This window comes from Condylostylus longicornis, unplaced genomic scaffold (assembly GCF_029603195.1).
Source record: "Condylostylus longicornis isolate FDR11 unplaced genomic scaffold, ASM2960319v2 ptg000018l, whole genome shotgun sequence".
In the NCBI taxonomy this organism is placed as follows: domain Eukaryota; kingdom Metazoa; phylum Arthropoda; class Insecta; order Diptera; family Dolichopodidae; genus Condylostylus; species Condylostylus longicornis.
In genome coordinates, this window is record NW_026577987.1 from 7,068,321 (window position 1) to 7,129,268 (window position 60,948).

The 60,948-nt window shown below is 25.6% G+C and overlaps 5 protein-coding genes across 10 annotated transcripts in view; 4 read left to right on the forward strand and 1 right to left on the reverse strand.

Moving 5' to 3' along the window:
* Positions 1 to 1,781, forward strand: part of LOC129606228 (lipase 3) — a 10,354-nt gene extending 8,573 nt beyond the window's left edge. Inside the window, exon 4 of the mRNA XM_055516419.1 lies at positions 1,483 to 1,781. Coding sequence (XP_055372394.1) covers positions 1,483 to 1,653 — 171 coding nt within the window. The 3' untranslated portion in view covers positions 1,654 to 1,781. The remainder of the gene's footprint in view (positions 1 to 1,482) is intronic.
* A 17,918-nt stretch (positions 1,782 to 19,699) lies between these two features.
* Positions 19,700 to 55,451, reverse strand: LOC129606507 (protein argonaute-2). 6 transcript variants are annotated; one of them, XM_055516850.1, is made up of 10 exons: positions 55,284 to 55,451; positions 43,603 to 43,767; positions 27,985 to 28,059; positions 24,178 to 24,942; positions 23,897 to 24,119; positions 23,394 to 23,805; positions 22,959 to 23,280; positions 22,034 to 22,719; positions 21,806 to 21,975; positions 19,700 to 21,750 (listed from the first exon to the last, which is right to left on the reverse strand). In XM_055516850.1, exons 2-10 carry the CDS (start codon positions 43,718 to 43,720, stop codon positions 21,612 to 21,614), a joined length of 2,910 nt encoding a protein of 969 aa, XP_055372825.1. In that variant the 5' UTR covers positions 43,721 to 43,767; positions 55,284 to 55,451; the 3' UTR covers positions 19,700 to 21,611. The 6 variants fall into 6 exon arrangements, with proteins under 6 accessions (XP_055372825.1, XP_055372823.1, XP_055372826.1 ...); XM_055516848.1 differs by having other exon boundaries at positions 22,959 to 23,298; XM_055516851.1 differs by lacking the exon at positions 27,985 to 28,059 and having other exon boundaries at positions 22,959 to 23,298; positions 55,284 to 55,450.
* LOC129606509 (phosphatidate cytidylyltransferase, photoreceptor-specific-like) lies at positions 37,057 to 38,505 on the forward strand. The gene has a single exon (XM_055516854.1). The coding sequence runs from the start codon at positions 37,152 to 37,154 to the stop codon at positions 38,478 to 38,480; it is 1,329 nt and encodes a 442-aa protein (XP_055372829.1). The 5' UTR covers positions 37,057 to 37,151; the 3' UTR covers positions 38,481 to 38,505.
* Positions 43,002 to 44,246, forward strand: LOC129606510 (uncharacterized). Its single transcript, XM_055516855.1, has 3 exons — positions 43,002 to 43,259; positions 43,886 to 44,013; positions 44,071 to 44,246. The coding sequence occupies exons 1-3, from the start codon at positions 43,114 to 43,116 to the stop codon at positions 44,244 to 44,246; spliced, it is 450 nt and encodes a 149-aa protein (XP_055372830.1). The 5' UTR covers positions 43,002 to 43,113.
* Positions 44,319 to 44,786, forward strand: LOC129606511 (uncharacterized). Its single transcript, XM_055516856.1, has one exon. It carries the CDS (start codon positions 44,319 to 44,321, stop codon positions 44,493 to 44,495), a length of 177 nt encoding a protein of 58 aa, XP_055372831.1. The 3' UTR covers positions 44,496 to 44,786.
* Positions 55,452 to 60,948: the final 5,497 nt, after the last annotated feature.

Below are 60,948 nucleotides of genomic sequence, written 5' to 3' on the forward strand. Positions count from 1 at the left end.
CCAATTCTTCTACAATCATTATTTTTGAATCAAATCACTTGTAGATCTTGTACTTATGATAACGTATTTATATCGTATACTATATTTATAATTTTATATTGTAATTTTGAAAATGAAATGAAATGTGGTAAACCTACTTCTTAACACGTTCAAACTATTCACACTTCGTAAGTACCAATATAAGCTTCAGTAAATTATTGTCTTCGGACACGTCACTGTTCAATATGCATTTGTATATGGTAATACGTCTATACTTTATAACATATCTATATATACTATAACATAACGACTAATGAACTGGTATAATACAATGACGTAAACACATATATGTACATGTTGTTGATGAGAAATTTATAGAATGAAATAAGTATTAGATTAGTTTAAAAAAGTTTGCTATATATGTAGAACATTAATTTCATATATTTATATATTAAAAACTTACTCAAAAATTTTGATACTGATTTTGATATTTTTACAAATTCAAAATCACAAAAGAAAAAAGCAGTATCCAAATATTTTATATACAATAAAATAAATAAAATTTCCTGATTTACTTTCATCAAACTTCCATCAAACAGCTCTTCATATTTAGGTAGTTTAACTATCTATGTTCTGTCAAGTGTGATTTCTAGGTGTGACCAAATAACTAAGGGAGATTTCCTAACTATAATTTCTATTCCTTTAATAATATTATGAATATACGTTTTTACAACGATAAAATAACGATGATTTAAATATTCTATACATATTTTAAATTTAAATATGTAGATGTTCTATAAAATCAGCATGGCAGAAACAACAAATGTTCTTTATTATAATGAACTGCGAACGTAATCAAAGCAAAAGCATATGTTCTTCTCAATTCCAGTGCAGGTTTCTTTTTGTTACATTCTGGTACAGCTAGCCTTTTAAAATCATGATTATTTTATATATGTATTAGGTTACCTATATTTGATTTTTTACCGGTTTACTAATAAAATTATTAAATTATTTAACAAAACCTTACTTTGTAAAATTTCAAATTACTTATTTGAAATATTACTATTAAAAATCTCGCTTTAAGGAAAAATTAAAACTTCCTCTCGGTAGTCTTTTTTTTAATCAGCCCTATCATGAATTGGACTCGTATAATAAATTTTATAATCAGCCCTATCATGAATTCCACTCGTTACCTCCAATTCATTTTGTAGAGATTTAGAACTAGCAAGGGCAGCAAAATTTTCCAATAGACAAATTGTTATTGTATTTTTTTGTAGCCATTTAACAATTAAATGAATAAACAAATATTTTTGTAATTTAAAATTGACAATACTATATTTGTAATTTTCCGAATTTCAAAACTATAAACGAAATTCAAGAATAAGGGTACAAAAATTGAGAAAATTTTTTTAAAAATATAAAATTTTCTTATTTTAACTAATAAAAATTTTTTAATAATTATAATAAAATTTTTAATTTAACACACTTTAAATATATTCACAGGACGTTATGATTTTGGCATCCCAACTTAAAAATGCAAAAGTCTCAGTAATCGAATTAAGAGGATTTAATCATATTGATTTATTATATTCAACAGAGGCATATCGATTTATTTATAAAAGAATATTGGCTAACACAAAAAATTATTTACAAAATAATAAAATTATTAGCTAGCATATTTTTAAAAAAATTAAAATTCTATTATAAAAAGTCCTGTAAATATTAAATAAGAGTAAAAATTTAATTTGTAAATTTTGTAGAGATATCGAAATATGTAAATAATATTAAAAGAAAAAACTAGTGCATAAATTACAAATATTACTATTGTGTTATTATTTACTAATATTGTGATTTTATTTTTATAAAATACTTAAATTTTTATTATAAATTTGTTAGTACAAATTTTTGATATTATTCAATTTGATTTTATTTCATATTTTGTTTTTAATTATTTTTTTTTTGTTTTTGATGTATAACTATTATTAATAAGTTTTAATCAAGAAGTTACAATTTAAGATTTATTCAATAAAAATTCAATTAATTTGATCTTGATAAGTATTTTTAAATTCAAAATATTTTTTTCCGAAAAATGACGCAAATTTTTGTTTTTTGACAGAATTCGCAGGTTTTAAACTTACATATATCAGATACATACATGGAAATATGCCCCTAAAGAATGGAGACTGAACCAAATTCGTGGTAAAATATTTTTTCTACTTTTCTAATTGTTTGTCATATGAACTAAAAAACTAAACATATGTTTGATTTTACCTTCCAAAGTTTCCATGTAATCTGTTGCTTCCACTATTTTAACGTACATATATACTTAAATATATGCATCGCATTGTTTGTATATATGCATACGTAAAATCGCATTGTTTGAGTCAAATGCTGTTCAATTTTTTTGTATCTTCGTTTTGCAATGCCCTGCACTCTACAGAAAACGAACTTATTTATCCTCAAAACCAGGTTCATACCTAATTATTATACAAAGAAAAGTAAACTCTTTACTTTTAGCGAGATTTAAATGTCTAAAAGTGAGGAATGGTATCAAAAATTTTAGCGACTTATATCAAATTTTTCGTTATGGAGAAAATTAAATTGAATTTTTAAAAAATGGAAAACAATATAATGTCAAAATCTTGAATTAAATCTTAATAATTTTATGGTAATTATTATAGCGTTCTTATTTATAAATTTTTTTATATACTGATAATTTTTGAAAAGTAAGTACTACAATTAATTATATACATTAAAATAAAAGGTCGCATGTTGGTTATCATAATATTCATTAGTAGTTTATTTTCATTCTTTAGTTCGACACTCTTTACTTTCAGTTTAAAAGGGCACCAGATTCGGGTGAGAGTGGTTTTTATAAATTCCCATTACATATTATAAAAAACAAATTTTCCCGAAAATTTTCTATCGGTAGTACATATGTATGTATATACGTTACTTATTAACGCCAAGAAATAAAGTAAATTAATTAAGCAATTCCGAAGAAAATGTAATTATGCACCAAAAAATCAAATGTAATTATGATCGAAAATTGAGATGTTAATTTAAAGTTCTAACTTAAATCTTAAAAACACTTTTGCTGATTAGATCTAATTAGATCTAAGTTTTTTAAAAATCTCTATACATTACCTGACCTGGCCCCTTGCCGCTGGTGTATTTTTAATTTTAAAATAAAATAATTCAATTTAAAATAAAAGTGAAGGGTAATTAAAACATTTTACATTATTTAAATCACAAATATATTATTTAATTTCGACTTTTACACTTTTTACAATATATTTTCTCATTTTTCAAATTTTTTGGACTTTAAATTTAAATAAAATATTATTTATTGTATGTGTTTTTTTTTTAATATTATTTTACTTAACTATGTATCTTAATTATTCACATTTGTATGTTAAAATTCTTATTATTAATTAAGACTGCATTATACTGATACAAGTTTTTAAATATGAAAGATTTTTAAAATTTTTGTATTTATTACTATTTCAACTATATGTATATATGTATGTATATGGTTTGTGCTCATATTCTTTATTTTGTTGTCTTTTTTTAACACATTTATTGCTACAATGTATGTACTCTTATAATTATTTTATTTATTATTATAGTTTAAATCATCAGAAGTGGGTTATTGGTTCCTTGGCTTTCTTTTTTCTTTATTTATTCTTTAAAATTCTCACAAAATAATAATGTCTTTGTCAAAAATCGATTTTAGATGGAAACATTAAAAAATAAAATTTAATAAAGTGAACTTCCGATTCCTATGCATTTGTGGTTTTATAATTTCTATGGTTTTCGTAAAAAAAATCATTATATGAAATGAGTTTCTGTTCTATTTCATCTATATTCTCTATACAATCGATGTTCTATTACATTTAAAAACACGATTTTTTGTAAAACCACAAATAAAATATTTAATTAAGAAAAAGGCCAATAGAAATAAGTTCAACTCAGCAAAAAAAAAATAATTTGCACAATAAATCGATTTTAATATTTCCATTTCAAAAAATTTGAAATGATTCGACTATTTAATAAAAAGGAAAATATAAAAACTTCTGTTTGTTTTTGAGCAAAATTAATGAGCTGCTTGCAGTTACCACATTAAATTTGACAAATTTTTGTTTCAAAAAAAAAAACCTATTTATTCGGAATCATATGGAGGTTAAAATTTAGTAAGTAAGTACACAATTGGTTAGCATAAAAGCATAAAATTTCAGAAAGGCCTATTCAAAAAATATAATTTTACATCAATTAAAAAGAAAACAATTAAACATTTAATTTAATGTGGACAAATTTAAAATGCATATACGCATCCCTTTTATTATATACAACAAATAATATTAAAATAATATTGTGAGTGTGTAATATTAAATTTATAAAAGAATAGCGTTAATTAATTTAATAATTTATATTGTAATATGTTAACAAATATATTTTTATGTATTTTTTTTTAATGTCATTTAATTTACATTTAATTCAAAATTTTTAATTTTAAATTATTTCTTTTTAAAGTTCTTCTAATTTATTTATACAATGTACATATGTAATATACTTATTAATTTTTTAAAAGATTGTAGCCAAAAGTAATCCAATTTGATTTATATTTTACAATGGCAACATAGCACATACCTTAATATAGTATTCTGAAATAGATTGCTCACGCTATAACCACTTCTTGTTTAAGCAACAACATGAAGAAAAATTTTTGCAAGACACCGCAAAAAAAAAACAAATTCACCGAATTTGCTTTGTGTAAACTAAATTTGTTTAATTTTTTTTTGAAGCAAGTAACATTCTAGTAAAATATTAAGAAAAATCTTAGTAATAATTTATTAGAAAATTTTAAAATTATATACGTATATTAGTTGAAATTTTCGAATTTCATTATAAAATAGAAATCAAATTCGAAGATACATCTTTCGGCTACAAATTCCTTTAGATATATGTATTCATTCATATAGGAATTTATAATATCTAGTTATACATTTATTTTTTAACAATTAATTTTTTTTTTGTAAATCTATGTTACATTTACTTTTGTTATTATTTTGTTCGGTTTTGATATACATTTATTATTTACAATTAATTCTTATTTATTTATCCTTAAAAATTACTATTTTACCGTGTTTGTTGGATTTATTTTCAATGAATTTACATTTGTCAGTTTATAAATTAATGCACTTTTTCACTATTTTAAAATTTATATTATTAGCTGCTTTGTTGTTCTTATTAATAATAACATACATGATTAGATAAATGTAATTTGCATCTATTCACCCATATTCTACTAGTCATTTAATCTGAGGTTTTGAAAATATCGATCATATCACTTTACATTAATTATGCATTTCTGATAAACACACAATAAAAATGTATTCATACAAGCAAATATCGTATTTTTGATATTTTTATTGTATTTTTGATATATTTTAAATTTAGCAAAACAAAGTTTTCGGTATGTTAATATTTATATTTGTGAAAAATTATATTACAATAGTAAATATATGGTAAATTCTTAAACGTCAAATTTTATAAAATCTGAGTTGTCTGAGTTTACGAATACTCTACTGCGTTTTTACTTTCAATCCAAGTTTAAATTCTTAAACGTTTAAAAAAAGTCAATTAAGCGTCAAAATTGTAGATTTTTTTTTACATGCAGACAGCCTGACGTAGTAATTCAGTAAATAAATTTGATGTATTGAGTGACTATCATTACGTTAAAAATAATATAAAAAATATTTTTTTTGTTAATTTTTAATATGTAAGTATAAAATTATTTTAAATCTAAAAAAAAATTTTTTTTTGTTTTGACGTTTACGGATGATCAAAATTCAAAGTCAATTACGGGTAAAAAGTTTACTACATTTCTGTCCGTAGTTAAGTTTTATACGTCAGACAGTTTGCAGACTGAAAACAAAATTTTGACGTTAAAGAATTTGCGGATATCCTTTTTTGTTTTCTGTACTGCAAGTGCAACACAAAACAAAAATATACAAGTTATCACCGTCTTTAGTTACATATTCAAGTGGTATCAAATTACATCTTCAGTACGATACTAATTTCTGTTCACATGAAAATTGCTGACACAGCGTCTGCAATCGAACATGTTTAAACATGAAGAAATTACGAAATTATCGTTCCCATCAAAAATGCTGACGAAACGTCTATAATTTTGCACGAGGCCGGAAATGAACTTAATTTTAATTACTATAAATACTGTTAGATTTTAAGATATGATTTAGTCTAAAATTGGTGTTAATAAGAATAGAATATTATAATTAAACTATCAATTCGAATTTAAGTAATTGTAAAATTTAATTTTTAAGTAATAGTTGTGACATTGTGTGAAATAAAATTATTTTTTTATAATCGAATCAAGATAGTTTAATAACTGGCGCCCAACGTGACTTGAATCGTGAAATCGCAAAACTCTTCGTTAAATTTTAAAAGAAAAGAAGAAAAATAAGCATATCGCGATAAAAGTGTACCCAACTATAGTGCGCGTATTGTGGAAATCCGAAGTGAAATAAAAAGAAAAAGGAACTGAAGCAAACCGTACTTACAAAAAAGTGTTGAAGATTGTGCCGCAGTAGGACGTTTACGAGAATAAAAGTTCACGTCTAAAAAGGACAAACACAACTCAACCGCTATTCGCATTACTCACCAAGACTCAAACAGATGAATTACGTTCTTTTCCTGTAAGTAGTTTTTCATTACACTTAATCTTAAAAACTTAACTGAGGGAAACTAACTGCATCTCACTGAATAAGCTTTAAAAATATAGAAGCTTCGTTAATTTTAAAAAAATTAAGATTTAAAAAAATTGAAGTGATAAATGAAAATTAAATTGAAAATTTGAAAAATTAATCAATTAACCGATAATAAGTTGAAAAATTAAAATTTAACCAATAAATATTTAATACAAAAAATAAAACAAAAGTAATTAAAAATTTAAATGAAACCAGTAAAAAATTAATAAGATTAACCAATTAAATTTTATATTACCAAGAAATATTTAATTAAAAAATAAAACAAAAGTAATCAGAAATTTAAATAAAACCAGTGAAAAATTAATAAGATTAACCAACTAAAAACTTAAATTTAACAAAAAATTTGAAATTAATCGACAAAATTTGAAAGAAAAATATAATTTAAAAGTTTAAAACCGCGTAATAGAATAATTTAATTAGTGAAATTACCTTAATAAAAAGTTAAAAATGGAACAAATAATGGAAGAGCTCAAAAAATTAAATGGAGCCATCAATGCTCAAATTGAACAAAGCAAACGGTTTGAAATTCGCCTAGCAAAACTAGAGGCTCAGTTCAATACACCACAACCGCAGGTAACAAATTTGGCAGCACCGAAAAGTGAAGACGACCTGAAACAAATATCGAGACTTCCGGACTGTGTCAAAGATTTACAAACCTTTGATGGCGATGCAGTGCAGTATGTATCATGGGTGCACAGCGTAGAATCAATTCTACGAGATTACGAAGTTGTCAGAAACAAACCCATATACAGAGCAATATTACAAGCTATTAGAGGAAAAATTAGAGGTAGAGCAGATGCAGCTCTAATATCGTACAACCTGTTCGACGAAGAATGGGCCGCAATCAAGCAGTGTTTGTCCCTGCATTATGCCGACAAACGGGACATACGCACATTGGAGCACCAAATGAGCACACTGACACAGGGAAGATCAACCATAGATGAATTCTACGCCAGAGTCAACCATCAATTCTCCCTCATAATCAATAAGATCAAGACCGAGAATTATACAAAAGAAACTATAGACGTACTGATAGAATCACAAAGAAACAGAGCACTGGACGTATTTATCCGAGGGCTCAATGGGGAATTGTCCAGGTACTTGATGCTTCAGAAACCGTCAACTCTGCCAGAAGCATATTCAACGTGTCTAGAGCTCCAGAACTATAGTTGCCGAAACTTCGCTATACACAACAGGAATGATAACAACAGAATCACTGTACCATTCAACAAAATGTCCATGAAACGACAACAACCAAGTGCTGGGAACCCAAGGTCGTATCAACCAGAACAGCCATTAACAGTGGAACAACGGAACTTGGCTTACAACATTCAACATCAGAGAGAATCGCAACCTCCACCTAGACCGCCAAAACCGTTAGAGAAGATGGACGTTGACCGATCCATACAAACACGTCAGGTTAATTATATGAACCGGCCAGACAACTACAGGGGAATATACAAGAGGCCACCATCAGTAGGCAACATGCCTAGCAATAAGCACCAAAGGCTATTCAATATGGAAACACTTGAAGACGACGTAGATGACCACCCAGAAGAATGCAGCGAATATGACGAAGAACCAGCATATGCAGATGATGAGGTTCAAGAAGTAAATTTTATGACGGACGCCTTTCAAGCGTTCCTTACTTAGAATTCAAGACAAAAAACAACCAGCTCCTAAAATTTCTAGTCGACACAGGAGCTAATAAAAATTTTGTAAGAGAAGAGATCGCGACAAATGCCAAACCAACAACAAAACCATTCAAGATACGTTCAGCTGGAGGAGATATAACAATCACCAAGAAGATCGGAGGAAGATTTTTTCAGAGTCTGGGAAACAACACCTTCATTGAATTTTTTGTTTTGCCAGGATTGAAGACCTTTGATGGTATAATTGGAGACGACACGCTTAAGAAGCTCGAAGCCATTATAGACAGAAAGAACAACACCTTAAGGATCAAGCCAGATATAAAAATTCCGTTAAAGGCAAAGGCATCAGCTCAAGTCAACACCATCGAAATCGGGGCAGACCATTTACCGAAGGCAATCCAAGAAAAAATTATGGGAATAATAAGGAAATACGAGAAAATATTTGGCCCAATAAACGACAGGGAAATAATAGACACACAAGTGAAAGCAGAAATTAAAACTACTACTGATGATCCCATATACACCAAGTCATATCCATACCCAGCCAATATGAGGAAGGAAGTAGAGGAACAAATCAAAAAGCTGCTAGAGGATGGAATTATCCGCCCTTCGAAAAGCCCTTACAACTCACCGATCTGGGTAGTAGCCAAGAAACCCGACTCATCAGGTGTGAAGAAGTATAGAATGGTTATCGACTTTAAACGACTTAACGCAGTAACGGTACCAGACACATATCCTATACCGGATATTACAAGCACACTAGCAAGCCTAGGCCAGCCCAAATTCTTTACAACATTAGATCTGACATCCGGATTCCACCAAATCATGATGCACAAAAAGGACATTCCCAAGACGGCTTTTTCAACAATGAATGGAAAGTACGAATTCCTAAGACTACCATTCGGGCTGAGGAATGCGCCTTCAATATTCCAACGCATGATAGATGATGTTCTAAAGGATCAGATAGGCAAAAGCTGCTACGTATACATCGACGACGTTATCATATATGGAAAAACGGAGGAGGAACATTTAAGGAACATTGAAACGATTTTTAGCATATTGGAAAAAGCTAACCTGAAGGTCAACCTGGAAAAAACAAAATTCTTCAACACCGAGACAGAATTTCTTGGATATATAGTCACAAGCGAAGGAATCAAACCCGATCCCAGAAAAGTGGCGGCCATTCAGAACATCATGCCACCGACAAATTTGAAGGACCTAAAATCATTCTTGGGACTCACATCATATTATCGCAGATTTATTCAAGATTTTGCAAAAGTGGCGAAACCACTAACGAGCTTAACAAGAGGCGAAAACGCACAAATAAAGGCCAATCAATCTAAGAAAGTTGGAATCAAATTGAATGCAGAAGAGTTAAAGGCATTTAACAGGCTGAAAGAATTACTTATATCTTCAGAAGTCCTAATATTTCCAAATTTCGAGAAGCCGTTCATCCTAACAACCGATGCTTCCGACACAGCTATTGGAGCGGTGTTATCACAAGGTGAGATTGGAAAAGATAAGCCAATTACGTACATTTCCAGATCGCTCAATACCACGGAAGAAAACTACGCCACAAATGAAAAGGAAATGTTGGCGATAGTATGGGCATTAGACAACTTGCGAAATTATTTGTATGGGGCTAACAAAATCAAGATACTTACAGATCACCAACCACTCACTTTCACCTTGAGTAATAGGAATCATAATGCAAAGCTCAAAAGATGGAAATCAAAAATTGAGGAATATAACTACGAGCTGATATATAAGCCTGGGAGAACAAATGTTGTCGCGGATGCACTATCCAGGCTGCCAACCGAAGTAAACAGCTTATCAACAAGCTCGACCGAAACGGCAAGCAGTTCAGATGAGGACAGCGTAACGGAAACAGCACATAGTGGCGAGGAGGACAGTTCTGATCTCATACCCCACTGCGAGACGCCGATAAATGTCTTCCAGAATCAAATCATTATAAGACAAGGAAAATACATAGAAGCACACGAAGAACCACATCCAAGGTACCACAGGCATTACATCGATCTACCAGAAATAAATGAAGGAACCCTCACGAAAATACTGAAAGAAAGATTAAATCCTAACCTCGTGAATGGAATAAAGATCCCAGAATGCTACATCCGCATACTGCAGAAGGTCTTTAAGGATCACTTTAACAGATTCAAAATCCGTATAACGCAAAGCATAGTGGAAGACGTAGCTCTAGAGGAAAGGAAATTCAGCATAATCGAGAGCGAACATAAGCGAGCACACCGAAATTCAGAGGAAAACAGAAAGCAAATACTAGCAAAATATTACTTCCCACATATGAGCAGTTTAATAAAACAATATACTAAAACTTGTGATATCTGCAGCAGCAACAAATACGATAGGCGACCACATAAACCGCAGTTGCAAGAAACTCCAGTACCTAAATATCCAACACAGATATTGCACATGGACTTGATGGAGATACAGGGAGAGAAGTATATATCATGCGTCGACAAGTTCTCTAAATTTGCGAAATTCTTCAGAATCAAGGATCGATCAGCTATTCATCTAAGGGACAAAATAACGAAGGTATTACACTATTTTACCGTCCCGAAAATGATTATATTCGACAATGAGCGCAGCTTCGTGAGCCCTATAACACTGAACTACATCAGGGCTTTGGGAATAGAAATCTACACCACACCATCACAAAAAAGCGAGGTAAACGGGACAATCGAAAGGGTGCATTCAACTATTATCGAAATAGTAAGATGTCTTCAGAAAGAATACCCGCAACTTTGCCAAAAAGAAATCATCAACTTAGCAGTAGATCGCTACAACAATTCAATACACTCTGTAACAAAAATGAAGCCCAGCGACGTTTTTTTCGGCAGACCAAGTGGAACATCCTATCAGAATCTCATCGAAGCAAGAATAAAGATTAATAATGAACTCACAGAACGCATCGAGAAAAATCAGAAAACGAAATTAAAGAGAGAAAACAACAAAAGAGACGAACCTAAAAACTATCCAATAGGTGAAACAATTTACGTTCGAGACAAGCAAATCAAGGCAAAGCACAAACCGATATACAAGAAAGAGATTGTGGCAAAAAACAATAAAGCTACCATTATTACCGCTTCCGGAAAAAGAATCCATAAATCACACATCAAGAACATATAACATTAGAATATTATGTTAATAATCAAAACCTTAGGTTTCTTTTTTGACTAGCAGTCACTAGAATTACAGCATTTCCGAAAATCTTCGAATTCAAAGGCGCAATAGCAACCATTAAACAAGGACAAGGTCAAATCTTGGAAGGAAATTTCAATTTGGTGCACATCATTGATTTAAAGAGCTATGACGAGGTTATACAACAAATCATTCCTTTGGTTGATGGAATCAACTCGACCAGCATAATGAAACCACAGTTAGAACACCAACTGGCTCAAATAATGGAATTTCTGACTAAATTGAGAAGCAGCAAATCAAGAGTTCAACGGTCAATAAATTGGATTGGTACAGCATGGAAATGGCTGGCAGGAACACCAGACGCCACAGACTGGGACAACATCGTTACAAGCCAAGACAAGCTGATACAAAATAATAATCAACAGTACAAAATAAATCGTGAAGTTATGAGGATAACAAACCAAGTAGTAGAAAGATTTAACCACATTTTGGAACATGTAGGGAACTTAGATCATCGATCCGAACAAATAATATTTAACAAACTTGGTATCATAAAAGAAGCCTTGGGAGAAATCGTGTTAGCGACAGAATTAGCAAAAAATGGAATTGTCAACACAAATCTTCTTAGCAGGATTGAAATCCAAAAAATACTGAAGGAGATCGATACACTACCCTACGTCAACGAAATTGAGGCAATAGAATACGCAAAACCACAGGTAGTAACCAATGGACGAGAAATTCTCTACATATTATCAATACCGAAGACAGGCAACCAGTACTATGACCACATTATAGCGAGATCAACAATCCGAAACTCCCAACAAGTCTACCTCGAATATCAGGAACTTCTCGTGAAAGATGACGTATATGGCATATCGACAAAATGCGAGAATTTAAGAAACATCACCATATGCGAAAGAAGTAAAATTCGAAAACTGGACGAAGGACACTGTATGTATCAACTGCTAAAGGGAATAAACGCCAGTTGCAGCCTTCAATACAATAAGGAAGAAATCATAGAAACCATAAGTGAAAATATCATCTTTCTCAATAATTTCAATGGGGAGCTAACAAGTGGCAACACGAGCAAACACTTAACTGGAAGCTTTATGATACAGCATACCAACGAAACCGTTCACATAAAAGGTCAGAAATTTACAAGCGAATCTGCCACCACGTCGCAAGTTTTACCACCTGTTCTTCAAGAAAATTTAAAAGAAGGAGATATCAAGCTAAGCCTCGACTACATTCACGATCTTCATATCAGCAACACAAAACAACTTCAGAAGCTAATACCAAGGAGCCAACTCTCTATAGCATCCGATATTACTATAGGACTCGTCATCATTGCAGTCATCATCATTTGGGTCATCAAGAAAAACATCAGCAAGGTTGTGAGAAAACGCACTCCAACAGTGGTTCCTACTATAGAGATTCCGCAAATTTCAGTCATAGAAGCACCAAAATTCCAGCTTGATCTACGGGACGCAGATCTTTGAAGGGGGAGGAGTTATCACCGTCTTTAGTTACATATTCAAGTGGTATCAAATTACATCTTCAGTACGATACTAATTTCTGTTCACATGAAAATTGCTGACACAGCGTCTGCAATCGAACATGTTTAAACATGAAGAAATTACGAAATTATCGTTCCCATCAAAAATGCTGACGAAACGTCTATAATTTTGCACGAGGCCGGAAATGAACTTAATTTTAATTACTATAAATACTGTTAGATTTTAAGATATGATTTAGTCTAAAATTGGTGTTAATAAGAATAGAATATTATAATTAAACTATCAATTCGAATTTAAGTAATTGTAAAATTTAATTTTTAAGTAATAGTTGTGACATTGTGTGAAATAAAATTATTTTTTTATAATCGAATCAAGATAGTTTAATAACTTACATAAATGAAATTTCAATGATTATTTTTTATCATAATAGGCAAGTACATACAAGTTAATACGATATTTTCATGCCACACGTCTAACAGTATATAGGTGTTTTTATGCTCATTTTTTTTCTAAAAGAACCCTATTTTATAAATTATTTATACATAAGTATTGATCCAATAATTAAATTTAATTACAAAATAAAACACCGAAATACTAATGATTTTCTTTTTTGTTTACCTATTTTAAAATTTAATACTTAATATATAATTTTATTGCAGAGCTTGATTTTTAAAATTTTTCTTTCTTATGTTACTCATAACAACTAGTTTTCTTTTTCATTAAATATATGAATGTGCTTTAATATAAAATCTATTTTTTGATTTTAATTTACTTCAAGAATATTCTTTAATGATTTCTTGAACTTAACCTTATATACCATGAAATTTGGTCGAATTTATTAATTTTTGAAAACATACATAAATGTATTATAGAATACTTAATCGTATCATATAAAAATTGTGATACGATCATATCAAAATATATTTTAAAATTAAAAATCGATAATTATTTTGTTTCTAAAACTTTCCATATTTTAACTCAATTTAAAAAAAATGTGAAATGAAAATTTTATTAGGCAATATACAAAAAAATAAATATTTTCCATTTAAATTAAAAAAAAAACTAAGTTTTAATTTTTATAAATTTTAAATTTCATAAATTTTACAAAATTTATGTGTTTGTGATTCATAAATTTACATAAAAATCATTAAATAATACAAGTATATCCTATAATAAGCAGTTAAACATATAAGTATTTACAATTTATGTCTTCTACAATAATCTGATAATTTTCTTTATTTTTTTTTCAAAAAAATTCTTATATTTGTTATATAATTATGCCATGTTCTTAACTATTTTAATTTAAAATCTTTATTAACATGTCTGAATATTTAAACTTTATATTTTAACCTTATTATAATGTATATATAGCAATTTTTCTTTGATAGTGATTTTGTACAATAAAAAAATTTATAAAAAAAAATTCTTACTCCGTTTATGCAATTAATTTTCTTTTATGTTTTTTTTTGTTTTCTTTTTTTATTTTCTCGTCCTACATAATATTTTGAATAGTTGAGAATTTTTTACTTACTTATGTACAAACATAAATTTTCATAAAATTTTCTACATTATTACATGGTATACTAACTTAAAATTAAATTCCAAGTTCCTTAAAATATTATTAAAATTTGCATTTATATAAGTACTTATATATTATGTACTTACTTCTTACATAATATGTATTTCATTATTTATATAAGCTTTTATTTTCTATATAATTTTTTTTTAATTTTTGATTATTGGTTTTCTAGTTTTCTGACTTTACATAATAATTGAAGAATTTAATTTCGTTTAAATTTGTAAGTAATGTTTACTAAAATCTTTAAAGAGACGTAATACTTTTCTTAATGTTGCTCTTATGCGCATAATGAAATCTATGTACTTTCTATAATAAGACATAGTGAAACTAAAACTATATATGTTTTCGATTTTACTACGTAATAAAAAGTTCTTGGCTGATTGTGTTTTTCAAATTTCAATAAAAGAAAGAAAAATCATAGCTTAAGAAAAGACAGTATGAATAGCATGCATAAAAAATTTGAAACAAATAAAATTGCATATTAACAGGCGAATATAACATTTTTAATGATCTATCACAATTTACAGTGTTCAGTTTTATTTTTCTTTTTTTTTTGTTTTATTGGCATAAAAATAAATGTTAGCATCAAATAAGAAAATATTTTAAAGTCGTAAGATAAATTGAAACCTTGTTTTGTTTTCTTAGTTTTAATTAATAATTTCTTCTTTACACTATTTTTTATTTTTTGAGTTAACTCACATACTTTTAAAGTAAATATCGTGCAGAAAATTCAAATTGTTTCCACATTTTAACCACATTATTAACTTGTTTAATTAATATACATTTTTAATTTTAAGTTTTTTAAAAGAGGGAATAATAATGAAATACCGATATATTAAAAAAATAAATTTATAAATAAAGTTTAAGAAGAAAAACGAACGGAATTTGCAAAACAAAATCAAATAAATAAAAATACCAACCGAATCGCAAATTTGAAAATTTATTACACAAATAGGAAAAATTGCCATTCTTTATACTGCATATATATATATATATATACAATTGATTAAATTACGTAATTTACGTTAAGTAATATAAGCAAATATGCAAATCGCAAGTACATATGTACATATATAAATTCGGTCGAATTGAAACTTTACTGTTCAACTACAGGAAAAAACAGCCGGTACGCGATTTTAGTCATTTCAATTTAGAAATTTAGGGCTATTATCATTCTGCTTTCTGAGATTTATCCAAATAAAAAAAAAAACTATAAAAGTGATATAATAAAAATGTTTGTAGACAATTCTTTTTTTTCATACCACAAACTTTTATTGCTTATACTTTTCCCATTTTTCAATATTATATAATATACACGCTTCTGAATCTTTTGAAAACTTTAAAATAATGTTTTTAAATACAATTTAAAATATTAACCAATAAACATGGTTTACATAAAATAGTTATATTAGGAAAAATATACAGTAGTTTCGATTTGCCAGATCAATTGTGGAAAATGTAGATTTTAATTAAATTTCAACAGATAGTAGATTAAAAAACTCCACAAATTTCTGAATGTACAACATAAAATTTTCAAAAAAGAATACAAAATAACTTTATCTTATTATCAAAATGAAAAATTGTAAGAAAATCCTGCTTTATTTTATTAACTTTTATACTTATTGTCATTTAAGTAAAATAAAAATTATGTAAAGTACTCAAAAAGTTTCTTATGCATCATCAGTTACAATTAAGGAAGACATAACGAAATTAAATAAATTAATAATTTGTTTTTTCTTAATTTTAATAATTTTCAAAAGTTCATAGTTTTAATTACTTTATTGCATTGTTTTCGTAAATTTCATTTTTATTTATATAACATACAATATTAATATATATGTAGTTATAAGTGAAATATGAAGAAAAGCCCTTCTAAGTTATATTTTAAATATTACATACCATGAATACATGTAACATTAATTTTTATGTTTTTCTGTTTGCATCGGTTTCCATTTGCAATTATATAATACATGCATAAAAAATTAAAAAATAAAAGGTAATAATAATTTTGTGTTACTTTTTATTGTTTGATTTAGAAAATTCTCTTAAATATTCTCAAATTTTGTTGTTATTGATATAACTTAAAAAATAAGAATAACTTACATAAATTAAAACGAAACAACATTATTAGAGCAGTGATTATTATTTTATATTAAGGTGGAAAAACTAAAGCTGGAAAATATAACATTAACAACGGATTTGTGATAAAGCACCTCAATATTTAACAAATTTATTGCCAATTCAGGATACATTTATTAATTCCATTACACTTTAATATCTACTTTAAGAACTTAGTTTCTAACCCACCACAATAGTGTGATTCCACAAAATATAGGTTTATTCATGGTAATTTAAACTGAATTTCTAAATAAAATTACTCAAACATTTCTTAATATTTTATATCGATGAGAAAAAATATTTTTTTAATATTATTTGTTGAAAAAGTTTCTTCACTTTCTAAAAAATGTATTCACTTGAAGATTACCAATTTGAATGAAATCTAGTTGACAATATATAATAACCACTTTTGAAAAACGATTTGCATAATGTAAGTAGTAAATAATTGTAAAAAGTAATACATGATTAATAAAATAAGATAATAGTTAAAATATTATGTATTTATTATATATACGTATATCATTGATTTACTATTTAAGATATTATTAAAAAAAAATTTTCGTTTATTAAAACTTAATTAACCTTGCTCTATCAAAATCCCTTGAAAACATTTCAGAACATTAACGCGTACATATTTAGATAGTTACTTATCAAAATAATTATAAAATTTAGTCCGTACTTCTGGTTTTATCCAGACTCCCACGAAAATATTTGTGTTTTGTGTCCTAATGTAATATACTTAAATTCTCGGTAGGTATAGCATTAAATTCAGTCCTAATAAACATGAGCCTTTAAGAATTACACATAATAAAAGTTGCATCATTCGATGATATCCCTGATAATCATATAATTTGGAAACTATCATTATTATAATGTTAACCAAAAAAAAAAAAATTTAAGACTTTTTTTTAAATACTGAATATCGAGTTAAATTTATAACATCATTTGACCAGTATATCAATAATATATATGTAATTTACCCATAAATTTGACATTATTAGGCATTGTGATAAATTTAGTTCCATTAACCTAATTGTATTTGTTAAATATAAGCAGTGAATATCACTTTTCCATTGTTAACTATGAAATTTTTCTTACTTAATCCTTTTTTACATATATAAAGAAAAAACTAAAATTTTTAATTTTTTATATTGTAAAAAAAAATATTTTTAGGTACATATTGAAATAACTACTATTTATAGCCCCGTTAATAAAACAAAGTTATAAATTATTAACAATAATTATTAGAATATTTATCAAATAAAAATAATCATAATAATTACAATAATGATTAAAGTAATTTATAAACTAATATTTTAAAACATATATGCGTAAATTTAAAATAAAAAAGTTTTCTTAAAAAATGTATAGCTACTTTTAATCATCCTGATTTTGATTGATATTTCTATAAACACTATATTACACAGTTGCATTATACTCATATTCGTAACAATATTTGATAAAAAACCTAAATATATACTAATAAATTGCATAGAAATTTTGCTCGACTAAACAAAATTTTGATACATATAAATATGAATACTACATACATATTCATATCTATGAGCTTATATATATGTAATACCCTAATGAATTACATGGAAGATGGTATATACATCATATTTTTCATTAGGGTGTTTTATATCTACAAATATTTGTATATTAATCATACAAATATACATTGAAGGTATATTTCAATTTCATACGCAGGTATATATATTTAAATATATATTTAAATTTTTGGTGTTTTGCTAAATGTAACATTTTTTATGACTAAATAATATTTTTAATGAATGGAACAAAAAATCGAAATTTATATGACATTTTGCTTCAACAACTAAAACTTAATTAACAATATTATGAGAATTTATAATATGATTATCTTAAACATACATAGAGCAACAAAAATTAGCAAAATGAAATAAGACCGTATACAGAAAGAGCTCACAAAAAATCAAAATGTTTCAGAATTTAAAATACATATAATTTTTGGATACTAAACCGCATTTCAGTATATTTTTATATTATGTTTTTTCAAGCCTAATTATTCCGTTTTTTGAATTTTTTGTGGATATTTACATCTATATGAAATGTTTCTGCATTGTTTCGACAAGTATTTATTAAAAATTATTAATTTTAAATTAATATTTGGAATAGCAAAAAAAAAATTTATAATTTTTACTACACGCTACAAGGTGTATGTGACATTAAAACCCTTTTTAATATTTTCCATTTGTTCATTTATTTAACTAAATGCAGTGTGGTACTAAATATTTGCTGCTCTAATCTGTTTAACAAAAAATCTGTTACATAAATTTTACTTTCAAAAACTTTAATTGTTATGTAAAATAACAATAAAAATTTTTATATAAAACATAATTTTTGCATTGTTTTGTTTGAGACATCCATTTTGTTTATATGTATATTTTTTTCTGTTTTAAGTTTTTTTTCTTTTTTGTTTTCTTTTTGTTGAAGAATCCTAACATATTGTTTTATTTAAATTTAGCGTAATTGTATTTAATTAATTGATTTTTATTTGATTTACATTTTAAATTTAAAGACCACATTCAAATGTTTTTAAGACCATAATTATATTATAATATTCGTTATTTTTATACTTTTCATAATTTAATAGACTTGCGATGCTATGTTAATTGAACAACATAAATATCAATATTTTGGAACATAATATGAATAATTTGTATATTTTTTTAAATATTATACTAATATTCAACCATTTAATTTTTTTTAATGTTTATTTAATATTAAATACCTAAAATTACTCAAAATTAAAAATTATAAAATAACTGTAGATACTATATGTGTATTTAAGTATTTTTTTAAATAATATAAAACATATTAAAATAGAAACAATAATTTGCTTGAAGCTGAAAAAATGTTTGAATTTTGCAACGTGTATTTTGGAAAATATCGATTAAATAATATGAAGTTGAATTTAAAGATATGTATGAAATATTATGCATGTTATTTTGAATTTAACTGCAATTTTATTTTGAATGTTAATGAATTAAAAAAGTATATTTATCAAATAATAAATATTTTGTTTGAAATTTATTTTCATTTTCACATAATCCTATAGCATTTAAATAACTATTGTCCCTATTATAATATGTTTTAGCATTTCGAAATCATTTTCCAGTTTCACTTATGCGATTTTTTTAATGAATTTAAGATTATTTTTAGATTAATTTCATAATTTTTTTTTATTTATTTTAATATTTAATTGGCCAATAATAATATTCTTAAATTAATTTGATTTTTTGACAAGCGGTACATATAATTGAGATAATTTCTTTTGAATAATTTGTTTAATATAATTGATAAGCGTTAATCATTAATTTAAAAAAAATTGCATTTTTTTTATTTCATTTTTATGTTTTCTATTGAATAAAAAGCTAAATAAGCAGTTTTGTTTGACTTTCTTTTCTTGTATATCTTTTCGTTAAAAAATTTTATACTTATTGTAGTTCAAATTTTTATATTTTACATATTTAACTTAAAAATAAAATGAAGCATTCATATGTTTGTATACAATAATTGCCATTTATATAAAGTAAAATTTTATAATAGTAAGTTAAAGTATAAATAGTTTATCATGTAATGGTTATAAGTATTGCATGGTTTTTGTAAGTGTACTCCGGTGTATTTTGGAAATTTGATGTAAATTTACTGTTCAGAATTAACTTTATTCAATTAAGTTAATATATAAATAAATTGGTAATTCTGTACCATATATTTTAAAATTTATTAAAAATTACTTTGTAAAAAAAATCTTTATGACATAAATTTTGAATAAAATTAAACTTTATCATACTTAAATAATATTTAATAATTCACGTCTTTCATATTTTATTATAGCATTAAAATAATGAAATTAACAATATTTTTTTTTTTTGCAGTCAAAAATGAAAGTAGAGTTTAAAAGAAAACCTTGCAACTATCTACTTACAAAAATCTAGTGTTAATTTATTTTTTTTGTAAATTATTATTTAAATACTTTTACTTTCATAACAAATTTTCCATAAATTTGTTTTGAATATATCAAAAAAGAAACTGTATTTCCAACAAATTGTATTTCTAATACATGATTTTAATTAAGTTACTAGCATCAAATTTACATTTCAATATGTAAATATTAGCCATATATAGAATAATGATTAAAGCAGTAAATTTACATCACCTTTTGCTTTTTTATAATAATACGTTTTAAAAAACAATTTCCTATTTATAAATATTTTTTTTTTCATTTGTAATCTTTTATCTTAAATACTAAAATTTTACACTAAAGAAAAAAGAAAATTGTAAAAAATTTTCTGCTGAATAAAAAATATTCAAATAATTTTCAATTTCTTTTCTACATCCCTCATGGTATTTAAAGCTTTAGACGTCCTTTTTTGTTATATTCTTATATAATAAAATTACATTTTGTTAATAAATTAAAAATTAAAAAATTACTATTATATATATAAAAAATATTGTTAAATTTCAAATCCATATTCATTTTTAAAAACTAAATTAAGTTCATATGTATCTGTCTATTTTTTATATCTATGTATGTTTTAATATATCAATCATATTAAACACAGATATATATTATTTATTTTACATCAATAAATTTTATAAATTTAATGTAAATTATAAATACTTTCATTGAAGCTTATATATTCAACCATGATTTTCACCCATCGACCCTTGTTATGTTAGTTTTTCAAGAGTTGATTAATGCAAAGACATTTAGGTATAAAGTTTTAAAGCAATTGACATTCTTGATAGCTTAAGCAAAGTACATAACTTTCTTTGTGTCTGCATGTACTGTTATAGCACGTGCCATTGCGCCTGGTGTTCTATCTTCTGAGCATCCGCTTTGATGTGATCCTTCGCCGGAATCGTGTTCTTTTTCCACTAAATGATACCTAAAATATTTAAAAGTAGTGATTATAAACAAAAAATTTATTTCTATAAGCATACCTTGCTCTAAAAGCGACTAAATGAGCATAGTACGCTGGAGCTGGAATCGAAACCGATCTTGTGCATCTCACATATGTATGACATAGTTGATATGTTAAGCATTGTAACTCATCTGAATCAAAATGATTGTCATCCCATAAAACGTGATAGTGAGACGGTCGACTTGTACCCTAAATAAATAGATCTAATATGAGTAATAATTTTTTTTTTACATATAAAATTTTAAACCTGAATTCCCTGATGGCTACATAAATAGAAATCAAATTCTGTTGGATGTGTTATGCCAACATCGACAGTTGTACCAGCTGGAATGTTGCCAGATTTACCACTTTGTTCCTTTTTTTCAGCGCAAAATAATCTAGTATGATGACGCTTTTGTACAACAATAAATGTTATACCTGGTCTATAATCTGCTTCCAGTTTTATGCATGCTTCACGAATAGCAGTCAATTCATGTTGTAATACAGAAACAAACTGTCCTTCCGAGACACCGTCCCGATATAATATAATTCGATGTGGTTTATAACCACCAGTAGATTTATAAAACATTATTAAAAGTTCACGAACCATACTACTTAGTTCTTGAATAATTTCTTGCCGATGTTGTTGTACGCGAACTGTTGCTGCATATCTTGATGGGTGGGCATCCATTGACCCAACAACAGCCGCTATCGATGGCTTTTTATTATCACCAGCGGGCGGGTGTGTAACATCAGCTCCTAAGAATATGACGGGTTCATTGAAAACCTTTGGACGTATTGAAGGTACCAAAATTGAATTAATACCGCCTAATTTAACATTGATTTTCAAGCACAAATTAGATAATGTTTGAGGCGATGTTTTATTAACATTTTTAGCTTGCACACATTGCGTTGCCATTCCTAAAACTGTATCTCCAACACGTTTTACTTCAGCTAAAATTAGAAACAAAATTTAAAATTTAAGTAACTGAATTCAATTAAATCTTAAAGTAAAAAAACTCAATAAAGTTTTAAACTTCAAATTACTTAAGTAGAAAACTAGTTTTAAAAATGTGGTGAGGTTTACAGAAGAAAGTCTATTAATACACAGCAAGATTTAAACACAACAAATGAATATGCGTCTAGTTAAGTTAAAAACTTAGGATTTATTATTCTATATATTACGTTCTTACCATAAACGGGAGTTTTTCCGGGCAAAACAACTACTACTAATTGTAATGCATTAAATGAATTTTTCAAATATCTGAACATCGGTTCCACTTGATCTGGTCCCGTTGCATATTTGCAAAAACAAGGTTGTCCTATGATTGGCATACCAGCATCATTCGAAATTTTTTGTAACTGTTGAGTAAAATTTCTCAAAGCATCCTCCCGAACAGTACGCTGTGGTGCAAAACATGCTATTGCCCATACACGAATTTCAACTCCAGTGAAAAATTGCTTGCCACGCATATCCCAAACACCTTGATTCGGCGATGCTAGACTCACTTTATTCTGTGGAGTAAATAACGGCTGTGCTGACTTTTTAAACACGACTCTTCCAACAAAATAATACGAAAAAAAAAACGAAAAAACGAAAACAAAACATAAAAATTAAAAATACTTACTTGTCCACTCATACTGGAAACGCGTCCCCCATATTGCAGTTTAGGTGGTGGCAAAACTCTGCCCCTTACTTCCATCATTGAATTTGATATTGTTAAACCAAATTCTTGAACATATGAATCATTATTGAAATCTGCTCTTTTGACTAAATTATTAATTTCACGTTCACGGTCTGGCGCAGAACGTGCTGTTGCTTTTATCATAGTCGAAGTCTGCATATCTGTCAGTTTCTTAATACATCGTTGTCCAGCTACAATATTACATACTTCAAGAGGCAAATATGTATGTTTGTGCTCTTGTCCAACTTGTAAACATGGTAAATGAGGATATCGCAATTTCATACGATATTTATCCAAAAAGTATTTTGCAACGGTACATTCAACTGTTTGACCATTTTCCAATTGCAGTGGAAATCTAAAATATAGCATTTATGTTTGAAATATAACATTTGTTTTTATGCAGTTCTTAAGAGTTAATTTATTGTTAACACATCAATTAAACTTACGATTGCATTTGAGCTGGTCTCCTAGTAACATTACAAACACGATATTTTCTCCTCATTTGGCCACAATGTGTTATTTCAATTTTAAGTCCTTTAATTTCCTTCGTAAATTTGACACGTTGAGAATCTGTCAATGGCTTTCTTTGTTCATTGATATCTCTAATATCTAAAACTTCACACATGAAATCGATCACTGGCTGCGCTTTATAAAAGGCCGTTGCAGAGACTGAAAATATTTACAAAGTATGAGAAATGACATTATGAAACATTGTTGAATTAATTACCATCAATATTCAACATCATTTTCCATTGGGAAGGTCTAACGCTTTGATGAAAACCAAACCATACTTCACGTCCACCACCCAACGGATGATAATAACCATCAGGTGAACTGAAAAAACTTCTTCCAACTGGAGTATATGTCATACTGGGTAAGTGCCTCATAACAACATCTAAAGCTAAAATTGCATCATAGGGAATTTGTCGTGTACGACCTTCCAAAGCTTCTTCTAAATTAAATAATGAAACTTGTGCCATCCATTTTATTGTAACACGAAATATTCGATCTTTTCCCTCTCCAGGTAATGTTACCTCCAATTCCAAACGATCATTACCAATTGGTAATGGATCCCTTGTATATAAATTATTTCTACCATCAAATACTGGTTTCAAAACACCAAATATTTTACTATATGCATGTACCATTGTTTCAATAATTTCACGATTTACTTTGCGCGGGCATTTATCTGGTTGTATATTAATATCATAATGATGAACATAACCACGTGGCATAGTTACTTGAAAATGATTTGCTCTTAAAGTTATTGGCCGACCTTCGCGACCCAGATTTGGTCGGCGGGGACATGTAAACATTGGCAGTTCTGGTTGAGTTGGTGTCGGCGTTGTTACAGCGCCGGTTAAAGACGCTGCAACAGTACCACCACCAGTACTTGTACCAGCTGCCGGTGTACCAGATGTAACACTTTGTACAGTACTTGGACTTGTAACTGATGTTGGATTCACTGATGAACCGGGCGCTGATGGTGGTGCTACAAATAAAAATTAAAAAAAAGTAAATACATAATTAAAAAATGATTAAAAAAAATAAATAAAATTGATTAAGCTTTTATAAAACATAAAAAATACAAACCAAAACAAAAAAAAGAGAAAAATACAAGAAAAATTCAGACTAATAATTACAAAAAAGCTCATTTTAAAAATACGATTAATGTTTTTTTTTTTTAAGTTCTTAGAAGAAGAACTATACAACATTCTGGCAACACTTAGTATAGTAAACAGAAATATATTTAAAACTATGAAAAAATCAAAAGTAGTTTAAAATTTCAGTTAAGTTTTCAAAAGTACTATACAAATTTATAATTTTATATTATCATAAAAAATATAGAAAGAAAAAATTAAAAGAATTGAAAAAAAATACTTCCAAAATCATTATGTATTACAGGATACAAAATATGTACAAAAGAAATAAAGTAAATTATAAACTTTAAGTAAATAATGAGTGTTGGGCAACAAAGAAAATCATATAGAAATAAAATGAGATTGAATCCGAAATTATGTCAATCTATGTGAGAAACACGGATATATAATAGTTAATATAAGCTAATATATATAGAAATATATACAAACAAATTAAAATATTTTCTTCGAAGTTTCGTTTTTGAACTCATTTTATAAATTGAAATATATCCATGATTAAGTAGCAAGTATCCTCAAAACCAATAGAATCAGTATGTTTTAAAAAAGAAAAAGATAATAATAACGCTAATTTAAATGTGAGTAAATTTTAAGAATTCATTATACCATTTTGAAAATCTCGAAATCAATAAGTTTACAATATTTTCCAATTAAGTAAAAATGCAGATTTATTTATTTTTATGGTCCAATGTTGTTTTAATACAACCATTCAATTGGTTGTATTCAAAAACTAAAATTCAAAACATATATTTAATCTAAAAAGTAATTACGAATTCGAAAGGTAATAAATCCAAAATGGCGCACGATAAACGTGAAAATTTCGACAACTCACAGTCCTTTTAAATTAAAATAATTATAGTAAGCTTAGTATTTATTTTATTGTGTTGAACAGATTAAGGTTTTTTTTTTTAATACAATAATTACATCCCTACAAATTATGCATCATAAATCATGTACATAATTTATCACATTATAAGACAAATTATGTGTCTTAAAAGGAATTAAATAAATAAATAAAATTAAATGGATGAAATGTAATACAATTTTATTAATTTAAATTAGTTTCCATATTCCTTTAGAAAAAGTAAAATTATCAAACAAATTTAAAAAATTTTGAAGAAATCATTGCTAAAATAATTACACTAAAATTTTACAATTTTCCAAATTTAATTTTCATGCCAATTCAATAACTAAATTCAAAATAATAAATATTCAATTTTTTGCAGTTTTCTTTCAATTAAAATTGATTGATTTATAAATTTCAATTCTAAAACTTTAAAACACGTAGACTTAAATATATATGAGTAGATTAACTAAGTAGATAAACTCAAAAAATTTTTGAAAAATTTGCGTAAATTAAATTTTATTTATTTTAATAAACTTGAAACACTTGGTAAATATTGAGAAAAACCAAGTGTCTGTCAATTTTACTTATTTCACAATTGCACATTATAATTTGAGTTTTTAAATTAAATATTCGATCAAAATATAATTCATTTTATTTTTGCCTATTTTAGTCGAACAATTCCACAGCTTTGTTTTCAAATCGTTCAGAAATTATAAAATAACAATTCAAAATTACTAAATAATTTTCAAAATTTCAAATGAATAGTTTAAAGTCATATTTTGTTTTTATTAATCAACCAATTTTAAAACATGTTGCATACTGAAGAAAACCCAAAAAATTTAATTTTTCAAAATCTGTATCTTAAATTATATTAAATTAACGATTAAAATTCATTAAATTCAGTTTAAATTGTTTTTAATTATTTGTTCTAATCTTTTGATATTTTCATTTGATTTCTCGGTTTTGTGGTTTGCATGGCTCTTTTACATAGAAAACTTTTACATAGATAACTTTTTACATAAATTTGCATAATTTCTGTAATAACAGAAACTTTCTGTTGTATTTGTATTATTTGTATTTTAATATTCTATTTTGTTATGAAATACATTCTGTAAAACAAGAAGGATGAATATAGTCGGAATATCACATATAACAACTACTATTTTCCAGAATCGAAATTAATTCCAAATCCTAAAACCTCAAAATATTAAATATTTGAAAATTTTAGAAAGAAAATTTATTAATACCAAGAGATATTTTAAATTTCTACATATTGGGAATTCCATGGAGAATTAAAATCAAATTTTAAATATTGTTCCATAACAAAAATTGATTGTTATGATTTTGCTTATGAAAAAGTTTTATTTGTAAAATCGAACGGATCCCAATTTGTAACATTTTGTGTCTCAGTGACTAATATAATTATCGATTTTATAATATTTTTTTATTAAAATGTCATATTTTAAACTTATCCGTTAAGACAAAAAATAAAACATGCGATTCCGACGTCTTTTAGCAACTTTCAGCGGCAAATTTTTTTTTTTAATATTAGCCAAAATATTTGTTATTACAATAACAAAGTACATACTGCCCTATATAAGGGCAAATATTTTTTAAACTATAATTAAATAAATCCATATTTAATGCAAAAAAAATATTTTCAATTATATTTGTTCGAATGTAGTGGTTAACACAACATTCCCGATGTATAAAATTATTATTTGATTTATTCAATCGTTAATTTAATATTTATTTCTTCTACAGAATTTTAACTAAAAATGCATTTTTTTCAATCCAATTTACAACTGAAAAATATTAAAAATTTTACTTAATTAAAAAACCAATTCCAAAAACCATCACAATAATTAAAATTTAATTTTAGGTTAAAAAAACAAACACAAACTGAATAAAAAAAAATAAAAAATTTTAAATAACATTTTGCTAAATTTCATTAAAAATTTTTATTTTTTTTTATATTTATTAATTTTGTTAAATTTAAGTGCTTTTTTTTTTGTTAAAATATTTTTACATGTAAGTGTATCGAAGCTAGTCTGCGACTGTGAAGGACTCGGTGGCCTAGGTGGCGAAGAAGTCCATTGAGGCTCTATAAAAATGAATAGTTAAAATAAAAATAAAGAAAAAAACAAAAAAAAAATAAAAAAGTAAAAAAAAAAACAAAAAAATATAAAATTAACATAAAAATTAAAATTTTATAATTTAAAAAAAAAATAAAATTAAATAAATGAAAAAATTAAAAATTGTAAGTTTAATAAAATATAAAACGATAAAATTAAAAAAAAATTATAATTTAGAACGATTAAAGAAAAAAAACGAATATTTTCTCATTAATTATCAGTTTTTTTTTTTTGTTATTTTTCAGTCTAATTTATAACGTTAATTACTATAATTAATTTATAACGTGTTTTGTATCTGTTTTTGTAGAGGTATTCATTTTTGATTCAATATAAATTATGTACTTGCATGTACAAATGTAAATAAAAACATGTTAGTATAAAAAATTGTGTTTTACAGGAAAGATTTTTAAAATTAAAAAAATCTTCAAATATTGTAATTATCGTCTTTTGTGAAAAGATTCAAAACTAGCACAAAAAAAATGGAGACCCGTATTTATTTGTTGAATTTTTATTTTTATTTAAAATCAGAGAAAATTTAAACACATATACAATACAATAGTTTAAATATGTCAAACTAAATGGAACTGCAGATATAGACTTAGTATTTTATAGATCATAAAGGAAATTTTACTATCTCAATTTAAAATTGTAATATAAAATATTATTAGCCAATTAAATGTCAAAAATACTAAATAATACAAATATGTTATTACGTTTTAGTTTAAATTAAATTTAAACTACAAAGTGGTATAAAATCGTGGCTATAAATGTCAAATAATGAAAAAAGTTGTATTATAATTTGTAAATAAAAGAACTGAAAGTTATAATTTAAATATATTTTCGATTATACTGAAAATCAATGTAATTCAATGATTTTTACAGTTAAAGTTAAAGCTGTGGATAAAACGCGATAATTTATGAAGAACTCCTAAAATAAATTCCTTTAGTATATTATATAAAATATAAAAAACTTTGTGTAGTCTACAATGTCAAATTGACTTTTACAATCTCAATATAATATAAAATTCAATAAAATCAATTCAGTACTTTTGAATTTGGTAAAAAGAAGAGCTCAAACTATAACAAAACTAATGAGGTGAAAAACAAAACTTAAAATCTATGACAGATTTCGAGTTTAGGAATAGTTCTGTTCGCCTATAAAATTAATTTTATTTTCTTTTTTGCACATATAATTTCGTTTTTAATTTGTTGTACATTTTAGATTCAGTTTAATATTATAATTTAATTATATTTACTGTGTAAGTAACCATAGTATGTGCGTGTATTTATAGTGTAATAAATATACATGTTTGTGTAAGTGTAAACTATTTAGACAATAGTACTGGTGCAAATGCAAAAAAAAAAAATTCATTTAAATTTGCAATATGAAATGAATACCTCTTAATTTTTTTTTTATTAAGTACTATTTATTTACAAAGAATAATTTAATTTAAAGATATTTGTATATAATATGTATATATATATATATATATATTTTTAAAAAACCAAGCTTTCATTTGAATAACATTAAAATTAAATTGAATTATTGAAAAAGCTTAATAATTTATTAATTTATTTTACATTAAATATGATATTTTCATTAAAAGAATAAATTAAATAATAAAATTGATAAAAGTCTATAAATAAGAAAATATATAATGTTATGTAAAAATATTTTCGTTAAAAAATTCTTTGTAAATTTTATTTAAAATAATTCAATATCCAATATTTTTAAAATATATAATTATGCTTATACATATATACATAATTAATGCATACAAATATTTATGTACATATATTATTATTTTATTCTAATATTAATATAAATTTATAAATTAATTAATATAAATATAATTTCAAATGTATTAAACGGTGAATTTATTAATTTCATTAGTAAAAAAAAAAATTATTTTTCAATTAGCTGTTATTATTAAATTTTTTTTTTAACCAAATTTTTTAATTTAATTATCTGATATTAAGTTAATTTAAATTAATACATAAACCATTAGTAATCTTTTGTATGTAGGTGCTTATATTAATCCTTCAACAATATGTCAACTACGTCAATTATTTGATTTTGCATTCATTTAATTGATCATATTATTATTAGATGACTTGAGCATTAAACTTTAAAAAAGATGTACAGAAAAATCTAAAACTTCAATTGTATTGGCAACGTATATTGGAAATCTTGACTTGCTTCAAAGTGTAAGTAAATGACATCTTGGGAAATTATAACTTTACATATATTTTTTTATCAGTAAGTAACTAGAAATCTATATATTATGAATTTTAATATCATAATTATCAACGGACATAAATAGGTAAAGCGTAACTGACTAAAATAACTCTAACTTTTTTATAAATTGAAAAAAACAAAGATTTCCAAATCTAAGTCATTAGTGAAACTAGAGTAGTTTATTTAAATTTCTTAAATTTAAAAAAGTTACAGCAACAAATTAAATAAAATTTGCAAATTGTGATTTCAATTAAATCCATTTTTAATTTTTATAAACAAAATTCACATCTAGTAGTTGTATAGCAATATAATGTAGAGGAGGCATTCAGAAAAATTCATGTATTTAAATTTCAATATTTGTTGAGTAGAACTTCCACAAACCAAGTTAAAAGTTTTATTTTTTTAACTTCAATAAAGTACTAGAAACGTTCTAAAACTAGACATTTTAATATGAAATCACTTATTACACAATTAATTTCGCATTTATATGTACTTTAAAGAGTAATAAATGCCAAATTTATTCTTTTTAAACTTGACTCTGAATTATTTTTTGAACTCATTTGTACTTGTTATTTTTCTCTAAATTTTGCTTAAATAGGAAATGCAAAAGTAAAACGGTGTATTTCTCATTGGCAAACTTTCAAATTAGTGCAAAGCGCAATGCATTCCAAGGAAAAGTTTCTGAAAATAAAATTGACCGCTTTTAATTTAGCTTGCTTGATTTTATATCAATGAATGCCAGTAAATGAACTTTTTAATTTTCCCATTGAAATTAACATAACAACCTTTCAAAAAATCAATTTCAGTTTTAACGTATTTTTTGTATAACTGCAGAAAACTCCTTCTAGTTACACACTGTATTAAATTTCAATTCAATTTACTTGTTTAATTTATTAAACAAACATAATTTTAATACTCTTAATTTTTATTTTAAAATAATTTGTTGCACATACTTATCTCTATTTCCTACATACGATATACATACATAGTTAAATACATTTTATTTTGAGAACTTAATACCAGATAGCTAAAATGAAAAAAATGGTTTATATCACATTTTAAACAAATAACTCCTACATACATATTCTTAGATATATATAAATATATATGTATGTATGTAAGCATGTGAGTTATACTTTTAATTTCATTTTCAAGAACTTGTAATTGCAGTCAAGATTTCAGGAAGATTAGATTAAATTTCAAGCTAAAAAATATACAAGTATAATATATGTATATATACATATATATACATTTTATATACGTACAATTAAAAATATACCTTTGTATTTTTTTTTGTAATGAATGTTTCGAATATTGAAATCTTATATTATATATTTTTTTTTAAATTACTACAATTAATATACAATGTAAATTTATTTTAATACCTTTCCAAGATTGCACTGACAACGTTTACAAAATTGAAATTTTTAAAAATTGACTTTAACATATTATCTGTGAAATTAGTTTTAAAGGTACTTTTACCTTATCTTGTGCCCAGTATTATTCAATTACAAATTCAAGAATTCAAGAATTCAAGAATTAAAAGAATTTATGAATTGACCTTTATAGGGATTTTGTTTCAATTTAAATTTGAAAAAAAAAAATCCCAAATATTGAATCAAATGTTTTATTTACTAAATTTTTTTTGCTCAAATCTCTTATTTGTACATAAATAATTTGAAATCAGTTCGGAATAATTAAAACAAGTGAACTGCTACAATACAATAGCATAGACCCTCATGGGTAGATAAGACTTAATAAATTTAAAAAAGCAAGACTATTGGAAGTAAAACTGAATTATTGGTCTGAAAAAATGTTGGAATACCAATTTAATATTCTCTGGCCCCTCAGCAGTTTCTTATTAAAAGAGATTATTTTTGAACTGTTGTTATTGTAAATTTTATAACTTTTTTTGAGTCATTGAAAAAAAAATAACGCAAAAAACTTTTTTTGGCTCAAACTCTTAAACCATAAGAGTTAGAAAAATAGTTAATGTAAATCCATTTTTAGCCCTTTTCCAAAAATTTTTTGAAAAAAAGTGCTTATTAGTTTCACTCTGTCCGTCCGTCCGTCCGTCTGTCCGTGTGTCTGTTTACAAAACTTCTACACCCTCGAAGATAGAAAGCTGAAATTTTGTACGTACATAGATCTTTACTAGAAACTTATTTCCGTAGAACAAAATTTTCACCTATCTCCCCCCTCTAGAAGTTATACCCCCCCCCCCCCCCCAAAAACCCTAAAAATGGCCTTTTTTAACTATTTGTTGCAATGAAACAGCGGCTTGCTTTCCCTAGCGCGGTAAATTATGGTTAAACTTTAGAAAAACAAAATGGCCGTTAAAATTTACCGTTGTCTAAAGTCTTTTTTTTCCAAATTTTTGATGTCGTTTTTCTTCTAGACCCCAGCTTGTAGAAGCTTGAAATTTTAGGGGCTTTTAGACACTAATAAATAGTTCATTTCGTTAGAAAAATTTTTTTTACATCTCCACCCCCTCTCAAATTATCGTCTCTTGAAATTTGTAAAATTTGAATATTTGACACCTTATATTTCCGAAACCGCAAGCTTTTTCAAATTTCTATAAACACAAAAAAGTAACGGTAAATTCCATGACATTAAAAAATATAATTTTTTTTTCTTAAGTCACACAATTAACCCTTAAAATCGAGCATTATGTTAACCCCTTTTTATATTAATTTTTGCTTTATTTCAAAGACTGCATATATACGTCATCCTAAATATATGCAATCCTAGAAATAGTTTTGTATATGAATGAAAATAATTTTAATAGTGTGATAGGTATACATAGACTTTATTTAAAAGCAGAATTTTCACTTGTTGAAGGGAAAAGTGCTATAATACAAACCATTGGTTTGACCCAACTTTATTGATGTTTAAAGTTTTGTTTACCGCGATGATTGACTTACTAAATAAGTAAAAGCATCGCGTTGTACATTACATAAATCATAAAGTTTTTTTTTATAATGTAAAGGTAAAAATTCAAATATTTCATATATTAAAGTTATATTCGGAAATTGAAAACTTTGTAGATAGTGCGTATTCATGAGAGAGCTCTTGCTCTTATCCAAGCTTTTTAAATCAAGGTTGCTCATTGGTTTATTTGACAAAGAAACAGTGTTATAGCTATTCTAAATTTAACAAAATTAGAAAAAACCATCGCGTGACAGCTGTGAATATTGTCGGCACACAAGAATTTTATCTGCTCATGAATATCTATCATAATATCTAAGTATTGGTTTATATAGCAATTCATTTAGGAAAAAAATTGCTACACCCTGTATAATTTTAAAGCTAGTTAAATCCCAATTAACAATTTAAATATCGTCAGAGGTACACAAATATCTGTACACACATAGATGTCACTGAATAAAAAACTTAAAAAAAATGTATGAACGAAACAAAATATTCATTAGAATGGGTTGTTGACCCATTTATTTTTTTAATTTTCGTCATTTATTTTATTTTTTTCTTTTGTTTTTTATTTTGAATTTTGAATTACTTTATTTCCGAAAGTTACTATAAATGCGCATCAAAAAAAATATTTTTTTTGGATTTCAAAAACAAAACACAAAAACAAAAATTCATAACTAGTTCATTTCGTATATGTGCGCACACATTATGTATTTAGTTATAATTTTGTTTAAGCTTTAGATTAAATTTTACTTTACATATAAAATTAAATGTGTTCTAAATTTACGTAATGCGAAAGTGATATTATCGAATGACAGATTACATTTAATTCATTTAAAATATTGACATTACAAGACAAGATTCGTAACTGCAAAGTTTTGATGCAAAGTTAAATTACATATTTTAAAATTCTAAAAATTGGTATAATCTATAATAATATTGACATAATATTTCCTGGAAATGCTAATTAGAATCAAATGTTTTATAAAAATCCTAAACCAAAAGGAAAGTGCTATTATTATGCCACTACATAATTCAAAATTTTTAATCACTATCTTTATGGAGCCAGCTGGCATTCTTGTTGCTTTTGATTTTAATTTATAAAAAATACTGAGTACTATCATCTAAAACATAAATTTTCATAATTAAATTTGAGAAAGTTATAATTTTGTGTAAATTAGAAAAATTAATTACAGAAAATGAAAACCAAACAAAAAGAGAAAAGATTGAAGGTAGTTTTGAATTTTAAAATTTCTCTCTTTTATTCGATTTTTACGTTAAATTTTTAATAAAAATAAAAAAAAAAACACAAACCCTCAAAATATTTTACTCGCACCTTTCAAATAAGTGAGGCTTATTACATACATTATATAGCAAAAGTTTCATAACCTTAATAATTAACGACACGAATCATTTATATGAATTGGTTTGTGTTTAGAATAATGAGATAATTATCGCTATCACTTAGTGATTTGATAGTCAGACTAAGGCCCAGTGGATTTAGAAACGTCCATTATTTACTTACTACTATCTTTCGCTGCCACTTACCGAAGAAACTGTATTCATGTTGCAAAAAGAAAGGTTGCAGAATTGAAGGTAACTCGAGAAACTCATTAAAAACAAGATTTCAGAAAATGGTTACTTTATGTTAAAACTTTAGAAATAGTTAATTGTAATAAATACCAAGAATAAATTTATTTGAATTATAAAAACAATGTTTTATATTGCAGATGGTACTATATACATATTCCATACATAAAATTAAGTTAGAAGATTAAAGAAACCAATGAATTACTTTTAACCATCATTGATTATTTAAAATTCAACATGAGTTTCCAAAGTAAGTTTGTATCGACAGATTATTAATCATTGACAAAAATTTTTAATAAAAATATAAATATTTATTATAATATCAAATTCAAAATACTTTAAAATTATTAAATATTTAATTCAAAATAGAAAAAAGAAATAATTTTGAAGTAGTACCGAAAATACATCCAAAAATTAAAAAAAAAAATATGTTAAATACGTTTTGTTATCAGTGTCAATTTGGAATTATTTAATTATTAGATCGATTTTACTTTTGCTCACAGACTTTAATAGATATTCCCCCACCTCGATAACAGAGAACCCCCACCCCGAATGACTTGTTTTTCTGATTTTTCTGTACTAATTTTCTTAACTAAACAAAATTTTGAAATCGTTTTCATAATAAAGTTTCAATAAAATAACAAATTTAAAACTTTTGCTCTTCCAACCTCAGTTTTGTTGTTCTTACAATTTTTTGCTCTTTTCATGCCATTTTAATCTGAATATAACAATTATAAATTTCAATATGAAATTTTTTATTTAATAATATATACATATACATGTATATATATATATTATTGCTCAGCGTTAAATCCTGCGTTCATTTAGGCATATCCGTCCGTCCGTGCGATCGGAGACTTGGCACTCATGTGACCAATTATAGGTCACATATATCCCTGAAGTTTTGGTGGAATTGCTTGACAGGTATGGGTAGCTGCCATACAACTCTAAAAACAAATTTTAAATATTTGGAAAAATAATAAAGTTAAATTCATAAGACTTGGCAGTTGTGTGTCCAGTTATAGGTCAAATATATTCGTGAAGCTTATAAAGTGTAGTTTGAGAGATTCGAATAATTGCCATACAACATGAAAGCTAATTCTAAATATTTCAAAACAAAATTTTAAAACTCAGATTGTCAAGGTTTTATGCAGTTTTTATTTTTTTAATTTTTACTTTGGCTATTCTCATATTGAAATTTACTATTTTCACATTAAAGTTTAGTATTCTCATTAAAAAACTAAAATAATACAGAATGGTTAGAGGTATAATACTAGAGGTATGTAAAATACTTTCAGTTGTACACTTTCTTTGACCTGTTACTTAAATTATTTTTTCTATCTGAAAGAAAAGCATACTTTATTACACTATTGGATGATTTCATGGCATTATATACCAAAATTAATAATTAAAAATTACATTTGTTATCCTCTTTTACATATTGCTCTCTTTTACAATTTATAAGATTTTATTATTTGCAACAAGTGTGATAGAAAAAAAAAATAGAATTGTAATAAATCAATAAATTTCTTTACCAAGATTATCTAAATTATTATGACTCGTTCTCCCATAATAATAAGATTTAACATTAAAAATCAAAATTATTTTTCGAAAATGTTTCGTAATATAAAAGCAAATCTTTTTATATATATAATATAAGTATATACTTCATGTATAGAAATGCCTAACTTTTTATTAAAATTAAAATATTCTAATATTTGTATTTTTTTCTCTAACATAAAATATGAGAGAAATTATTGGATTTAATAGAACGTCTAGCGAATTTCATTATTATTAAAATGATAACAACAAAATTACCTTATCTTACACAATCTTATACACTAAGTTATATTTTTTTCTTATCGCAAAAGAAATTATAAGTTGTAAAAACAAAATACATATTATATAGTATCACAGTCTTTTTACACCATAACTTAACCTAACTTCTATTCTTATCTGTAGATTTTTTTCATATAACATGCAACAATACATACAATTACGAGTATGCATACAACTACAATTTGGTTATTTTCTCTGATATATTTGTATTTATCAATCGTTAATCGTTCGCAATATACACGGGAATTTTCAATTATCTACTAAAAACGAAATTCATACATATGTATATAGGTTAGTTTAACTATGACAACGTTTGTTATATGACTAACAAAATAAAAATACGAGTATATTGAAATGAAAATGTATTAAAAATCTTCATTGACATTTTAAAATATTAAAAATAGTACATTTAAAAAAAAAAAACGAAAATTTAAAATAGTCTCAATATTTTATTTAAGTGAAATTATGAACATGGGAGCAAGAAATCGTAAAATGAAAAATCAAAATTATCCAAAAATGACAACAAGTTTGCCATCTTTTATTGATTCTGAACAGAACGTTAGTGATAATTTTGCAAATAATTTTAGTACAAGTAATTGTTGTGATAGTAACAATTATATAAAACAAAATCAAATAATAATCAACAAGGATAACAACAATGAAATAATAAAGAATAAATTAAAAAATTTCTCATCACAATGGAAAAATTTAATGATTCGTTCAATATTTGGATTTATTATGATTAGTGGATTCATTTTAATGATATATGGTGGTCCAATAATGTTAATAATTGTTATTTTGATAGCACAAATAAAATGCTATGATGAAATTATAACAATCGGATTTCAAATTCATAAAATTCCAAATTCTAATTGTTTTCGTAAATTGGCGTGGTATTTTTCATTTGCTGTTAATTACTTTTTTTTTGGTGAAATATTTTTTAATTTTATTAATATAAAAATAAAAAATGAATATGATATTTTATATATTTTAATAAAATATCATAGAATAATATCATTTTTATTATACTTTATTGGTTTGGTTATATTTGTAATATCATTAAAAAAGCAATATTATCGTAAACAATTTAGTTTATTTGCATGGATTCATTTAGCATTTTTAGTATGTGTTGTACAATGTTATTTACACATACAAAATATATTTGAAGGTATAATATGGTTTATAATACCAGTAGCAATGATAACATGCAATGATATAATGGCATATATATGTGGATTTTTTTTTGGCCGTACACCATTAATTAAATTAAGCCCAAAAAAAACATGGGAAGGTTTTATTGGAGGTGGTATTGGTACAATAATATTTGGTATAATATTATCAGCTATTTTATGTGAATCAAAATTTTTAACATGCTCGATGGATTATTGGAAATATGGACTTGGACAAATTTCAATGGATTGTGAACCATCGTATTTATTTATAAAAAAAGAATATTCAATATTTCAAAATAAAATAATGATTTATCCGTTTATTATGCATTCTATTGTATTGGGCATTGTTAGTTCAATAATTGGACCATTCGGTGGATTTTTAGCATCTGGATTTAAAAGAGCATTTAAGGTTAAGGATTTCGGTGATAGTATACCAGGACATGGTGGTTTTATGGATAGATGTGATAGTCAATGTTTAATGGGTACCTTCGTTAATGTATATATATCCAGTTTTATTATAAAGTCATCAACAGCAAAAATTTTAAATGAAATTTTAACTTTAAAATATGATCAACAATTATTTATTTTAAATGAATTAAAACAGTATTTAGAGAAAACATGAAATATAAAAACTACAAAATTTTATTTGTTAATTTTATGTATAAAAAAATTATTTTATTTTTAAGATGAACTATTTACTCAAAAAATATAAAAAGTTATTAATAAAAATTAATTATTAATATTATGTAATTTATCAGTCCCTTTGAAAAATTGATATCTAGCTGATAATTAATAGAACCGTGAAAAAAATATACTTATACACTAACAGATAGACTATTATCGATTAGACAATTTAAATTGTTTACTTTAACAATACGTATTTAAGTTATTGTGCACACAAAGTATAGTTTTCGGCTTGTAGGAGAGCATTCAAGTAAACTAGATAGCATAAGTTGAAGCAAATATTTTATAATACGCATAGATACATAATAATGTACTATAATGTAAAACTATAATTATCTATAAAAAAAAACAACTCATCTAGTCGATGGCTGATTTCGGAATTCAATATAAAAGAAAATTATAATTAGCATGGAATGTCCCGATCAGCTATGTGTTGGTTTTTAAGAGTTGGAAAAAGAACGAATTATAACGTCAAAGTTGTAGATACTTTCCCGCAGCGAAAATTACTTGAAAATAGTGAAAATATTTTGAGATGTCTATATCGACAGGTATTGTAAATTTAAATTAAATCTAATATTCCTGAAGGGTACAAGATAAAGGGTACCTAGCAGAATTATTCAGTTTGTTTAGCGTAAAACTATTTTGTTATCATTCGAGTCAAAATTTTACATGCTTTGGACTTCTTTTCATGTTTCATTCTATCAATTTTTCGTGTTTCATTCCAGAACGAATTTTTCTTCTACGTGTACCAACAACCAAATTAAAATATACTACCGATCTTTTATATGAAGAACGAAGAAGTCTAAAAAGAAAGCTAGAAAAAAATCCTTGCATTTTACAGTTAATTCAAAATAAACAATTTACAATATAAACATTATATATGCATAAATAAACCTTCTTTAATTACACGTAGTTGCACTTTTTTATTTTTAATTGAAGAAAAAGGATAGAACCCTACTTACTAGAAAAGTACCTATTAAAAAGCATTTTACTATGGGATAGTACCTGGGAATTCCATATTAGTCATCCGGACGGGGCAAATTTAAATAAATATTATTAATTCAATATGGATTTATCTAATCCCGTTTTACTAATGTTTATAAAATAAGCTATCGTCATTCACCAGGATCGGTACATTCTTTGATATTTATATAAAAAAAAGAAAAGAAAGACTAACATAAGGGTATAGTGTAAAAAAGCTATCGAAATTTGAATAAAATAAGTTTTTAAATAATGACTTCGAAAAATCAACACTTCGAAGAATTAATCTTTACATAATTATTTTTCGGGATATTCCAAAATATCAAATCTTGTTACTTTTATAAAAAAAGATGAGATTGTTGTTTCATTGTAATATGTACTTTTTAGCTTAAATTAGTAATTTAGGCTAATAAGTAGTTAATAATTTACTTAACTTAAACTAATAAATTGATTTTGCAAGGTAGGTACTTATGAGCTATAAATTGATAGGTGTTTAGCTTAGAAGCTAAAAATTTTATTAATTACAAAAGAAAAATTCATTAAAGGATTATCTAATTTTCAACATACTATTTTTAATAAACATTTAAAAACTACTCCCCAGGTAATTTCCCTAGGTAAACTCAATTGTACTATAATGTGATTAATACAAGAAAACTGGGCTATTTTCTATATGTAACGCACATTGTATAATGAAGTATACTGTAGTAGCCAGTAGGTTTATCCATAGATTAATCAATTTTTCAGAAATTTAAAAATATCATGAGTTTCTTAACTAAAAAAACAGGCATAGCTTCAAAATAGTTGTTTTTCCTCACTAATTTACGTTCAAACTTTTGATATTTTTTAATAGAAGTTAATTAGCAAAATAAGTTTTTAAATATTAAGTAAAAATTTCCCATCATAACGTTTCCATCACTACTTTGAGCAATAAATATTTTAAATCATATTCATTGAATGGTAGTTTCTGTTAAAATATTTGTATTAACAACAAAAAATACATTTATGAGTTATTTTTTTATTTTGAATTTTTTTATCTTTAATTAGGAATATTAAGACGATCGCAAATCTTTTTTCCTTTTCTTTTTAAGAATGTAGACGGTTATGTTTAAATTTTATCTGAAAGCCTTGGATGGACCTTCTAAAAAAATGCAAAATGTGCGAAAACAATTGTTGCACCAATAATTATGTTGTTCAAAAAAAAAAATTAGCTAGCCGAAAAAATTAATGAGTATCTTATATTCTCAGTCCACGATGTTAATAAAGGCAAACATATATTTATGCAGGAAATACAGGAAAGTAGGCAATAAAACCACCAATTTTCTTTTTGATTTAACCGTAAAATTTTATAACATAAATAGAATATAATCTTATTTTTTTAGATAAATCAATTTCCATATATTATATTTAAGCGTATACGCCAACCGCTTAAACACTTGTGTAATTACATCTTTTTTATACAAATATGACAAACATGGGTAATAACTAGTTATAATATGTGTGTAATAAAAAAATGTATCTACATTAGCCTGTCTATTTAAAAAAAAAAGCTGAAAATATAGGCATATCTGCCTGCTTTTTTTTGTGTGGAAATAGGTATGTATACCTATAACAACACCTAATTATTTAGGTTCTACGGCCAACGAACTTAGTTTCTATTTTTTTTATTTTCTTATTTTTGATTGTGAGCATTATGTTGTATAAAGTATTCCCAAAAAAAAAATAAAAAAAAAACTCGTAAACAATACTTTATCAAATACATATGTATGTAGGAATGTAAAAGTAAAATATGCACTTATTTTTAAGGTATAATAAATAATTTTTAAAGTGTGTCTTTAAAGCGAATTGTCTGAAAAACAAATAAATTTTAAATTGTAAGAAAATAAACTTCGCGAACTAAAAGAAATCAAAAATTAATTTTTGACGTCGACATAAAAAAGAAGTAAAAACCTTCAAGATTTTTTGACAAATTTCTATTCAACATTTTAATACACAGTATTATACGAGTATGAATATTATATACATTTATGAGTATAGTAAATATGAGAACAGAAGCAATCGTAAGACTAGAATAGCATTCACAGTAGATACACACAAATAAATGCACAATACAAAATATCCAAAATGTCGTCGCTGCTGCTGTGGTGAACTTAGTTTTTTTCTTTTTTTTCTTTTTCATTGTCTTTTTTCTAAAAAAAAAAATTGGGGCAGTGCATTATTGTCACTTTTTCATTTATTAATTTTTTTTTAGCAAATATTAACCAATATTAAAACATTCATTACAAAAATTTCAATTTTATAATTAATTCATTAATGTTTCTCTTCGAATAAATTTCATATGCCCTAACTTAATAATAAATACGAACTTTTTAAGATTATTCAGAATGGATGTAATTTTTTTTTTATTAAATACAAATTTTAAGTACTTCAAGAGCATTTTTTCTCTTTTAAAGTTACATTACTTACGTTGTCCGACGGGATACATTTTTTCTCACAGCTATTTTTATCTTTTTTTCTAAAAATTCTATTTTTCGTAATTATTTTAAAAAGAACACTATTTCTTCAGGCACAATGGAATATTTTGTTTGAAAAAAAAAATACAAAAACTTTTTTTTTCAATCACAATATTTCTTATAAAATCACTATATATTTGAATAAATTATTTAGCTTTTTATTCCATCGATAACATAAAATTAATTTTTATATAAAAAATTAAATAAATTGGCTGCTTTTTCTCTATTTCTTCGTTTTATTTTCTTAAAAAAAACTTCATTTAACACACAATTCAACTTTTCGCTATCTTGATTTGCTAAAAAAAAAATTGTGGTGGTGCTCTCTACGCAGTCCGTCAAAATACAACAAAACAACAAGAAAAAAAAAAACAAAATGGCGCGCTGAATTAAATTTCTTGCTGAAGTATGACTTAAATGACGCTTCTGAAGGCTTTTTTCCTTCAAGTGTTGCCGTATTTATTGTAAGCATCCATATATAATCCATATTAAATACTTATTTTACCCAGTACACCGAATGTATTACAACATTAGTTTGATGAGTACTTATTTATAATTTTATTATTTATTTTTATTTTTTATTATTAAATTTTTTTAGAACAATGAATCTAAACATTAGGCAGCGTTTTCAAATCAACAAAATTTTTATAATTTTATATGTATGTACATTCTGAAAACAATTTTTTTGAAATTACATTTGATATTGATTCACATAAAAATTTTCTTCTTTTATTCTTTTTTTATAGTATTTCATTTAACTGCAGAAGTAAAATACATATACGTACTGAATTTAAGTTTATTGTACTAAATTTAATAGCAAAATGTACCTTAGAGGTTAAATTGTTTTGACTTGCTTGTTAAAAGGTTAAAAATTTTGACGTCGATATTTTCCAACATTATAAATCGATTGACTTAAAATCAAACTCCATAATATCGATTAAACATATGTCAATGTCAATTCATTATATTATTATCAAATAATTTTAAGTGCTGAAGAACAATATTTTAGTTTTCAAATTTAATTTTGTTTTCAATAATTCAATAGAAAACAAATAATCAATGAAATTTTAAAACACTTTAAACATGTCTATATATTACAGTGGAACATTCACAAGATCTGGAGGAGTTGTATCTGCAATTGGAAAGCAATTAAAATTACTTAATTTGAAAGCCGTCAGCAGAATAATAGTCAAGTTTGACCCATTCAAGGAAAATACAATATCAGCAAGGTATGTAACAAACATGAAAAAGATCAATTATGCCGAAAATGAAACAAAAAAAAATAAACTATTCGTAATTGCGAACAAATAAATAAAAGTCACAGAAGTTCTTATAAACAAATAGGACTTAACCTCAATAAATAAAATAAAAATTCCTGCTAAGGGATTTTAAATATAGAACAATAAAAAAGAACATGCGCAAATTCGCTATTGGTCATCATTATTATACATATAAACCAAAAATCGTATTTTATTATTTTACTACTTTTCATAGTGTTAAAATCTTGTAGCAATACCAAAATTTCAAAAAAAAAAATTTCCAAATTTAAACAAAAATAATATTTGTACTTACCGTATACTTTTCCAAGGATACTGACTGCACTATTTAATTGAAGTGCTGCTAAATCTGGGAAGGGCAAGGTATGTAATTGAGCTGGTGTTCCTGGCGTTAATTCCCGTTCTGTCGACATTTTTATTTATTTTTTTGCTCTAAATTTGAGATCATATGTTTACATTACTGAAATAAAATAAAATTAAATGCTATTAATATAATTTATAAAAAATTGTAGTTTAATACAATGTACATTTGAGAATTAAAAAAAAACCTATAGAAAAATAAATATTGATTGTTTTAGGGAGCTTCTTTTTCATTTATCAACACCTAAAATTTCTGGAACAAATCCAAAATGTGTGCTTAGAACAGAAATTCTATGTGGAAGGCAGCCATCAGAAATATCATTTTTGTTAAATGACCCGGCTCAAAGTAAGTTTTCAATTTCATTTATAAAAAAAAAGATAATTATTTTTATTTCTTTTTTAGAACAAGCACAATTAAAAGAAATAAAACTTTTACCAGAAAATTTATCAACATTGGAACTGCTACAAATTTGTAATAAGCACATTTCAACATTAGCGCCTCAAGAAGAAATTGCTACTACCAAAACTAAATTAGAGAAGAAACAAGTTGGAACTAAAAAGGGTTCAAAAAAAAAATAGTTTCTATTTGTAATTGAATATTGAAAGTGTAGTACATAACTAACAAACAAATATTTAGAATAATAATAGAAAATGAAACACAGAGGAAATTTAGACGTTATTGAAAAAATTTATCATGAAATACCAGCATTCACAGATGTTTTTACAGAGGAATCATTTTACGTTTTCGCATTTTGGTTTGTTATCGCTACAGTTTTGGTTGCGGTTATTTTATCTAGATTTATTACCATACGACCAGTAGATTTTTAATATTAAATTAAAATGTGATTTAAATACCTTATTAAGTACCAGTTAAATAAATTTTGTTATATGAAATTTTAAAATGTTGTGAAAAAACTATTTTGTTCATCTCAAAAAACTTTAATTTGCTTTGTCTAAAAAAGAATTCAGCTTTAATATTTATGCACCAGGAAGTTTAAAGGTTTTTAGCTCTAGCTTACTAAGTTGGACAATATCCACATACGAATTTGCTGGTTGGTGTCTAGCTGCATTTTAAACGTGAAACATTAATAAAAATTTAAAGCATTTTACACATACTTAATTCTAGTTAAACATTATTCTTTATCACACACGTGACCTGCCAAAAAAGAATTTGATAATCATAGGCCAACTATATTAGCTATAGGGAATGGAACTCAAGAAAATGAAAACAAATTAAATATGTGTAAATTAAAATAAATGAAGAGTTTTCCAATTACATTCATATACACCTATGTTCTGTTAGGGGCGTCATTTAAGATGGTGGGATAGTATTGGAAGTTATTTTGAGTACAAAACATCAAATTTTAAAAATAAATTAATTAGAAATTATTCAGAATATTACACTTTTCATATAACAAAAAATTATTCAGAAAATTACACTTTTCAAGAACAACCCGTCACATCAAGTGATGCAAGTAACAGAATATGGGTGATAAAGTTATTCCAAACTTAAGTAGGTAGTCAATAATTAATACATACATATTATATAAATTGGTGCCTACGGTCCAAAACATCTCAATTCGTCTTTAGTAAAAATAGTTGTATAATAAGAAACACCAGTAATTCGATGGTTAGTACAATAATGAGTGATTTGCTGTTAAAGTTAAAATCAATTAAAACTTAATAGAACTCATGTTAATTTTTTAGCCTATAGGTACAGAAAGTCTACTTGTTTTAATAAAGTTATAAAATGTAAATAGATTTTTTCAAGCATCAAGCCGAAAAGGCGCAATGAACATCACATAGTCGGAAACAAGAAACATTTATTCTGCCATTTTTGATTGAACCCGTTAAACTGAGGAAACATAAAGCTATATAGTTTTCAAAAGCTTAAAACTATATTTCATGAATCTTTAAAACTGTCGACGTTAATTAATGGTCAAATAAGAGGTTGAAACGTTATGTTTCGCCTCAGGAATTGATTGTAACATTATTTCTATATGTATTCATAATAATTTCAAAAATTTGAAAATTAATTACAACGCATCAAATTTACTGTATAAGATTTACTGTAGCTGCGGAAAGCCATATTTTTTGATAAAAAAAATACAACCCAACATATAGAATAATATTGTTGTCACAAATCTCATACTTATTTAAAATTATTCTTATTTAATAAAATTTAACTTTAAAACCAGCACTCAAAAAAAAAATTTTTGAGTGCTCTATCTATTTTCCTCTGCTTTGCAACTACATTTTGGAACAGGCTGTAATAAAGAATGCTCGCATAAATTTCTCTTGTATAATGTATATTATGTATATCTTCCTTTTTCTTTTTCATTTAGTTCAAATTATCAACCCATGGTGAAGTTATGCTACACGCAAAATAAACAACATGATTTCCTAAATTCTTTTTTCAGTCACCTCTTTTACTCAATTTCAAGTCTATCATTCTTTAATTGGATGTGCACATTTCCCAAATAAGAATTTTTTTAATTTGTTCTCAAAATATGTATCAACTGCACTTGCCATCACATCAAAATAAAATGACTAACGTGGTACATAAACATATGTACATACTACATACATATTATGTAGATTAATATTTGGAAAGTGATATTTTGTCATGTATTCTTTAAAACAACTAACAAACATATGCACATGTAGTTAGTCAAACGACTCGATTGGTCGGGTTACACTTATTTTGGTCAACGATATTGTAGGCTTTTCGTTATAGAAAAATAATTTGACAATTTTTCTATTGTTCGAACATAATAAAAAAAAAATTTTATCGTGTAAAACTCTTCCAAATGAAAATTTTCATAATATTTACATACAAACTTCTAATAGAGCCTTACTATGTAACTCGATTTTCGTATTCGAAAAAATGGTAAAGTGTACCTTAAAAGTATACTACCTTTCCATTTCTGCAAATACAAAAATATTTTCACGAAAATCAAATTACACAGTAAGAGCCACTGACAGTATAACTAAACTAGCAATGCTGAAATTAGGCTAAAACAATTTTTCTGTAAATACATAACATACGTACATACATAAAAATAAACACAATCTGTAAAACTAGGTAGGTTCATATCTTCGAAATTTGTTTATGTTGAATTTTGGTCCGTTATATATCAAATAACACGGCTAATACTTAATTTTTCAGTTAATGTAGTAGTGCCATCTTTTTCAATGATTTAGTTTGAAAATTTTATGATCTTAATCGTTCACCGTTCATCCCAGATATCTCATCCATTCCATGTCATTCAGCACGTATTATTATCATTAATGCCGATATACACACGTATATGTTTTGGAAAGAAAAAAAAATTAATAGAGCATATATGTATATGTGTTAGTAAATTGAGTATTATTCGACTTGTGTAAAAGGAACCTTTCGTTCGGTATATAAATTTCCATGTATTTCCATTCAATACATATAATATCACATTAGTGCATCTGTATATATCTAAACATTTAATACATGGAAAGAGAGAAAAACTAAAAAAAATACGTACAAATATGGTGATTTCTCAAGTTCAATGTCAAGCATGGTATTTTGTTATTTTTCTGTTTCACTTTTGTATGTACATTAGTTTTTCTAGCTTTTCCTTTCAAAAATCTTGTTTTATATACAATGTAGATATGTATATAATGTGTAGATATTTTTGTTTTTACTAAAAACTTTTTTATATATAGATAGAATGTAATATGTATAACTATATTTATAATAATATACAATGTGTACATACATATTCTATGTACATAAATAATAGTTATCTTTTATTAACGTTTGCATATGAGCATGTACATACATGTGTATATACACAATGCATGTTTATAAATTTTGCACAAAATTACAAAATTTCGTGATAATTTGGCCCAGAAGGGAAACTTTGAATATACATTGTATGTCTGTATGTACATACATACATATGTATCTAGAAACGTTTTACTTAGTTTTGGAACAAAATACCCCTTATTTTTTTTAATTGCTATCAAAGAAAATGGCGAATTTGTTTTGGCTGATTAAAATTAATATTATTCGTTTATTGCGTCAAAATATGTATGTACATAATAATTTTCACGATTAAATAATAAACTAAAGAAATCATATTTCCGGATTGTGAATTGTTTTTCTTTATTTTAACCTCAAAACATAGACATCTCTTACTTTAAATTTTTTATATTGTTTCAGAACCTCAATGTCAATTTTTGTCAATTTCTGTCTCAAATGTAAAAATTAAAGTAATCGTTGACTTCAAAATTGCACTAATACGGACTTAATACAAAATTCAGCTTATCAGTTGTTATTGCTGAATTGTGTAACAACGCAGTATTACCACAATTCTGAAGTCAGGGAATATTATTATGTAATTCATATGTATAACAAACTTGCAATGTTTTTAATTTTTTTTTGTTTATTGTGTTTTAAATGCGTTTTCTCTTTAATTGATTTAACATTTTAAAAATTCAGGCGACGCATTTATCCGAGAATGATAGTATATCCTTTTAAATTTCAAAAACATTATAAATAATATTGTCTGTTGTTCTATATTGTATCGAAAGCTTTACAAAACCACACTTTTCAAATTATAAATATGTAGTATATAGTTATTGCAATGCAGAACAAAATTTGAAAAACTTTCTTTAGCGATATTGTGCAACACGTGTATTAGATTTTGTGATATAATTCGTAGGCATACAAGCATTGATCGACAATAAATGTCAAACAGAAAAACTGAGCTGAAATCCCCATTTTTGAAAAGGATTATCACAGTGTAATTTTCTCAAACGATAATTAAACTGTCATTTTTCGATAATTAATTTTGTCATTTTTTCATCGATAATTATTGAACACTTTGAAAAAACATTTGACAAAAATGGTTCAATACATACATTCATGTGTGTGTATCTATTAAGTTTTGCTTTGCTATACTTAAATTAATAATTTGAGCTTACAAAGCAATACTTTTCACATTTTTTTTCACCGGGAAGAAAATTTTTACCAAGTTGTACCATAATACACTTCGTAGCCCTTTACTAACCATGCAGTTTCGTTAGGTAATAGTGACTCTATGTAAATTTGTGCTTTATAGTATATCAAAATACAATTCAGAAGTGCGAGACTTTTCACATTTTTTTATTTGTTTTTAAATAAATTTATGTATTTATGTGCATATGTGCATAATTTTTCAATAAAAATACACAAACATTACAAAGCTAATAATAAATAAATGCATATATATGTGCGTAATAATCTATACATATATATTTTTAATTATCCCGTTACAGAAAAACAATATCTCGGATGAACTGCAGTAAAGATATGTTAATAATTGTACATTTTCTATGAGAACATTTATGAAAATATATTTCTCTATTCTGTATATTATGTGAAAGGGAATGCATACATAAGTACGTACGTATGTATGCATGTACATACATATTATGTACTTTTCATGGCTGTTTTTTTCATATATACATACATACATACATCTCAGCTGCGTAATAAAAACTTGAAGTACCAAATTCATGCATATGCACATATTTACTTACATAAAAAGGTGGTTAGAATGCTAGACTTGAAATAACAAATAAAATCAGTTGGCAAGAAAACTATCTTTTAAGGAAAACAGAATCTACTTTTTAAGAAATTAGGTTGAGTTTCTATACACATATAAGTATGTACATATGATATACATAGATATGAATATATTATATATTATTCTGCGTTTACATAAACTGAACATACAACAGAATGAAACGAGAATAAGTGGAAAGCAGCAGCATAATAAAAAGAAAATGTTTTAATGTTTACATTTTTTGGAAGAATTGTGTTTTTCTCTTATAAAAAGTGAAAACAAGAAATTGTTGAATTGATTTTAATTTTTTGAATTGGTTGGGGTTAAAAAACGAAAATGCATGCATATATGTATGTATGTATCTAATTTATGTACATATGTTTCTATTTACATACATACATGTATGTACTTTATATGTAATTATACGCAATTATTCAGATATGCATGAATATTTATTGTAACATTTTTTTCATTTAAACGTACACATGCATGAACAAAAATAAGTTTTTAAAATATGAATGTAAGTATGTATCGTTTGTGGTTATTTGATATTATTTATTAATAATTTATTAATGAGAAATAAATAAATGTGTAATAATTTGTACATATGTACATACATAAGTATAAACAAAATTAATAGAATCAAGATAACTTTTTCGAACTTTTTTTTTTGAACTGTAAAAATTTTTCATTAAAGCCCTAATTAATAGGGAAATACTGATCTATAATTTTGTTTTTTCTATCGTCAGTAATTTACTTATAATAATTGAAAACTATCATTACAATATAAACGTTTAGATTTGAGATTGTTTATTACTAAATTCATTTGCCAAAATCTTGAATTAATCTGAATATATGTATACAATATGTATATAATATGTTATATGTATATATAATTTTGATCACACATTTTTATTGAGTTCATCTGAACGTAAATTCTACATATGTATATTAAATTTAACTGAACGATTACAATAAAATATGTGAAAATTATCGGAAAGTCACTCAACTATTATCTCATTCTTGTTATATTTCGTGTTCTGGTAATGTTTTTAAAATATGTGATATACATACGCATATACATACATATGTTTTTCCGTTTTTCTAAATGCATGTGAATATAAAATGTATACGTACATATGTATTTTTTTTTCCATTTTTTCTTATAACAAATTCATAAAAAAATACCACAAGATTGCAGGCCTATGTGATTTGAATTAGAATAAAATAAAATTTTTGTTTTAAATAAAAACAAAATAACAATGTTTACAGTAATCATACACCCTACATTTGGAGTGACAGTAACTACATTCTTCATTCGGAGAGACAGTTGATGGGTGTAGTTGCTTGAGTAACAATTTGAAACAATAATATCCCGGACTCCTTGTCTTCATTTTAATAAATTGGTTGATAATATCTCTATATATGAGCTAAATTGTTAATTTGGCCTGTAGTAAAAGTCCTTTGCTAACATCTGATTTCTTCAAAAGGTTAAGTAGCTTGTATTGTCAGGCGGAACTTATAAAAAATTTCGGAAAAATTCGCTGATTATTTTCTATAAAAATAATCAAAAAAGTAAACTTGATAATAAATATCCAGTTTCAGAGGATAGGAAACAGGGAGTTTCAGGTCTACATAGACAGACTAACAAACCGGCAATCAGATTGACAGACAGATATCTCTCTAAACATTATCTATAATATACTCGGCATGTGAAATTTTTTGTCATCCCATAACCTTCTTTTGGAATGCTGTCGGTAAAGAGTTAATATAAAACTTATTATCATAGGTTCATAATGTTCGATTTTAAATAAGTACTAACAAAAATAAAAAAATAATTAAATATCAGTAATCTTAAATATTTAATATACAGCAAAATTATGGCAACCCTACTTAATTAAAAACCAATAACGCAAAGAACTGTTGTATGGCTATATTAGATATATCATGCGCCAGCCATTTATTCTGAGTTGCAGGGCAAGAGTGAAAAAAAAAATTAGTTCTTACTTGAAAAAGTTAGTGATCGCAGCCACAAATTATTAAATTCAAAATTGTAAGAAACTATCCATGGTCCTTCTTTTCTTCTCAAACCCCTTGACTTATAACTTTAACATAAATACACCTCAAAGTTTTAAAAAATCCAAGTTTGTCAATACACTATTCAAACCAAAAACAACTTGTAAGTTCCATAAATACAGAAACGTCATCATAAAAAGTTAAAAACAAATATCGGTCAATTGAACCGGCCATTTAACCGTTATTACCACTAATTTTCGCAGCAATTTTACTCCGACATATTAACTGAAACGCATGCCAAGTTTTTAGCAGAATGAATTATATAGGCACTAATATTTTATTTTTCTGAAAATTTGTCCCCACCTGAGTTACTAGTACTCAAAATTTGCAAAATGTTAACTAAGTATTTACAACCTGTTTTTTCGATACTACAAAATCTATTAAATTGCTGTGAAAGACATAATAGTGACCATCCTCTTGTTCAGAAAAATTAATTTGCAATATTAAGATTTATTTTAGCATAAATTTTTCGAAAATTATTTAATAGTTTCTCCTAAATTTATGCAAACTTATGTATATTGTAGTGAGGTACTATATATGAAATTATAGTTTTTATTACTTAGGCATAGTGCTGCCAAATAGATTATTCCAAATATCTTAGTTATTTCAAAATAATATCTTCATTTTGAAGATTCGATAAAAGAGAAAATCTTAACGAACCCTTTGTGATCTTCAATTGAAGTTCAAGTGAAAAACGTAGGAAACCAAAATATCAAGATCTCAATTCGATCAAATCAGATATTAAAAAGAAAAATTAATAACATGCACATATGATGTCATAAGCAGTAAGCGCATTTAGTTAATGCGTCAAATCGATTAATATAAAATTATTAACTGCAGCGGAAAATATCAAAATTTTTCTATCATGGTTGCAGCGTTACCATGCGTTGCCTATCAAATTGATTTTTGTAGTCAAAATATTTTTTGTTTGTGAACTTTAGAAACATGTAAAAAATTGAAAAAAATTCCAAATACGAAAAACTTCTTCAGTAGCATTAAAAAACCTTAACTTTGAAGATATTTTTTTTTAAATTTTAAAAATTTTTTAAAAAAAAAATTATTTTGACGTTTTACATATTGTTTATGTATGTATGACCAAAAACATTCATTTTGAAGTTAAATTCTCACTTTTGGTAGTACTGCGAAGGAAACACTTGCAAAGCAGAATTTCATTTCTAACTTTCTCAAGTGTCCTACCTCTATATTAAAACTTCAAAATATGTATGTACATATGCAAATAAGCACAGGTACGTTTTAGTTATTTATAATTTGTGTTAAGTATATATAGGAATGTATGTATGCATGTACATAAATATGTAAGTAAATGATGTATGTATGAAAATTTATTTTCGCTGCATTTATTATTATTTGACACGTCAATACTAACACATCCTTATTTTAACAATATAGGTACTTAAGTTAGTATTTTGTGTTAAACGAAAATGAAAAATTTGATTATCGAAATTTTTATCAAAACACATACTTATATGTATGTATATATGCTTATATTAATCTATAAACATTTTAAATTTTGTATGTGTGTAACAAAGAAAATTACAGAACGTTACCTGCCAATTCAAAAAAGTTGCATAGAGAGTTGAATTTCCTGTTTTATTAAAAATTGTGTTTTATTTTTTTTTTACTTCTTCTGATAACTTTAATAATAAAAATAGTTACGCACAAAATTTAAAACAAAAATAAAAAAAATTATTATTGAAGTCAAAGGAAAAACTTTTTTTTGTTAAAGGAAATGAAAATTGCACTTTTACAAAATAAATGTTAAAATTTGTTTCTTTTGCTGATATTGGAATTGAAGTCACCTTGTTTTTGAATTTAAGTCCCTTCTTTTGTTTTATTTTTTTTTCCGCTTTCACCTTTTGTAACAAAAATGTTTGGACTAAACTTTACACAAATGTATGTACGTATGTATGAACTTAAAAATTTTGCAAAATCTTAATGCACCATTTTAAGTTTTTTTAAGTTTCCTTTTATCTACGTAGTAGACGTTCACATATTATTTATTTAATGGACATAAATACATATTTATAATACTTATCTGCGTAAAAATTAATTGAATAATTTTTAATTGAGTACCTATGCAAATTGCTTGTACACGATAACTTAGTAAATGATCCAAAATATAAGTTTGTAAACAAATTCTTAACTAGATTTACATATTAGTTATGTATGTATCTACTTGATACATTATGTATGATCTTATGTTTGTTTTGGATTTTAATTTTCACATTTTAAAAAACACTTAAAAAACAACATTTAAATTAATTTTTTTTTAATTATACATATTTTATGAATCTTATAAACAAAATTTATCATTTCAAATAATATTATAAGTATATAAAATAAAACCGCAATTTTTAAAAATTTTCGTTTTAATTCAATTCAATTTTTGGTTTTAATCCTTTTGTTGTTAAAAACAATTAATCCATCAGGTATTAAGGGGCAGTTAGCTGAGTACAACATCAAACTCTACTTTACAGCATTACATAATAACTTAAAGATTTTATTTTATTTAAGCCGGTTTACAATATAAATTTAGTAGATGGGGGAGTAGGTACCTATGTATACTAAAAAATTGATAAATTTGTTTTGTTCAAACATAGTACCTATATGCATACAGAATTTGTAAAATTTAACTAATTGTACATCTATACATACATATATAGATATCTAATAAAAATTATTTATTTTGTATAACATACATACATACATAAGTATTTTAACAATAAATTTAAATAGAATTATTATTTAACCAATATTTTAATTTATTTACATATTAATTACATTTATACACATAAGCACATGTCATATACTTATTATATATTTATATAATATGTATACATTATATATTTATGCCCATTTTATTTTCAGCAAATAACTCAATAATATATGTGCATATTACATGTTCGGTAGAATAAAATTCGGCTTTCAAATATGCGCCTACACGTTATAAAAATGAAAAACAAGTGTATACTTAATGTAAGAATGTATGGAGGGACATAATATTTACATTTTTTTGGCACATACATATATAAGTTTTTATATAACAATATTTAATTGACAGTAATAGATAACAATAACAGTAATTTCCTTTTTTTTTGATAATTATGTTAAATTTTTGTTGTGTAACTAAATAGAACTTTAAAATTTTAGAATTAATTTGTTTTATTGGCGTATACGTATGTATGTACACAAATATTATGTATACAAACAATGGGAATCTGCCTACATAAACCATGCACACAGGACAACATTTTATTTATATTCCAGTATTATTCCAGTATTTTTTAATACATATTGTTAACCATAATATAATGATGTTCGTATGTAATATTATTAACATGCATTCATACTTGTTGTAATACAAAAAATTTTTAATGAATAAAATATTTACTTACATTTTTTTGAGTTAAAAATTTATATATCATGTTTGTATACCCATGCATATACAAACATACATACTATGTATGTAGAACTTTAATTGAAAGTATAATCATAAATATACGCAAGTATGTATGTTAGTAGATATATGTACCTATATACATACAAATATGCATAATATTTCATTTTAATTAAACACAATAGTTATACAAGAATTCATGAATTATTTTGTAGATAGCTAATCAATCAGTAATCACATATTTTTAATAATATTACTTATAATTGATAAGTAATTTTAATTTATATTTATAATTATAACTATATGTGGACATTATGTACTATGCAAAAATGAAAACATATTTACAAATCTCTATCCAGCAAGAATTTAAATTTTAAAAGCAACGTATAAATATAAATACATACATATGCACATTCATCCGACTTCAAATCAAATGCACATTACACAAAACTGAGATATGTATGTATAAATGTACATTAATAATGTAAATATTTGCTTAAATTAAATTTAGTTAATCCATAAACACTAATATACCTGGTAGATGTAAATAAGTAGTACATATACTTAATAGTTATACAATTTGTGTATATCGTAAATTTACATCCATATTTTTATTTTATGTAAGGTACATTTACACGTAAAAATTTTATTTAAGTAGGTAGATATAGGTACATCGGTAGGTACCCCTTTTACTGTTTTGGATAAATTATTGTTTATAATAATATTTTAATAAAGTTTTCTAATTTTAATTTTTTATATTTTAAATTCCAACTTTTGTATTATCTTTTTATGTTATATTGTATTAAAATTTTCTCATTGTATATGTATGTATATTATATGCTAGTACCTATTATCGGTAACAATACTTTTGTGATAACAGTATTTTTTAAGAATATTGATTACAATTCTTTGAAATCATTATCCGATTCTTAAGTTCAATGCAATGGAAATAAAAATATATGAAATTTTTTTTATTTAAAACCAAATAAAAAATTTTAAACACTCAAAATTATTGTACCTGTTATATACACACATATGTATAAGTACATTTTTGTCTTTATTTTTTAAAATTTGTAATTTCATCATAATCGGTAGTAAAGGTACTGCTTTGCATTTACATACTTACATATGTATAATTTGTTTTTTTTTTTTTTTCTTAAAGCAAACAATTAATTACATGAAAGTTAATTTAAAAATTATTTAAAATATAAGTTTACATATTTATTTTATTAAATTAGCATTTCTGTTATATTTAACTATTTCAATTTATTCATTTAAGATTTTTTTTTTAATTATATCAGATAAAAAAATATATTTTCATCTTTTTTAACTTTCATATAGAAAAAAAAAACACTTTCTTTGCATTACATTTCATACACACAGCCTTTTGACGATGAAATTTTAACTACGCAAAAGGCCGATTTGAATATTTCTCATATGTGTGGTAGAAATGAAAACAAAAATATAGAAACAATAACAATAAAAAGCAAAAAAAAACTATAAAGAAAAAGTGAACCACTATAGAATATAATGAATATCTGTATATTATTAACATATGTATACATGCATATAAGTTAGTAAATATATACTTATAACTTTGTAACAGTATTAATAAATACATTCATGCGCATCTATAAAATGTTATAAACAAATCTATAGATACATTATATAAAATTGAAGTATATACATATTTACAATCTAAATTTACATTTCGGAACTGTCTAAAAATTACATATGGATGTTTGAAAAATATAAAAATATATATGTACATAATTATTTACAATGTTTTTAAATTAATGAGCAACAGAAAATTGGTGTGTGTGCATATAAATAAGTTCGTACGCAGCCATGTACATAATATGTTTGTGTGCGAATACATATAGTTTTACATACATATATGATTTCTATATTCTGACATAAAAATAAATAATAATCATCAAAACAGATCAAAAAAAAAAAACCAAAAAATAAGCAATTTTGTTTTATTTTTAAATTTTATATTTTTCATACGTACGCACACAACAATAACAATTTTTTGTAGCAAAAAAAAAATTTTAAACCATCCTGCCGCTTTTATAATGAAAGCAAATCTATATAATATACACACATATACATATATTTATATGCATCCATATATATATGCTTTTACTTTATTTACAAATTATATTGCATGTTTTTCTGTGTTTTTTGCCTTATATCTATAGATAAAATTTTATTTATATAAGTATAAAGTATTTCAAAATACATACATATGTATGTAAGTATATGTGTACGTAAATTATACAAATAATACACATTTATTCCATAAAATTAGTATGTGTTTTTTCGGTTTTAATTTTGTTACACAATGTACAAACATCTTTATGTTTCCATACAAATGATATGATATGGGATGTACTTACGTGTATTGTATATATGGAAATAAATAAACAACTTTGAGTGATTTCGGAGAAGAAATTATGAGTTTTGTTATGTGAAATTTATATATGTACATAGCTATATATATTTATGAATGTTTGTATATGTAGGTATAGATAAGTGAGTATAAATTAAATTATCTCGACTTAACAAAATCATTGCCTGGACAATAGTTTTTACTTTGGCTTATGTATTTATATATGTACATTCATACATACATATGCATTAAAGCAGCTCAAAAAAATTTTAATTATGAATCACAAAAACAAAATTTTACCGAATTATTTGAAGTTAACAATAATTCTAATAAGTCTCATAAGTCAAAGTAATAGAAAAATTTGGCATTCTCAGAAATTTGTGTTTTATTTGTTAAAACGTATCTTCATTCCCATTAGAAGAACATAATACTAATTGCAATTGGTTTGATTTTCTCTCCATTTTCCTTTGTGTCCAGACTAGATTTTTTGTTTTGATTTTTGGCAAAATGAACATGTTGGTCAAAATACGTTAACAACATTGTTTCGTTACCTCTTGGTTTAAATATGTAAGGAAATATCGTACCGCGTATATTTTTTTAGTATACATACATACATATATGTATGTATGTATGGATGTAGGCACATAAGTATGTGCATATCGTATGTACAATATTTTGTGAGTGATTTAAAAACATAAATTATGCTTTGTTTAAATATGTACATACATATGTATGTACATATACATATATGCATGTACACTAAGTCCTCGAGATACGACATTTTTGGTTCCAGAAATTTATGTCGTAACTCGAATTGTCGTTTGAGGAGGAAAAAAAATGTATTGAAACAAAAAGTGAATTAGACAAACTATGTTATAAAATAATTTACCTTTTTTTTTACAAAAAGGTAACAAAGTTTGAAAAAAAAACAACAATATATAATAACAAAATCAAAAAAATTCAATGATGTAACAAAAATAAATAAAATAAAATCTAAATAAGTTGATATTTTATCACTTCAATTCGTATTCTTAACTACTAACTAGAATTTTTAACTAGAAAGAGTTCATTGTTGAAGTATGTGCTTTGGTCTCGTCTTATAACTAAATTCGGTATAGATTTTTATTCAAAAAACAGTAAAATCTGTCAAAAAAACAATTTTTTTTTTAAATTTTCAAAGTCGTATTAGGAACAATGTCGTAAGCCGAATAAAAATGATCCAAATTTATATCATGTCGTAACTCGAAATGTCGTATTAGAAGATGTCGTATCTCGAGGACTTAGTGTAAATATAAAGTGTACATATTAATTATATGGGTTTTGTAAAATAAGCATGTCAAAACTTGACTTGGATACTACAAACAAAATCTTGCAAAAAATTGTGGTCATATTATCAAATTTTCAGCTGATTGAATTTTGATGTATATAATACATATATACTCGTATGTGCTTATGTATCAATGTATGCATGGTTGTGTGTTTTTGGTTAATACCGTTAGCTCTCTTCTTAATTTCCTTCGGAAAAAAAGACCATAATGTGAAGTTTAATTAAAATAATGAACTATGTATAAACATAACTCGAAAAATATCAACTTTTTTAAAACCTGTCCTATTTCGATTTCATAAAAAAAATTTTAACAGGAAAGCAGAAGAAAAATTTCATAAATTTACGTACTTTAGATATGTAATGAGTTTCTTATTAAATATTCTTTTAATGTCCATACCCACTAATTTTTTAGCTGTTATAGCCATGAGCGAAAAACATATATATTTACATGTCTCGTATATATGTATGTATGTGTATAAAAGTATTACTTTTAGTATAGATACATATGTATGTGCTCACGTTCATGTAGACAATTTTCAAAAACCGTCAGAAACTAGTCTAAAATCTACAATTTAATCTAAGATGAAATTTGATGCTCATCAGCTGATCATGATAATTTTTTTCCTATGGCATACTTTTATGTATACGACAAAATCTTTAAAGAAGGTAAACCATAAGAATTTTTTCTCCAAAAATTTGTTGTATTTGAATAAAAATTTTGATTTTTCTTAATAAAAAAATAGTTCTTAAAAATGTTCAACAGTGCCCGCCTTGCTTGCTTTTTATTACGATTTTCGTATTCGGGAAAACTGTAATGCAATACTAATTAACTTAAATGATACTACCTTGCCATTTCGGCAAATACGAAAATCGAATTATATAGTAATTCTCCTTATATAGTAAAAAATTTATTTTTCTGAAATTAGAATGCTTAAATATGGTTGAACTTTTTGAACCTTTTATTGGCTTTACAATGGAAGTTAAAAGCAAAAACATGTCAAAATTCATAAAGATTCCTAAGACACCGTTTACAAATCAAGCAAAGTTTCACGATTAAATTTGACAACTATGATATTGGATTAAAAATTTTATTTTTTCATACATACATACATATCAGTATTATTTGATCAAATCTGGTGTCAAATGCACTTTTTTTGTCTATATAGAAGTACATATATATGTACATATATCTATAATGTATAGTAAAGCAAGAGTGATTTATATGAAAAATAAAAATAAGTGAAAAAAAAAATAATTTAAGAAAAAGCAAATATTTTAAAAGCAAATATTCAAAGGAACAATAATGACCAACGCAAAAACGAGTGAGTTAAAATTAAAAACATATAGTTTTTATCGAATTTATTTCTAGATATAGCGTACATATACATATACATTATGGTCAATATATTGTCGCCCACTAGTAATGTTTTTAAACCATTTTCAACAGCTTTAAATTATATCAGACATCCATTAGCTTAGATCAAGCATTTAGCATATCGCTAATAGACGCAATTAAAACATCATTTAGTCGTAACTAAGCAACTATCAGTTACCAAGCAACAGCATCATCATTTATAAAGATTAATAACATAGACCACCAGACACGCACAAATGAGAGAAAACAAAATAGATAATATAGATAAATAAAGACGAGAAAGAAAGACAAGAACAAAAAAAACCCAAATATTACTACAAATTTAAATTACACACAAGTCTAGATCTATCACTAATAGCAAGATTAAATACCAAAGAATTAGAATGAACAGAACGCAACATTCTAGTGACCGGTTCATTCCTACCATAATCAGTAGAGTGATAGCGAACATTGTACAACTTAACAGACCTAAGATTCCTTACGTTATACCCAATAGAAACCTGCCCTAACAAAGAAGGAGCCACAATGTCCCCCGATACGAGCAAATGGATAAACACTGTGTCAGCGACAACCCTACGCGCCTTCAAGGACTGCAAATCGATCAACATCAACCTTGTCTCTTACTGCGGTAATCTAAAAGGATCAGCACTAAAATCCAGCCTGCGATCAAGCATAACCCCAAGATCACACCGATAAGGCAATAATCATTCCGGACAACAGAAGAATCTCTCCTCCGCGAAAAGCTCATGATCCGACACTTACCAACGTTTAGTTCCAGGCCGTTTACCCGACACCAATCCCATAAACCATCCAAATCCCTCTGCAACAATAGACAATTGACCTCGTTAGTCGCGGCTATAAAAGTATGGGACCCAAATGGCAACCCTGCGGAACACCCGACCCGGCACAGTACATATAAGACAGAGCAGAACAGAAAGAAACCTGATAAAACCTGCAAGTCAAATAAGAATAGACCAACATCAAGCTACGGAGAGAAAAGCCCACGCCAGTTAACTTTCTTGGAATAAACACCAACGATAGGTAAATAAAGAAATGAGAGGACCAACAAGGCCACTAGCACACCTAGATAACATCACACCCG

Excerpts from the sequence above, each read along its gene's own strand:
- LOC129606509 (XM_055516854.1), top strand. The coding sequence starts at position 37,152 with ATGAACATGGGAGCAAGAAATCGTAAAATGAAAAATCAAAATTATCCA.
- LOC129606510 (XM_055516855.1), top strand. The coding sequence starts at position 43,114 with ATGTCTATATATTACAGTGGAACATTCACAAGATCTGGAGGAGTTGTA. Across the intron at positions 43,260-43,885 it reads GAAAATACAATATCAGCAAG|GGAGCTTCTTTTTCATTTAT; the intron begins GTATGTAACAAA and ends TGATTGTTTTAG. Across the intron at positions 44,014-44,070 it reads GTTAAATGACCCGGCTCAAA|AACAAGCACAATTAAAAGAA; the intron begins GTAAGTTTTCAA and ends TTTCTTTTTTAG.
- LOC129606507 (XM_055516848.1), bottom strand. The coding sequence starts at position 43,720 with ATGTCGACAGAACGGGAATTAACGCCAGGAACACCAGCTCAATTACAT. Across the intron at positions 28,060-43,602 it reads TATCCTTGGAAAAGTATACG|AGCCTCAATGGACTTCTTCG; the intron begins GTAAGTACAAAT and ends TCATTTTTATAG. Across the intron at positions 24,120-24,177 it reads AATGATGTTGAATATTGATG|TCTCTGCAACGGCCTTTTAT; the intron begins GTAATTAATTCA and ends AAATATTTTCAG.
- LOC129606511 (XM_055516856.1), top strand. The coding sequence starts at position 44,319 with ATGAAACACAGAGGAAATTTAGACGTTATTGAAAAAATTTATCATGAA.